Consider the following 72,089-nt stretch of genomic DNA (forward strand, 5'->3'; position numbering starts at 1 on the left):
AACCTCTCAATAACTACAGGAGTAGCCTTTGGAAGGTGCTGGCAGTTGGCAAAGACCATAAGGCAGCCCTAAGACTGATCCACACTCTGCCATCATTAACCTGAAGCTGCTCCAGTCACCAGCTTCTTCAGGTATGCCTTTAGAGGGTTCAAAGACTGTTTAAACACTTCATACTGCTTTTTAATTTAAACAGTCACAGGTATCAGCAAAAAAATGCATTAAGTTTTCATCCAAGGGATAATCTTTAATAAAAAATGGTGTACAATATTAAAATGCCTAGCAAAACATTGTCTAAGTGGTTTCAATAACTGTCATTAAGATATTTATTTTTAAATATTCTCAGTCTGAAAAAGCAGCATAAGATGTTTACTACTCCTAAGGCAACTGAGGATTTCAGAAGAATTATTCTGGAGCCCAAAGTACCTGTAAATATTTAATTTTGTAAGGTGGCAGAACACTGTTAAAAATTTCCTTTTTAGTAATTGTTTTGTTTTTTTTTTTTAACCAACAACAAGAAAGTCAACAATCCAGAAACTGAGGTGGCTTCTCAGTCTGTTTCATCACATCCTTGAGTGAAAATAGGATTTAGCACCCTTCCACTTAAATGCAACTTCATGGTGGCAGAGAACAATAATGCACACAGACAAAAAGTGACAACCTTCCTCACCTTGGGGCACTGCAAAACTGTATTTCACAAGATACAGAAAGATGAGAGAAAAGGTCATTTTTTGCTGCCCTTTTTTTTCCCTTTTTTTTTCTTTTTATTTCTAGTCCTGAAATTCATCTGCAAAACAAGAAAGTCTCACAAAAGAAAAAGAGGTCACACACAAGAAGCAGGAAAAGGAAAACATCCTTCTTTTACATGCTACTCCAATTATTTTCATTACATTAGAGTTTAGACACTAACAAAACCACTACTTTGCAAAACTGATTGTTACTGAACCACTTGATACAAAGGGTATAGCAGGTCCTAGTAAATAATAGGGCCATAGTAACTGTGATTTCTCTGTGACTGCTTATGGCAGTTCATGGTATAGCTGGTGATAAGAGTTTACAGAACAAACTGAACACCAGCAGCGAGCAGAAAAATCATGTCACAATGATCATGTTTCTTCCTGAAATCTTCAACATGGTTGTCTAGTACCTATGGCACTTTTTCTATCATACATGTATGCATTATAATCCCAAATTTTGGTAGCATCACAAGTGAAAACTGGACTATGACAGGAACATAAAAATAAATTGGCATAACTTTTCTGGAATCCTGACCTTTCCTGGCTCTCATGTGCTTCTCTCTATCAGCTGTATGTCAGATATTGTCCCAAACACAAAAACTGGTACTGGTCTGAATTAAAACCAGCTGAGGATCCTATTGAAAGAAAAACTCAAGAATGGTGTCTAAAAACAAATGGCTATTTAAGTCCATCTGTTATTAGTATGGTATACTATATATACACATTACATATGTATGTACACATATACCTACATATATACATACACACCCCTGTGTGCATGCACACACACACTTAATTTATGCATGCTCACACATATATGCATTTAGCTGAAAATCTCACTATCCAACAGAAGGTAAAGAATAATCTAAGCTAAAAATCAAGAGTAAGAACAGGACCCCTAGGAGCATTGAAGTGTTTAGGCTGAAAAACCTCTTTAGACACAAATTCATATTCTAGCTATACTCTTGTGAGACCACACACAAGATTTTTTTTCAGCTTATCATTTTACAAAGGGTATCAATCTGCAAATCCTTAAGATACTTCTCTAAGTCTTGGCCTGGACTATCATATTCCAGAAGTCACTACTGAGTACAGAAGTCAAGTATGGGTGTAAATTGCCAGCCCAAATACAGAATCCAAATCACTGCTTCCATTGTGGAAATAGAAGCAAAAGGTCATGTTTGGGGTTTGAATGTGACCCAATCACTAATACAAAGGTATTCAGAGTTCTGTGAGATATCGTCTGGTTTTACTATCAGTTTCATTCCCATTTATTTAAATTACTTCAGGAGTCTCCAAATGTTTCAACATAAATCAGTATTGATACCTGGGAAGGAAAATAGAGGATGAGAGAATGATCTCTTGCCTTTTCATACCAAATGCTGGAAGAGCGAAGGTATGGGAATAAATGATCAAGAAGGAAAGTGGAGGAGGAGCAAATACAAAATGAAAACATGAAGCATACCTTTGCGGTGAGATGTTTCTGAAGTTTACAGCAAAATCTGCTCCTTGTGGTTTACTGAACTCTGATCATTTTTCTTGAAGGATTAGTAGCAATTATCATTAAGGTTCAAGCATTTAACTGTGACTGCTGCAATAAATCTTATTAAAATAACTGAAACATACTTTTTTTGCATGTGGCAACCTGTCTCTGAATCACAACCATCTGTACATAGTTATTGCCTGGTGCACACAGATGGCAGTAAAACAACTATAAAGCTATACCATTCTTTAATCATAACTTCTAACAAAACTAAACAAAGTGAAATTTGAGTCAGACCATTAGCATTTGAAAGACTATATGATCACTGTAATTAACAAATACACTTTAGAATCCCGTTATAAAATGTTTTATTAGTTTCTGATTGAAAAAATAATAACAACACTTGCACTGGGCAACAGCTTGTTTTAATCTTTGATAGCTCATTTAAAGAAATCATATGTTAACAATAGAATCACAGTCTTAAAGTTTTTATACTGCACAGTTCCTTTACAGATTTAAAATGACAGTGAAAGGTAGTAGAATAATTTATTCCTTCTTGCTTAAGGCACAGAATCATGAATGCTTCAGGTCAGTAACTGCAGGGCTACACTAAACCCCTGTCACTCCAAATCAGTTACAAAGTGAGCATCTGTACTCTCTGCTTAGCCTTCAAGCAAAAAAAAAAAAAAGAAAAAAAGAAAAAAAATCCACATTACTTACAAATGTTGGACCTCTGAACATGAACAGCTCTAAATGAAGCCAACAGGCAGCTTTCCAAATATCTTTCTTCTGCATAATACCAAATACTGACCTGCTAGATCCAGCACCTGCATATTTCTACTTCAAATGCCTGATCTTGTAGTGTAATTTCGGGTTGGAGATGAAACGGAAATTTATACTAATGGCTGTCAGCTGATTCAAGATCTTAAAAGTGCACTTACCGGACAGGTTTTGAGACCTGTAAGACTAGTACCAAAATAAGGTCTCCCACAGAGACATATTAATATTTCCACCAGAACACGTCTCTGCTTTACCTAATAAAGCTCACTTTACTATTCATCCTTCATCTCCTATTCACTTCCAAAGAGACTATGGGCACAAAACATCTTCCAAGTTTATCACCTCACTTTTTCCTGAAGCAACACAGAAAAACAGGGAATCACAAGGAACTGTGTTGTCATGGCTTAAAAATTTACCAGTTATCATCTGCCTGCATTAACTAATAACACGGATGCTGTTACCTCGTTACAAAAGCAAAGGCAAAGCTCTTTCCATTTGAAATGAGCTAGGAGCCTGAAAATGGTCAGTTGCATAGTTCATCTGAGGCGAGGTATCTTGTCAAGCTATGGCAGCTTGCTCCAAATCCATTAATGTTTCAGAAAGCATTTTACAGCATCCTCTGGTTGGTTCAATCTTTGGGAGGACAGCTTTCAGAGAAATCAGAAAGGAACTGAAGAAGGCAGCAGGTCCCCAGATTAAGGCTGCTTGTACTATGTTGTAAGACTGTCAAAGCACCAGATGAAAATGAACAAATTTAGATTTAAAGTACTTGAATAGGTTGTCTTGGTATTTAAATGGATTATTTGGTCTTTTATAGTTAAAGTATAGATCAGCTACAGAAACATTTCACAGAATATACAAAAAAAGTTTCATTATGAAATTATTCACCGAGATGTCTACTTTTGTCTTTTACAAGCACCTTGTTCTTGCACAGTATTAAAAATGCACATGTTTGTCTCAGTCCTTTGTCAGTTCCGAGTACAAGTAATAGGAGACAGATGTGGCAAATGTATATGTATCTTGCAAAGCATAATAGCGATTCCTTGATGGGTTTAGGGTAAGCAATTGCCCTCCCTGGGGCATATTTGAACTGTTTGAGATTCTTTCCTGCCAGCTACACAGCTTGCTACCTGTCAGGAACTGGAATTGGCAGAAAACAGCTGGTAGAAATCAATGGATGTGCCAGTTCTGGTTCATCCAGCAGAGATACTGTGGAACAGTGCCGTAACTCTGATAGGAATTAGGCAGCACAAGCACATTTTATTTGCACATAGCTTCAGTGCCTTCTCAGCCAGGGAATATTAAGGTTCAAATGATGTTAAGTGATTATTACATTTTAAAACTTGACATTCACATAACAAGTAATACAAGAAATCAGTTGTAAACAAGGAAAAAGCCACTTGCTCAATAAGGTATACCACAAATCCCGTTGTGGTTCTGCAACAAGAAATGTCAGCAGTGTTATTGGATATGTTGGTCCTGGGAACATGAAAGAAGAAGACCTCAGGGAAGCTGTAGGTCTTTAAGGACAGCAACATTCAAGTGCAAGAATAGTCTAACCCAATAGTCTGGAAAAGAAGCAGACAAATAAGGAGACCAGCCTGCCTTGGTGGGTAACTCATGACAGAGCTCCAGTGCAAAGGTGCAGTGTACAGGAGGATGAAGCAAGGACAAGCTACAAAGAAGAAATTTGGAAACATTACCTGGGCACCATATTAGGATGTTGTTAAGAAAACCCCAGCTTAACTGGAGACTTGCAGGGAGTGTCGAAGGCAAAAGAAGAGCTTCTACTTTACAACAGCAGTAAATGGCTGAACAAGGAAAAAGTAGGGACATTGCTGTAGGGGGTGGATGATTTCCAAGAGCAGACACAGATGAGGATGAGGTACTCAATGCCTTCCTTGCCTCAGTTATCACCATCAAGGTCTCCCAAGCCTCCATGCTTAGAGATAGGGTTCAAGGAGAAGAACTAATGTGGGTGAGGATCGAGTTTACTGGAAAGAACACTATCCACTGGAGAAATATAAATCCACAGGTCTAGACAGGATGCATCCAAGAGAAAGTGGAGAGAACTGGTTGATGTCCTTGCAAGACCACTCTCTATCATCTTCAAAAGGTAGAGGAGATCAGGGGAGATCCCTGACAACTGGAAATGGGTAAACATCACAGCCATCTTCAAAAAAGGCCAAAAAAGGGGACTTTGAGGGTCAGTAAGCCTTAATCAGTCAGGAAAATAATTGAACAAAGTCTCTTGGAACACATTTTTGGTCTTGCTACAGAGAATAAGGTGACTGGGAACAACCAGCATGGATTTACCAAGGATAGATCATGCCAGACCAACCTGATTCCTTACTATGACAAAGTGATGGGATCCATAGATGACGGGAGAGCAGTAGACATCATTCACCTCAGCTTTTGAAGGCTTTCAACTCTGTCTCCCACAGTGATCTTGCATTCCAAGGTAGGATGTTATGGTCTTGGTAGGTGGAAAACCAGAGGGTTGTATGGTCGGGCTCAGAGGGTATTCATTAATGCGTTATGTTCTATCTGGATGTTAATAACAAAAGGAGTACTATAGTGGTATCTTCTGAGACCTGTCCTGTTCAATACTTTTATCAATGACCTGGAGGAGAGATTGGACCGTACCCTCTTCAAGGCTGCAGATGACACCAAATTGGTGGGACCGTATGAAAAGCTTGAGGACAGGGCCATCATACAGAGACACTTAAGATGGGATGGAGTTAACAGCATGTAGAAACCCTGTGGAATTCAGCAAAGTCCTGCACATGGAAAGGAAGAATCGCTTGCAACACTACAGGCTGGAGATTGACTGGCTGGCAACCAGCTCTGCTGAAAAGGATCTGGGGATCCTGGTAAACACCAAGCTGAACGTGAGTCAGCAGTGTGCCCCAGCAACAAAGCAAGCCTACTGTCTCCTGGGCAGTATTCACAACAGCATAGCCAATAGATCAAGCAAATTATTGTTTCCCCTCTACTCGGCACTTGCTAGACCACATCTGGAATATTACACACAGCTTTGTGTACCACAATGAAAGAATAACATTGATTAAAGTAGAGTGCATTCAGTGGAGGGCCACCACTATAGTCAGGGGCTGGATGGAGCACATGCCCTGTGAGGACAGCCTGAGGAAACTGGGCTTCTTCATCCTGGAGAAAAGTGTGGGTTAGAGGAGCCTAATAGCAGCCTTCTAGTACCTCTCTGGAGGTTGTCAGAAGAATCGTGGAAGTTATCATGGAATGGTCCATGGTAGGAGGATGAGACGCAATAGGTATAAATTGAAGCAAGAGAGGTTCCAACTGGGTATAAAGAAATATCTTTCACCACAAGGACAGTCAAGCAGTGTAAGAGGTTGTGCAGTTTCCATCCTTGGAGGTTTTCAAGACAAGACTAAAGCCCCTGACAATTTTGACCTTACAGCTGCGTTTTTGAACAGGAGGTTGGACTACATGATTTCTTAAGATCCCTTCCAACCTGAATTAACCCATAAACCTGTAAGAAAATAACCATCTCATGGTTACAAATGTGAAAAAGGACTAAAACCCTTCACAACATATCCATCTAGATAGATCAGATAGACAGATAGATACCTAATCTATCTGTCTATTTAGATAAAAAATACATGTACATATTACTATATTAAAGCCTTCTGCTGTCAGATTTTATGCCTACAAATTGGTTTAGCATCGCAGAGTAAGTTAGCTTTAAAAAGAGACAGAAAAATACCTGGAGACAGAGAGGAAATCAATTTTACAATACTTTAGTTACATGGAATTCTCTTCCCTATCAAATGTAAACACACTGCATAAGCCCCACACTTGTGTACTATAGAGCTGAAAATGTCATTATCACACATGATACGATAAGAAAAACAACATCTGCACATTGAAAGAGGAAAAAAAAAAGCCTACTTTAAAGGAAAAAAAAAGAAAGAGAAGATTGGATCAGAGGTTTGTGGTGGGTTTTTTGAGGAAACACCACAATGGAGAATATTTGAAAGTTAAATGTACTTTAGTATTTATACCACAGAAGTTACAGGTTTAACCAAACTTAGCCAGGCAAGACAAAAGCTAAGAAAGAGAATCTAGGCACAAAAACAGGACCTAGAGACATCCCAACTGAGCTTAAACACAAAACCTTGTTAATAATTTGTAAGTGTGCAATGAAGTGGCTGCCTTTCAAATCTAACAGACTGAGCTGACCTGATGCTAGTGTGGTGGGTTGACCCTGGCTGGATGACAGGTGCCCACCAAGCCACTCTACCACTCCCCTCCTCAGCTGGACAGAGGAGAGAAAATATAAAAAAAGGCTCATGGGTTGAGGTAAGGACAGGGAGTCATCACTCACCAATTACTGTCACGGGCAAAACAGACTCGACTTGGGGAAAATTAATTTAATTTTTTACCAATCCAATTAGATCAGGGTAATTAGAAATAAAACCAAATCTTAAAACACCTTCCCCCCACCCTTCCCTCCTTCCCGGCCCAACTCCACTCCTGATTTTCTCCACCTCCTCCCCCCCAGCAGTGCAGGGGGACTGGGAACAGGAGTTGTGGTCAGTTCATAATGTGTTGTCCCTGCTAATCCTTCCTCTTCGTACTCTTCCTCTGCTCCATCATCAAGTCCCACCCACAGGAGACAGTCCTTCATGAACTTCTCCGTCATGGGTCCTTCCCACGGGCTGCAGTTCTTCACAAACTGCTCCAGCGTGGGTCCCTCCCACGGGCTGCAGTCCTTCAGGCACAGACTGCTCCAGCGTGGGTCCCCCACAGGGTCACAAGTCCTGCCAGAAAACCTGCTCCAGCATGGGCTCTTCTCTCCACGGGACCACAGGTCCTGCCAGGAGCCTGCTCCAGCGCAGGCTTCCCACGGGGTCCCAGCCTCCTTCGGGCATCCCCCTGCTCTGGCATGGGGTCCTCCCCGGGCTGCAGGTGGAGATCTGCTCCCCCGTGGACCTCCCTGGGCTGCAGGGGGACAGCCTGCCTCACCATGGTCTTCCCCACGGGCTGCAGGGGAATCTCTGCTCCGGCACCTGGAGCATCTCCTCCCCCTCCTTCTGCGCTGACCTGGGGGTCTGCAGGGCTGGGGCTCTCACATGCTCTCACTCCTCTCTCCTGGCTGCAGGTTGTTGTGCAGTTCTTTCTTCCATCCTTAAATATGTCATCCCACAGGCGCTACCACCACTGCTGATGGGCTCGGCCTTGGCCAGCAGTGGGTCTGTCTTGGAGCCGTCTGGCATTGGCTCCATGGGACATAGGGGAAGCTTCCAGCAGCTTCTCACAGAAGCCACCGCTGTAGCCCCCCCGCTACCAAAACCTTTCCACACAAACCCAGTACAGCTAGTTACAACATCTCTGCCACAGCTTTGGTTGAATGAGTATCACTTCAAATCCTGAAGAGACAGTCCTGATAAAGAACACTAGTGTGAAAAAGGCACCAAACAGCTATTTGGACAGATTTCTCATGGATGCACATGCACACACACACACACATACATACATGCACAAGGAAAATAAAATTATGAAGGTTATAAGCTTTTGTAAATGCAACATCGAAATATTTCCGGCTGTTCAGAAGGAAAATGAAAAATGACAGCAGCAGTTTACACTGAAATACAACTCTTACAGGACCTCCAGAGCTAAAACCTTGATCATCTGCATTTTCAGCAAAGCACTACGATTCTAAGGAGTCAACTGTGATGGGATTCCTCTGGGTGCGCGTGTAACGCACTGTTAAACCTACAGAGCCTATGCATTTTGTCTCGTCTATGAACAATGCAAGTCAGCTGCAGCCTAACTCGCCAGCATGTAAATACAGATTAAGTATCAATGACACACACAAATATCTCAAAGTCTGCCTAGATAAGTCTACTTTTTTGTAGCTGAATTTTACTGTAACAATAGTCAGTAGACACCTGGGAGCTAGAGCACCCACTCACTTAAAATGGAGTCCCAAACTTGACTAACTAGGCTGACCGGGTTTGAAATAAAATAATTTGGTGCAGGGAACACATCACAAGCTTTGTCTCCCAACCAGACTTTCAGTAAATTTATAAAGACCATTAAGAACTGATATCAGGTAAGAGAGAGATTTCATCACTTTGCTAATTTTCTTTTTTATGGTTCACAGATGGATGAACAAGTCTCTATTTTACCATGCATGTCCTTTAAAAAACAAAGCTTTCAAAGTCACCAGAGCTATAAACAACTATTTTCAAAATACTGTTTGGAAACAATGAAAAACATGATATTAACCATGCGTAAGTAAAGGCAGATTTTTTATGTAACTGTTCCCTGGTCTTCAGAGATGACTGACATACTGCTCAAATTGGAGGATGGAGCACAGCATCTTCTAATTAGGCACAATAATACAACAATAATAACAGGAGACTATGATGGTTTAAAAGAAAACAGGAATCTACTTTTTAAAAGACTGTAAGGGAAAACAGTAAGAGTAACCTGGTGGAAAAACAATGACAATGATATATGGAAGGTAACAGTAGTCACTACAAGCCCCCCAAATCTATAAAATTTAAAAAAGTTATAAACAAAATTCTTATTTAGTACTGCAGAACTCCAAGGTTTTCCTTTATGGTTTGGTAATGTGAATCACTGAAAACCCAGCACTATTTGTGATCAGGCTGATATTCTATGTTTTCATCTGAAATGTACTATATTTAATACTAAAATGCCTCCCAGTCACCATGCCAACGCTTCTCTGCTTTTGCATCCTTTGATACCTGTTATTCTATCATGACCTTCCCAGTCAGTCCAGCTTAATTATGCTTCTGTCCTTCTATGCCTTCTTTTATAAAGATCCTTATCTCCTTCTGATACTACGCATCACACCTTTTTCTCTTCCTCCATGAGCAAAACTTTTGTCCGCAAATAATAGCTCCAATTAAAGTGAAAAGCTCATACTACTTGAAAAATGGTTTTGCAAATGTGTCTGATAGCTCCTAAGGAAGCCATGCAAACTTATAGGCCTTTCCTTTGTCTCCTCATCAGCACATTACCTTCTGAAGCTATTATTTTCTTTCAGTATTGTAGAATTGATGTGCAACAAATCCAGCTTCTGTTTGTTTCATGGACTACCACTTGTGTCATCTGAAATCATGTGAAGTCACCAGAGCTATGCTGATTTATTCTAGTTCATGATCTGGCCCTAAAATAAAGTGTGGATGCCTCTGCTTTTTTCAGACAAACACGGAAGTATGATGAATTAAATCACGTACTCCAGTATTTACTTCTCCCAGTGCGATGAGGAACATCCTTGCTGAGACCATATCTTCTGATGCAGAGAAGAGGACATTCATTCACTGAAGAACTGGAAAGAAAAATACATGCCAGCACCCTGTATTTTACCAGTTCTGGAATGAATTAATGGCAAGAACTAGAACACAAAGTTCAGTAATCTTGTAAGCCAAAGTTACTAGCCTTTGGTTGGGGAAAAAAAAAAAAAAATCATGTGAGGCACTTAAGCTTGCAGAAAATATCCCTTGACTGGTTTATATATGGGGATTATGTGCATCATTCTCTAGTAAATCTAACCACTATAGGCTAGGTATGCAGAAAAAGGGTTTTCTTTCTATTAGCTCATGAAGTCAGCAATGTGTGTCTGCAAAGTGAACTGCTAGGGAAGCCATCTGTGAACTCTCTGTTAATAAATATATAATATAAGCTTTTCAGGAACATTCTTATCTTGGAAACAGAAGGTGAATTTCTTCCATTTTAAGTTTTATGCTTTTCTGCATAATTCTTTCTAACATTAAAAAGAACTTCAGATATTTTGTCTGATGCTGAATTATCATAATTCAAACCTTCCAGGAATCATGTAATCTGCTTTCTGCAAGAAATCACCTCCTCTGTGTAAGGAAGTCTTTTCTTTTGCATATCCTCTGCCCAGTTTGGTTTATTGTCAAAATAATTTGAATGATAGGCATTTGGAGTTCACGCAGTTGCCTCTCCCTCTTCCACATGTTTTTTTTACTCCTAGTGCTACTAAACCTGACCCTTTCTAGGCAGCATAGAGAGCAAATCAAAGTCCTGTAGCCTTTGGATCACTCGTGATGTCTCAGCACTGAAGATATCCGTATTTACTTTTGCCATCAGAATAACAACCATTGCTAAAATAGCAGCTCTGATATTCCTTACTGAATCTATATTGGTACTCACTTGCTGGGCATTTAGTGTGTCCAATGCCAAGTGAACAATTGTTGTGTCATTTTCTGCCAAGAATAATTTTTTTTAATACTTACTGAACATTAGCAGCAACAACACATGGAAACTGTTCCAGATTATACTCACCAGTCACTCCAAGAGCAGTCAGCCAGTCTTAAATACGAAAGTCCTTCACCAGAAGGTCAGACTAACTTCAAATACCTTTGGTAAAATCTCCTCTACATTGTGATTTTTGTAAAAAGAGTAAAACAGAACCATTATTTTCAGAAAACACTCAGAAAGAGGAAAACAAATTTGAGGTGGCCATCCTGCTATATTTTTTAAACTCCTAATCCCTCTAAGGTGTGATCACAATCGGAAGAGAAGAGAGAAACTCAGGAGGGGTTCTGTTGCACATCTGCCCATTCCTGGTTTTTATTATTTTTTGCTGAAATCCCATAATGGATTCCAAGAGTGCCTGAGTTTGGGTAGCCATCTCACCAAAAAGCACACACCTCTATTCTTCATCATCTGCTGTATCACATGTTCAAAGCCATTAATCTGAAACCTGCAGAATTTACCCTATTTAGACTTTGAAATGATGAACTGATTCTGTACTGCCTATAAATTATGACAATCTCAACAAGCAATAGCAGCATCCTCTTCCCCCCTCTTCCATCAGCACCCTCACACGCCTCACAGGAAGGTAAATGGTTTAATGAAATTACTAAGCAGTCAGGACTTTAAAATTTTTATTTAAATGCTCTGGAGCATAACAGTGTTGCTTGACTAAAGAAAGGCTGATGAAGGATTCACTGGGTTTCTAAGGGAGCAGCAGACTACAGCTTCCAGCTTTCGGGAGTCTTTGGACAGATGCTCAGCTCAAAGCCAGCCAGCTCTGAAGTCACTCTCCAGGCAGCCTGGGTACCCTCGCAAGGCTGTGCTTCCCATGCTGTCAGTGGACTGGGAACAGCTGCTCCAGTTTCTGGTCAGAAAGTCACCTCCTCTGTGAGAATGAAAGCAGAATTTATATATCTGGATAACAGACACCTTCGCCTTCAAACCTCTTCTAGTCACCAGCTGTAATTTCCCTTGTAGCTCTAAATAGCTTTAGCAGATATCATAGAGCAAATGTGCCCCAGCAGAACTACCCAACAGGTTTCTGTAGCTCAACGGAGTTGAAAGGGAGCTGAGGCTTCTGTGGATCCCAATTCACTGAAGTCAGCAGTGCTATCAAAGCAGCCTACGCACAGGTCTTTGAGTTACCAGAGTAAACTTCTCACCGTTTCCCCAGGAAGCACAAGGGAATGCAGGCATGCAGTACCAGAAATCAATTCCTGTGCTGTAAATTGTTTTGTTTTCTTGTTTTACCTTATTCTACTTGAATAGCCAGCCCATAAGCATGATGAGGTAACATTTGTGCAAGTTCTCCTTGCTTCAGAGATACCTAAAACTAATCAATGAGGCTCCTCTGAAAAAGGGCTTGAGATTTTTTTTTCATTTGTTTGCTTGATTTATTTTTTTGCTGCAGAATAGCCTGGTGCATTTTTAGGTGAGGTGACAGAAAACAAAATTACTATATTACATCTCCAGAAGCATTCTTACATTTCTCTCAAGTAGAAAGTGATGTGCAAGTGCATGCAAAGCCACTTTGGCTTTTGGTAATGAGCTGAGTTCTCCCTCAGTTCTCTGGGTAAGTGTTACTAATTTCATTGTGAAAATATAAAAGACCAGTACAAATAACTACTTTGATGTAATTGGGGGGGGAGTGTCTCCCCAATATCCCTCATTTTTCACTCTTAATATTTTTGTTACCTCTATCTCACTTCTTATCCATAATTTATTTTCTTGTTCTTAATTAATTTAAATAAGGCTGGTTGTTTACTGTAATTAAAAGACAGCAAAACTTTTTATGACATAACTTTTTGCAATTCCTTAAAAATTCTGCACCAGTTTGATTCAGAAATTCTTGAAGCATATTCTACAAAGACAGCAAAGTCAAAACCTGCAAAATTACTGCAAATTTCCATTGAGTTACATATCATTAGAAGCAAAAGAAACACCTAAATAAGATTATTTGGGTCATTTCATAATACTTAGCCAGTAGAGACTATTACTTGCCAAACCAGGGTGATGAAGCTAAACTATTGCCAATTATTCTCCCCATCAATAAACCCAATTTTATATAGCACATGTTGTATATATTAAGTAGCAAAGAATTTTGAAAATGTTCAAGTAGCACAATGAAACAGGGACAGTATTAGAATGTATATAGATAATATACACATTTTTCTTCAGCAGAAAACTAAAGGTTGGGTTTTCTGTTAAGCTATTCTCTGGAGCTTATCTGTATTATACTGCTTTTTACTAAAATAATTTAGAAGACATTTATTAGCATTAATTTCACCCCAAAAAAGTTGTGGAATTTGGAGGATGGAAGTAAGTATTTTGTTCATAAAGATATCTGGTCCTCCGGGTGGAGCTTAGCTGTTGTATAATAGTCTAAATCAGGTACTCTGAAATCAGTCTAATGGGCTGTCAAAGGGCTAGACCAGGACCAGCATTTTTTCCTATACTTTTTACCTTTACTTATGGGCTAAAATGTAACTTGGTTCTTGGAAATATTAGGCACATTTCTGCAATAGGAAGAGAAGGATCAAGTACCATGGGGATCAAGTATGCCCTATATCCACAGTTCCTTACCTGGCAGGAAGGAAGGGTAGGAATACAACACAAAAAATATGGGCATGAAGTTCCCTGGGACTGCTGTGGAGGGCAAAACATGGATTTTCTGCTAGTCTTCTCCACTGCAATTTACAAAAAGGCAGGAAAAGGCTACAAAAAAGGCTGAAAACCTCTGCCTCATGTCAGAACTGAATTGTACTGTATATCAGCATCGGGGATTTGACATCAGTGTCCTGGAGAGGATGTGACACCTAGCAACTCCCACATTGCTTCTGATGAGATGTTGCGTGTATAGGTCAACCATAAATAGATCACGTTTGCAGTTTTCATGTCCTTGTAACTTCCACTTTGTAGTTTCCAGGACTGCAAGTGAAAGTATATGATTCTATGAAAGTATATCTCAATGGAAGAGCTTTATTTAATACCTACCAACCTGAATGGAAAATGGTTTAGTTGCTCTAGCAAGGGAAAGATTTCTCCAATCAAAGGGTGGGGCTAGATTTTCATTGACATCTCTGTCTCCCATTCATATAATGTATTCATCGTAGTTTACATAAAATTATTCCATTCCATCAGAAGATCATATTCCTACCCAGATGGCAGTGCCGATTCAGACTGCACAGTTTCAAGAAAGCAGATGGGAAAGGAGGCTCTTAAACCTCTGGAATTATCCCAAATATACTGTACGCCACAACTGGCAAAAAAAGGAAACTAAAGGGTAAGGCAACAGCCAGGTAATGGAGGGACCAAGAGCAGTGAATTCAGCCACAGAATGACTGAGCCAATGTAAAATCACCCTAAAATTTAGAAGAAAAAAAATTATAAAGCCCATACTTCTCTATTTGTCTTAAAAAGCAGTGCCATGTTCTGTAATGTCTAACATGGTCAGGAAATGAGAAAGAGTAAGGATCTTTAGCTGGTTTACAAGATTGTTTACTCACAGATAGCAAAGCACTTTACTAACATAAGTGGTTAGAGGTTTTGTCCTGATTTTCTAAAATACAGATTTATCAAAATCAAAATGTTTGATAAGAACATGTTGGTTGTTGCTAAATCCCAATAAAACTCAGAAGAATCTGCCTGGCGTCCCGCCAGCCTGTCCATCTGGCCTTGCGGCAACCCGTCAGGCAGGCTGCTGCAGACACCACGTGTCCCAGCTCTTTGCCCCTCAGCACCCCAGGAGCATCACGTTACACAGGACCCACAAATCCTCGGGTTTCTACCTGGCAGGCGATTGGAGATGACCCAAGAAGCCTCAGAAACACTCTCAGTATTGCACAATGAAATGTCACTCTGACCTTCTCTAAGCAAAATGTCAGAATTTTCATTACATGGAAAATTTCAAAATGTCATTTTTGTTGCAGTTCTGAATGGTACTATTTTTAATTTCCAGAGGATAGGAATTCCAGTGTCTGTTTAGCTCTAGTCAGTACACATTCTCCTTTCTATAGAAATCTAGGCTCGCTGACTTATTGTCTAATGTTTTAATGACTTTTCTAAAGTAGCAAGAGAGTGAATCAGGAGTCAAGCATAAAATTCCCAGTTTTATGCTCAAAAAGTAGTCTACCCCTTGCACTTTCTTTGTGTTCAGAGTAATTTTCCAGAGCTTTCCTAACATCACCCAAGACCATCATAACTTTGTCAGTGCCAATATATCAGTTTCAGAGGAAACAAATTCTAGCAACAGTTCAAAGTTTTTCCAGTAAAATATTCATAACACTAAAGGATTTAAACAGCAACCATTTCCTCTGCTCATGGTTAGAAAACATATCTCATTGCTGGCATCATTCCAGTTTGTAACCAAAATACCATGCCCAAACCATGTTAAAAATTGCCTATTTTAACTGAGTGAATTAGCATAAAAATGGTCACTTCTGAGATACAAAATTATTTAATTGCCAGATTCAGGAGAGAAAGCAAGTTGATGAGAAGGCATAAAAAGTGATTATTTGACCTCTCTGGCCACATATGCGCTATCTACTTGATGCAGTCTTGTCTTGGGAGATACAGCATCTTAGCCACCAGACCTGATATACAAGACAAGGACAGCTTAGTGCCTGAAGAATATTAATTCTTGAAGAGACTGCCACATTATCATTTGTTGGCATACCTCCAGCAGGACTCAGCTATTTTAGCATTCGCAGCTCCTCCAGTTAATATTCTTTGACATCCATCCTGAACAGATGTTATTACTGAGGTTATCTATAGTTCTGTCTTCTCTGCTGATTGAATGGGAAGGTTTGGAAGGATGAGCACTTTAGGCAACGGCAGCACTCGTTTTTGTCTACTCAGGCCTTAATCAGTTTTATTTCTCATCACCTCCTTTCTGCATTACCTTTCTAGCTGCTGCTGGTTAATTTTTTCTTCCAAAATATAAAAGGGGGGCTATGAACATCACTTTTCCCCTTCCGTTTTTCTTTCAGTCTAAACTTCCAGAGTCTCAAAAAGTGCTGTGGCACTTTTTGTTATTTTTTTTTTACTGCCCTCCATTTAAGCTACTCCCACTCATCCCATCCAGTATCATCACTGGTGTAGAGAAAATAGACAAGGGAGGGAGCACATACTGTTCTAAATAGCTCTGGATGAGGTCACGTTCATGCAATAGATGAGATAGTGGAAGAGGAATTGACAAGGGAAGGATGTGGAAGATTGCTGGTGACAGACAAAAGACCACCAGAATGAGACTAACCGTACAAGGAAGCATTTTGTCACTGCTCTGATACACACTTTCTTAAGCAGAACAAGCAAAAACCTGTCTTTCTGAGCTGTAACAACAGCATCAAGCCCTAACTTCCAAACCACAGAAGAGGGAGAGACAGAAGACAGTTTTGAAAAAATATAATTGTACAGTTATGAGCCTAGTTTGCACGTATCAATCATACAAAGGTACGAGTAAATAACCAAAAGGCTTCTAAATGCAAATCATTTGCACATTCACCTACTTGATCTGTAGCAGGTACTTGATCCACTGCAAATGCAATGCAAGTCTTATTTCCAGCTTTGCTTCATGCCTCTGAAATTCCTTTTAAAGAGATGTACCAACTGGCTAAAATTACAGAAAACTAGGTTCAGTTGAAACACCACAGCTTGAATGGACTTTCAAAAAGAAGAATGAAAGCATCAATTTTTACTGCAACCTGTCAAATATGTACTACTGAGGCATATGAGTATCACTTCCTTTCTTCCTGTGCTAAACAATTCGATCAACGAGAAACACTAGCAGGCTTTCTCTGCCTGATCCCCCCTCTTCTATCTCCGAATGGACTATCATAGCAGGCACTAGAATTTACTGTAATTTCTAGCTTCTTGATACCACAAAAAAAATGATTTTCTCTTGTTAATTTCTGACAAGATTCATGAGACTTGAAAACCTCCCATAACCTTGTTTTGGCATGCACGCTTGCAGATACCCGGTAACCGAATGCTTTCTAATTGAGATTGCCCAGTACTTCTGATGTTCATGCTGTTCAGCAAACTTCAGTATTTTGTTTACCCACCCCCAGAAGCAGAATATATTTTGATTACATAGCATTTGAGCCGATGTCTGCTGGGGTTCAAAGGACACTGCCGGGCTTATCTCTCAGAATTTGCCTTTTCCTCAAAGGGTCTAGGTCAGGGTTGTACTTTTGCTGCCGAATTTAACTTACATCTCACGTGTACTTAGCAGAAAGTGAAGGATTATGTTATGTTCATATTAAAGGGTATTACGCCTTTCTTTTCTCATGAACAGGTGATATGCATAGCTGGGATACTTACATGATAAAATAAAGCTCCTTTGATAAACAAACATGAAGTTAGGAAAATGAAAGGGAAATATAAAATTGTAGAATGTATGACTATACCTGAGCTATATTTCCAGTTCTGTTTCTGAAAGTGAAATATTGATTCATATGACAATTAAAAACAGATCCAGTAGAAGACTTTCAGAGAGCCTATTCCCTAATTTTGAGTAGTAGTTACATTCCTGCCTTTCAGGATATGCATGCACACACTGAACACAATATAAATGTTACACTGGTTCTCATGTATTCCTCATTAATAAATAACTAATGGGAATTAATTTTCCTTAATTATATATTATGAAATAAACAGATCTTTAAAAATGTAGGCAGAGCCAGTGAATAAAGCTGGAATTACAAAACCATAAATATGCCTGGCCTATGATTAACCTCGCAACCAATTGAGTGCAAAAATTGACCACTCAACCTGTGTGTTAAAACTAACCAGAAAAAGAAAAAAGGAAAACTGCTGTGTTTTAAGCCACCCTTTTTTCACCTCTGTGCTAGAAATACTATGAATGCAAAGTGGATTTTTTTTTTTTCTTGCATTTGGCCTCTAAAATAGATCTTTCTTTTCTTTCTTTCTCACAGTGTAAGTAATAGATATTTTTTCAAACAACTTCTATTAGAAAATAGAAAATATTTTCTTAAACTGAGAAACAACAGCTCAATCCTGCCTTTTCAAACCTTGCCGTTGGCTTACCCCTAATACTATCTCCTTGTGCTAGAAGCCCGGCAGACTCAGACACTGGTGATGTAATGCCAGAAGTACAAATGTACTAGCATTTTATATTTTTAATAGTATACTCCTATTTTTGCTTTTACTTTACGCGCTGCAGAACGATTTTTGCTACCTGCCAGAATTGCACAGACAACAGCATTCAACAGCTCTTTAACACCTGCAGCCTTACCACGCTGAATTGAGAAATACCGAGCAATGCTGGTGATGTTATGTCTAGTCCATTAATATAAGTGCTTCTTTAAGTTGCCCTAATTACTTTTGACCAGAAACATATTATTTTTTATTGCCTGTGCTGCCAGCGGCAGGGCTCTGCGGGAGGGGGTGCCTGCAGCAGCTCGGCTCCCCGCGGTGTGAGAGGGTGGAAGCTCTACCTGTCCCCAGCTTTACCCTGCACATCAAGGGTTCACAGTAAAACAGTCCTGACACTGACCTCTCAAAGACCCAGCAGCTGAAACAGCCTTAACAAGGTATTAACACAGCAACATGCCCAGTAAACTATTACCAGCTGCAGGCTGGGGAGGGGGGAGCCAGAGCAAGAGGGAGCGAGGAAGGGAGAAGGAGAGAGAGAGAAAGAAAATGAAAAAGAAAAAGGGGGGGGGGAGGGAAAGGGGCTGTTTCACAGCTGGAGGAGTCTTGGCATGTTCTTTTAACCTCTTTTCTGAATTCATCTCCTAGTTGCACGGCAAGGTATCCTGAGCTAAAGGTAAGCTATGTCTTATACCCTTATGTCTTGCAGTGCCTGATCTGGGTTCTCTGCTGAGTCCCACTAAACTACACCATGCTGCTTTAGCAACAACAAATGTGCTTAAAACAACATCAGAGAAGGCAGAGTTTATTTGCCTCATTTATGGGTGACTAGCAGCCTGCTGAGCAAAGAGAGCGAGCAGCAAGTGGGAATATGCCAGCCCCTGCACAGTCCCATCAGCTTTTTATGAGGCTAGTACATCAAAAAGTATGCTTCCAGTGTAATCCAAATTTACAGTTGGTCTACCTGCAATATATTAATTAGGGTAGATTTACTTCGCTGGTGATCCTGCCTTTGGGACTCTTTGGGCTACATCACTGCACTAATCAGAAACACTTAAAAAACGGAACCTTAATTTCATTTTACATTCAGTTGAGTGTGTATATCATTCACCATGCAGCAGTGCTCAATGTGGGGTTGTTGCTACAGTGCCCAGAAATGTTGTTTGATGATAGACTGCCTGTCACAGTGTACCCCTGAACTTCAAGGACAACCCACCCAGAAGCTAGACCTGCTTGAACAGTGGCAGATGATGTTACCAGGACTCAAAAAGTTAATATTTAAATGATTTATAAAAGTATCGAGAGCCACCATTAACAAACACTAAGGGAAAGATTGCTGGAAGGAGAAAAAGCCTTGGTTTTCAGGACACAAGCTTAACACTAACTATTTCGGCTTGAGAGGGCAATTTATCCCATACTGTAGTTTGTACTCTGATACGGCTGATTCTTGCTTCTATCTGGTCCAGTATACCCACTCTAACAAAGGCTCTTCTGAAACACTCTGGCGATGCCAAAAAACCCTTCTCCTTTGAGCTAAAAACATTTACATGAATAACAAGAAGCCTAAGAGCTGCAATGATTTTCACTGAGGAGCACGACAAAGGAAGAGAAGGAGGTGTTCACCCATTAAGTCTTCAAACAGGACGGGAATGGAGCTGTATCGTTATGTGTTGCAACTCGCTTTATGAGCACAGCTGAATTATTTGTACGCATTATCTTTCATTGTCTGATCGGTCGTCTGGTGGGTGAGCAAAAACAATGCCTTGTGCTAGAGGCTAATCAGCAATCCCAATTAAGAAAGAACAAATAGCTAAACCGAAAAATTCAGTAAAGAGCCTGTAGTCATAAAAGATTATGTCCAAACTCTTCCATGTGAAGTTATAAATAAGCAAATATTGGTGGTATTGTAGCAATGATGGTCTAAAGAGAAGATAACCAAGGTTGTAGGGGGATTTGGCCTAATGATTTGCTATGTTTGGAAATAATATGCAAGCTTTCAGGCTTGAGCCTTCTCTATCAGACATCATAAGAAACAGTAAAATCCGTGCTGGGCAATTGTTAGAAATAATTTTTATCAGTTTAGACTAGTGATTATAACATGGATTAGTCAGCTTGAAAGAAAACTAGTTAGCACTCACAGCATAGAAAGATGTTAGCAAGGCAAGAGACCACTGGGACATGTGTAAGAAGCTGTAAACCCAAGGTTTTCATTTACTTGCACACTGTTAGCTTCCATTTGAGTCTGCAATTTCAGCTTCCAGGCTTAGGTCTTTTCAAGATACTTTATATGTCTTAACTGAGCAATTAGTTGTGGGATAGTGGTATGAAACATTTTGAAGAAGCATTTTTTCATTCATAACTGGGTGTGCCTGCCCTTATCACCTGTCTGTGTGTCATATGTTCACTCTGATACCTACTGATTATTTGGTTTCAACCACTTAAATTGAATGAAGACATTTGGTGCATACATGATATATGTTCCTATATAGACTCCACTGTTAACAATAAGGAATAATAAAGCTTCTAAGAGAAAAACAGAATCAACTTAGAAAGAAGGCCAGTAAGCAAAGGAGGCTGAATTCACATTCTGGGTTGTAAGACGTTATTCTACCAGCTGTACTGGAAACCACAACTTTGCAGTACCTAACTGCAGCCAAAGTCAGACCTGATGGCAGTGGCAAAAATTGTTGGCCAGGCAGTAGTATGTCACTGCATGTCCTTTTCCCCTTTCCCTGAACTGAAGAGAAAATAAAGAGTCCAAAAATACACATGTACTTTTTCAAAGAGATGTGAAGTAAGGATGAGGAGAGTTCAGCTGACCGAAACAGAAGAATAAAGGGACAAAACAGGTAAGAAAAAATAATGAGAAAAGATGACATTCAGAGGGAACACAAAACAGGAGTAAGACAGGAAAAGAAAAGCAAGGGGGGAGGAAGAGGAAGGGAGATTGTAGTTGGATGAACCATGGAAAAAGGTGGGCAGAGTAAAATGTTTAACACAACAGAGTGAAGAGAAACATGACAGAAAAGAAAATCCAGCTGAAAAAAACCCAAAGCCTAAAGGTCATGTTGCATCCAGAAACAGAACACAAGGAAGAAAGAAAAGAGTTAGAAAGAAAATTAGAAAAGAGTGAAGAGGGTTTTTTTAAAATACTGAAAATGTGCACAAAGAGTGAGTGAAAGTGAGTTTTGATGATGGGAAATACAGATAGGAAAGATACATGAAGGCATGGAAAATGGAAAGTGGAGAATATATAAAATGAAATGAAATGAAATAAAAAATAAAATAAAATAAATGTTACAAGTTGAGATCAGTTTGGTTTACTTTCAGTAAAAAACTGTAGATGAAGTTCAAAAATTAACAAAGCTCCGAGTCTTGTATTTGACTGTATTGAACACAGTAGTAAATAAACACACTAGTATCCCATAATCTGTAAATCTTATTTTCTCTGAGCAAGTTCTCTAAAAGCCTCCAGGATGTAAAAAAGCAGTATCTTGCAACATGAATCATAAAGATTCCTTCTACAAAAAAAGCTGGCTTTTTTGCACTTGCCATCTTCTGCAATTCACCAGTTTCCAAGACAGAAAAATACATTACACTTTCGTGTTCCTTGCAGGCAGTGCAGGGCATCTCAGATCCCCGTTTCTCCCTGGTTTTGTCGGGGTTTTTGTTTGTTTTCGCAGAGGAGGCAGGAGGACCCGCAGGACGGATGCTCCGCTCCCGCCGCGTCCCCGGTCCTGCAGTGACATCCAGCGTCGAGGACCGGGAGCGCCGGCTCCGGAGCAGCTTTCCTTACCAAGGGCGGTCGGTTGTTAACGCCATTGCCAGCCTGATTTTTCTCCTTGGAAGAAGGGAGGATGGGGTGCCAGTGCCGCTCGGGATAAGGCTTTCTAAAAAACACAAGTAAGAACTGCGAGCTGGCATAGAGGATGCACCCGAGGTCGAAAGCAATTTGTGAAATAGCGTGAGTGGAACAAAGAGGATTTCCTTTCAGTAACTAAGCAAACATGGGCAAAACTTATGGCATGTAAACTTATGAGCAAAAGACCTAACTTCTTCCCTGTTTAAAGCTTTTGAAGAACCGACACAGATTGTCACAAAAGCAGTGTATTCTCCCCCCGCCATGTGATTCTGTATAAAATGGTCAGGAATAGAAGAAATAGCTTCATGACAGTCCATTACAGAAAAGACATTCCTTTTTTTCTTTTTTTTTTTTTTTTTTTTTATTTTAACTTCAGGGATTTCTCCATTCACATTGGTGATAGGGTGAATGCACTGTGTAAATCCAGAACGTACTAGTCAGAATAGGCAAAGTACAGGCAGGCTGCCGGAATGCTCAAAACCCCTTAAATTCTTGCTACAGGATCACAAAGGCCTCGACTGTAGCCCTCCAAAGATATGCCTGTAATAACCTAGCTGAAAGTTTGTCACAAAAAAGCTTTTAGAGTAATCAGATTATATAGGAGTAAAAGAAAACTTCTGTGAAACAAGACAGCTTTCCAGCCTCCCACTTTCCTCCACCTACAGAAAGTGCTAACCCCCTAAAACTACTTGCAAAAATAAAAATATCTGGAGGTGCAGTTGTCATTTTACAATTTTATGGCTCCTATGGGAAATTTGAATATTTCTCCGGCACTCTGTACATTGCAAAGCTCAGTAGTTTTAATTATGAGGTGCCCTTGCTGTTTTCCCTTTTAATGAAGTATACATCTATCTGCGTCCACTGGATGCGTGAGGAAAGAAAAGAAGCCTGTAAGAGAGGAGCTAACTTTCGGTTAGAGTTTCCATGGATTTAGGCTGCCGAGGTACGTTAAGATGGCCTTAATAATCTGCCGCAATTCACAAACTCTTAGTTTTTTAAGATGATGGCTACCCAGCTCTTCTGTGTTTAGCAGACGCGATTTGCAAGGGCTCTATTCATTCACAACAGTCTGCAACCTTTGATGTCAAAGAAGCTGTGGAGTGGCTGACTGCAAGCTGCAGAGGGTCACAGATCTCTGCTCCGCACCCAGCCTTATCTATTCATCAGAAATTCATCCAGGCCATGGAAACTTTTTTATTTTCACTGCACAGGCCTCAGAAAGCCAAATGGCATGGGAAATTTAATGTAAGTCAGTCTCACATTCCCTGACCATGAATGTGAAAAAATTAATCCTCTGCAGCTAAATACTTTTGTAGTCATTTGGTATAAAAGGCAATGGACTGTCACTTATATCCTGTGCTAAACCAGTAATGAAATCTTGAAAGGGGAGGGGGTGGGGGGGGAAGTGCTGCCACAATGAAGCCAAAATTAGGCTGTTGCTTTCGTAGCCCGAACCAGTTTTGGAGTTAGCATAATTGAATGCATGGTGTTATTCTCAGTGGCACAGGATGCAAGCAGACCTTGAGAAGGCAGGTGTGATGGCAAACGTTTTCAGCGACATCTGCAGGGCTTTTGCCCTTGCTTCTTTTTATGCATTTCACCATTGACTGGAGGTCTGCAGTGATATTCAATATCTGGGTTGTTCTCACCTTGTCTCACTCCGCTAACTCTGTCGTAATAATATTAAAAGCAAGTGAAGCCTCAAGGGGCTCCATCAGAGATGCACAACCAGCACTTGCCTACTATGTCTCTTCTTGCTTTGCTGCCTCTTTGGGGCAGGCAGTTCAGTAGAGAATAAGAGCCACAGGTGACAAATGTGTGTTACAGTGGTCTTCCAGCCACAAATACAGAAAGTAAATACAATAACAATATGAGAAAAAGTTTAACCTATCAGCAGGAGGTAATAGGTGCACATGAGCAGTGACAAGTCTCCGTGACTGTTGCTTCGAAAAGCACACATGAGTTATGACTGCCTTTAGCATTCATGACACCAATTATCTCTACAAATGGTCATCAAAAACGAAAGGAATGTGGTCCTGTAAACATTACACACTTCATATTCTAAGAAATAAATATGCTGAGAATGTGCTTTGTGAAAAATAATATATTTTTGTCCTTTTAATTTAAAAGAGAGCAGAAGATTGTTACTATTGTGAAATATGGGAGATCAGCTTCTGATGAAAAATCTAAATGTTAAAAAAAATCCACAGCAAAGATCAGAAACATTTATCAGAAGAGTTCATGTTTCTGATAAATATTTAAGTGTGCAAGGCAGAACCACTGAGAACAGTAAATACTTTATAGCTGGCACTTTGTCAAAACTATAAGTGGCTCTGCCTTCGAATTTTACATCATCACTAAATTTACAGTCATTTGATAAGTGGCACAAGACAAGAATTACTTCTTTCTAAATCTAAACCAAGTAATAAATCTAACATCAGGATTCCTCTTATTGTCCGTTATCGTCTGATGACAATGCCTTTTACCTTCATTGTCTTGACAGAAATATGATATGTAAAATTGTAATGTCACATCACTCACTATGATTTAACACTATCCAGCCCATACCATTTTAATCAATCAAAATTGTCGCTTTTTAGTGTAATGATTTTCTGGTGGATTCCCTGTGTTTAATATGATATATATGTCTTATCAGCAGTTGATTTACTATTTCATTTCAGAGTCTAACAGCTCAGAAGGCCATTCTTGCCTCCTTCAGACACCACTGGAATTAGCAAACAAGCATCGTTTTAGGTACTACTGGAGAACTAATTGTTGTGGAAAGCAACCAGAAGACACAAAATTATTTTTACCACAAACTAAAGGTGCCTGGGGGGGGGGAAGAAAGATGAGTAAATATTGTGAAAAAAAGGAATTGGAGAAAAATGCCTCACTAAAGACAGTACAGCACAAGCAGGAGCAGTTTTTCTGTCTTTGGTATACTGAGATGGACACAGGCATCCCTAATTGGATAATGCAACTGCTGAGCTCCGCAATTTGCTTTTAAAACAATCTGAACTGCACGGTAGGCTTCCCTAAGGAAAGAAGCTCTTTTCATTATGTTCTCTGCATATTATATAGTCTTTTTTATTTATTATTTACAGAAAACTACTGCATTTATTTCTTAGACAATTGCAAGAAAAACAATTTGTGCATGTAAAGCTCTTTCAAACACTATCCAATATATGATTGGAATAACCGACCTACATTAAAACATGTCTTTACATTAGGCTGCAGCAAAGCACAGATGCTTAGAGCTATCAAAGAATAATAAAGCAACAAGTTTAACATGAAAATTTTGCTTCTACATTCTCTTGCAGAACACCAGGCAGACTATACACTCATACATGGAAAAATGCACATGTACAGGTAACGAAGGAATGAGTGAGAATTTTTAGATTTCGAGGCAACAGGTTCCTTATAAGTATCTTCAGTCATCTAATGTTTGACAATGTATAAGATGTAAATTTTAAGGGGCAAAATCACTCCAAACGGAATAAATATATCACAAACAAAAAAGGAGAGAGACAACAATATCCTTCCTTGCTTCGACTAAGGATTTTAGAGGTCTCAATTTGTCAATTTTCATTCCTGTTAACTAGCATTTACATGAAAATTCTGCTGAAATAAACAGTTCTGCAAGCATAAACACATACCCCTGGGTAGGTCAAAGACTGATGACCCAGATTTTCGAGACTGTGAATACACGTTGCTCTTGGGCAGCAGAAGAATTACATCTCCACCAGGTAGACAGTCAGCCCAAGAAGAAATGCACATCACAGTGCTCCACACCTACCTTGTTTGGAGGACAATTGCAGGTTGGTCTCCTAGATTTGCTGGCGGCAATTTTAAAATCAACAATTTTATGTTGTTGATCCAACAAGCAAGGGGCTGAGCGGCCACCTGTCTTCCTCCAAAAGTTAAAAGGGCCTCGCTTAGACCAGCTGAGATTATTTTCATTCTTCAGGAACAATTAGCCTGCTCTTAGTGGCAGATAAAGAAACAAAGATAAGACAAATGGTGTGACAAATAGCATTCACAGGGAAAAGTGACATGACACATTCCAGCTGCATCACAGATTATGTAGCTAACCTAGAAGACATGAAGTCTCTTTCATCAGTTCGGAAAGGGGTACATATTCAATACCCTACTGAGAACCAGCAAAATTAAAATATTATTATTCCTAGGTAAGAGCAAAAATGTTTAGGAATTTTTTTTTTCCCATAAAGTTCATTTTTCACAATAAGAAAACATGTAAATTGTTTTCCCTTTTCAGCGCACTTTTCTTTTTTTCATAAATTTTTCTTTCTTCTAAACATATGATGTAAGTTACTCAACTTAGGACACTGAAACTTTTTAGAACAGTAACTAAAAAAAAATAGTGAGAGCTGACAGTAAAGAGTAGAGTCCCAGCTATGTCTTATCTTCAATGCAGAAATTCAATTTACTTTGACAGTGTTTGGAGACCACAGAATCCCTTCATAATCCCTACATCTTTTTTATTCTCCTTATAAGGAATCACAACCAAAGTGAAAAAAGCTAGTTGCAAATGACCAAAATCATATTTTCCCTCATGCGGAAAAACTCTACTGAGAACTTTTTAGGTCTTAGTCCACGTCTTTTATGGGAAAACAACATTTATCTTCCAGCATGAAGGGACATTACATTAAATACCATTATGTTTTTCCTGTTTTTTTTTTTTACTGTCCTTAAAATACTCTGTGTCAATGGTATGTCTTGCAGCTGTCTAACTTCTTCCTCTGGACATCATGAATAACCATCTTGACTTCTCCTGCAGCCTCCAAGTTCCCTGAAACTCTAGTGGTGGAAAGAAACTCATCTGCAGTGTCACAGGGGACTTCAGATACCACAGACTCAGTTCTTATGTGCTGCAAGTAAGCAATGTTGAACGAGAACTGCAAGCACCTTCATTAAACCCTTATAAACACAAATTCACCTTTTCCATATTTATTTTACACCTCTTGCAACAAAGTTTTATGCGGGGGAGGAAGTCATATTCAGCTTCAAATTGGCTTAGATGTGGGAGCCTAGAATAAATGAAGTGATAAGGCAATACAGGACAACAATAATGGGAAATACTAGGAAAATAATGGCAAATTAAAAGAATTAAACTGCAAACATTGAGAAGTCTGAACTATTTTTGTAGCCAAACATTCAGTCAAGTGATAATTCACAGCTGCTGCAGGCAAGCATAATTTGTACCTGGACGTCCCTGAGTGTAGGGTATTCTTGTGAAGGACACCCTGACCTGCAGTACATCGCTGCCCTTCACACTCACCAGAACACGCTGCATGTGATATTGCTATTTGATGCTCAAATAGCTTGGCCAGCTGCCTATGGAAAAGCAGATTTGGAAAAAAAGACAAGCTATAACATAGGCCTGGGGAGTATTTCCTTCATTAATTCTTTGGTTTTCTTGTTCTTTTATTTTGAGAGTATTTCACAGTAGGAACCACTTTACTCGTATTTCTCCATACGCAACTTATACTTTTAGCTATCCATCATACAGAAAGAAAAAAAAAATAGTGTCAACTTAATTTAGGAAGAATCTTTTTATCTGATCATGTTATTCTTTAATTTCCCATAGTGGACTTCCTTCATCTTTTTCCAAAGTCTTTAGTTCACCCGCAGTCTCAGTTGTGACAGAAGTCTGGTCTGGTACAGCAATTCCTACCATAAACCACATGTTGCCGTATCTCAGACATAATCACTAGATCTGACTAGGGAATGCAGAAGTCAGTCCCTTCTCCCTTGACCCTAGGGATAAATCTGCTGCCTGTATCACTCACCATTTGCTCAAGAAAGGGGTCTACTGCAGATTTTGAGTCAAAACATCTCAGAACTAAAGCAGCTTCTAAAAACACCTACCCTGCAGCTCAATAAATTGCACTAGTTTGTAGCACTCAGAACTAAATACACCTGTGATGCAATTCGGTACAGTACTATCAGTCCATAGAGCACATACTCCCATATCACAATTTCCAAAACACCTTCTGCTGTTTAAAGGGGAGAAGATACTGTATGTCATATCCAAGCTTTCATTAATTTTATGCAAGGCATGGTTTCAAGTCTGAAATGTGTTGTGATAATTTAGCACTCTTCTTCCTTGTTATTATCTCATTGTTATATTCTTCATTTTGGGGGTTATTACTCTCAGTATACTTTCCTTTAGAAATATTTGCTTTGGAAGAGGAGCTTGGCCTGATTTGTAGACACCTTGCAGAGCCTTGTTCAGCCATAACCCCTTGGAACAAAAAATATACATCAGAAGGAAAATAGCAGATTATTTCCTCAGCAAGTGGATAATATTTTTATTACATTAAAAAAAAAAAGGAGGGGGGGGAGCACTAGGTTTGAATTCCATTTTAATAAACCTTTGGCTCTTTGCCCTTATGAAGAGCTCAAATAAGCTTAGTCTCTCTACCTTTTTTCTAGAATTCTTTGATCCAAGGGTTTTTCTTACATGGTACATAATAAAAGTACTTAAAAATGGCTAATGTAATTAAAAGTTTTAGGGCTAGATCTAGCTGACAACCCACACACAGGCTCCCATACTCATGTCAGTGGGAAAACTGGATTTTTACATAATCTCTTAGATCTATTCTTTAAGTCCACAAAAAAACAGATTGTGTTCTGTGTTATGTATGGCTGGCACAGGGACTTCGTCTTGCTTTCTGAATTGAGCAATACCATCTTAAGTATTAGACGACGAAGCCGTAGTAATTAACCCAAAAGTTCTGTTACCATTTTTTAAATACAATTAGGGCAGGGGAAGACTCACATAACTTTCTTTCTGGAGTGTCAGTTTGGTAGTGAAGGAGCCCTGTCCCTTGGACTGTTGTAACCCATTTTTCTTGATGAGATTCTGCTAAAATAGTTTGGTTTCTGGCTTTCTCCAGATCCCCACAGTCAAGAGAAGGTTTAGATTCCTGCACCTAAACAATCTGAACTGACTACTAGGGGCTACTAAAACTTTCTTTCCCTGTTTGCCTTAACTCTTTAACTGAGAAAGTATTTCCTGAGTCCCAGATGGAGACAAGTATGGAAGGAGAAGCAAGCCGTACTTTTACATAAGAGAGTGCCAGAATAACTTGCAAGATACTTTGGTACTTCTATGAGGCTGGAGAGCACCTCATTTTTAGAGCACTGCATAATGCATTATTGGGGCTAGGTGAAGGTCATTTAATGGTCCAGTGATAGAAAAAAAAGAAAAGAAAACAGAATCCCTTACTCTAAACCCATTGCTCCAGCTGTCGTACAACATCTGCAGATCAGGTGATTGATATGTAGCTTCAAGATTAACCTGGAAAATTTAGATGAGTATGCAACACTACTTTCTTCAATAACATTGTATAGGGCAGACCAGTCACTGAATGTCTAGGGCTCAGCAATTCTGCAAGTCAAAATTACCCCTAACAGAAAACAATTCTCCATGCAAAGCACTTCAGCTCACACAAATCAAGTGACACAAAGAGGGTTTCATCTACTTAGCCAAGATCAGGTTGATAACCATGACAGGTTCATATTGGTTTTCAATGCATCCTTCCCTGATAAAATTGGACTGCTGGAAACTGTATAGAAAACAGTTTGCCTTATACTGGATTACAGACATCCAGGGTAGTTGCTAAGGTCATATTTCTTTCCACCAGATTCCTTTACAGCCACCAGAAAGTCACCTTTTATGAACAAATAAAGTTTAATCTCTTTCTTCCCCTCCAGAGAAAGGGTTTCAGACCTGAAGGGAAAGAACAAGTTTGGTTCTGTGCCATCAGACTTGGCCTGAAAGCTGTAACCGTATGCAGACTGCAGAAAAAAATTACAGTTTCTCAGTCAGTATCTGGCCAGTGTCCTCTGGACATTAATGTTCAGGAACTGCATCTCCCATACACACATCACTCTGCTTCTTCAGTGCAGGTTTGGGACTTGTTTGTGATAAACAGACAGTTAAAGCAAGAGCCAAAATACTTTAATCAGATTATTCTAATTCAGTAGCAGTTTGAATGGGCTGAATTTTGGTAGAAATAAAAATATCCCTATTCACACCCATGAAAAGCATAGAAAGTGATCCTGTTTGTTCCCTGCAGCTTAGAAGAATACCCTTTCAGAAAAAAGACTAAAAAGCTTAAATTTATAGCTCAGCTTTAAAGCATACAGAATATGCAAGTTCATGACCAGTATCCCAACACATGCAACTTTCATTTCTTTAGACAACATAATGATAACATTTCTTCAAAAGTACACAGGTTAGAAGACATTTCCAAAAAGGGGATAAGGCCACAGCCTCACATGCTACATGACTTGGCCATCTGTATCTGTAAAAACACATGTCTCCCACTAAATTAGATAGTAAATAATCTTATCAGTGCAGAAACAAAACATTCTCATATGCCTTTCATTCTTAAAAAAGTGAAAATAAATTCAGAATTGACAGCTAATAAAACATAACATAAACTCTGCAAATATCTAGAATAATAGACAAGTTAGATTATGCAAAATGGATTACATAGAAGGCTGGTAGATATAGTGCAGGCAACTGTAGTTGTCCCTCAGGCTGCCTTTCTGTAAGTACAATACAGTATCTTACAATATCTTATATTTTCTCTGCTTACGTTGAACAAAATGAAATAGTGGACAATGACTGCTTGGTACATACACCACAGCACTGCTTCCATAGTATGACATCCAGCAGGCACTTCCAAGCATACTCCTTTCAGTAAATTAGGTTTTTTATTGAATTATGCTGCAGCTGCTCTTCTGCCTGTGTTCAGCTCAAAACAGTACAGAAGCATAAATGAAACACTGAACTTGCTAACAGAAACCTCTCCAGCAAAAAGCACTTTATTAAGTATAAAATCGAGCTATCACTAACTTATTATTACTTGATTAATTTTTTTTTTTATATTTGTAACTTATTCAGAAATTTTCTTACAGAAAAGTGGCAAGGTAGATACAGTGTATAACTTTGCAAAGCAAAAGCCTATATGAACGATTTTATTTCCTTGCTAAAAAACACTTCAGAAAAGAGCTGGTCAGGCATACAGATGTAAATGCACAGCCTTTCAAAAAGCTTAAAAAAGACAGTCACCTAATAGCAATTCAGTTTCAGGTTTTATTTGGGTGTCAGTAGAGAGCAGGGAGGAAAAAGAGAGGCTTGGACTTGGTTTGGTGCACACTGTGTATACACTGCATTAACTTGCTCTACATATGCTCTACATAGATGCTGAAAAGCTGAGACAGCCTCCTGTAAATTTAACCCTGTAAATAATGAACTATATCCTTGTTAAAAAAGCATAACTCCATTGACTCCAATGTCAGCAATGTTTCAGAGAAGTACATTCACATTGTCCACTAAAATTTTGCCTATGGTTACATCAAACCAGCCTGACAAATATTTGCTCAAATATATATTTGAGCAAATATGCTCAAATTTTTTAAAAACAGGTATGGAAATGCTTATTGCAAGTGATAAAGAATTTATGCTAGTGCAAGCCATTACAGGTAGCTGAGATTTAGTTTTAGTATGGTTATTTTCTTCTGAAGGTAAGCTGTGACGTTCAAGCAGGAATTGTGAATTCAAGTATCTTTATATTACTTATGAATGCAACATACTCAGCATGTATTACCTTCTCTGAGCTATTCATGTTTGGCAAAAGGGACATCATAAAGAAAAATGAGAAGTTATGACGTTTAAGTATTGGATTTTATCCAAAACAAAGTCATAAGTACTTTAATTAGATAGGTGACAATAAAGACACATTAATTTCAACATTACATAATGGACAATGCATATGTGTAGAGTCAGCAATTTGATCGGAGGCTGAGAAACCTAGTGGAAAAATATGGATTTAAGGAAGGTGACCTCAATCTATACACTGGCACCGCTCTAACACTCCTTCGTATTTGAAACCAGTAAAAGCAATAAATACTTTAGCCTAACACTTATTCTATGTTTTAAGAGTTTAAGGAAATTACCATATTCCTTCGATTCTTCTTTAAAAATATACAAAGCTGCTGCTACAGGAGTAAGCTCCACTATTGACACCTCTTTTTCCTTGACCCTCCCTGCCTTTCCCAGCTGTTCTATGCAAATGATGAGTCCTGTATCTCCAGCAAGGTCCCCAGATCATGGCACCAACTGTGCTACATGAATTGCATTCAGAGCAATAGGTGGGTCCTACAAGAACTCAGTACAGCTACCAGCATTATGCACTGTGCTGGAGCAATAAGGAAAAAAGACAAGCGTAAAAAGAATTCTTTTTTTTTAACTTAATTCTTGTCACAACATTTAGCTCCCATTCATTTCAGTTATTCTGGAGGGCTGGGAAAAGCATGTTTCTGTTAAAAAAAATTTTTTTAATCTTTTCTTGAAAACAATGCCACTATATTTTCTATATCACCTGAGTTTCTGACAAAGTCAAAAGGTGCAGCCTACCTGTTGCCACAGACTGTGGTCCCTGTCTCCTTGCCAAAGGAGCTGGTGATGCACCAATTTATAGAAATATACTATCAAACAGTGCATTAGAGAATTGTTTCTAAAGTGTTGGCACATGCTAGGTATAAGAAGCAATATTATTGCTTTTCTGGCAATGTGCATGGAACGTTTTGTCATGATATCATAAACCCTTACCACTGACAAACTAATGAAAAGAAACAAAGATAATATCCAAAGGAATTCCCCATATTCCTCAGGCTACTATTTTGTGTAAAAGATCTATAGTTTAATATAAAAATTGGTTTTGGTTTTGGTTTTTTTATCAAAAAGTGTTCACTTTGACTATGAAAACTAAAAAAGTAGCAACATAAAAACAGAAAATAGTGTAAGTTTGTATGCTGCAAGCTTTCAGGCTGAGACATCTGTAATGCTGTCAGCTGAGCTGACAGCGTACTGTGGACAAAATCAGTGGCCAGAACAGCCAAAATGGTCATGGCGATTTCCAGTGGCAATTTTCAGCACTGTTCATTGCTGACCAGACTGAGGTCCATCTGAAGTCCATGGAAGTTTTAGTAAAGATATTAGTAAAAGGGTATTTGGACAACTATTGAATATTTCAGGAAATGATGACCAAAATTGACACCATGCTGCAAAGTTCAGCAGTATTGGAAGCATAACCTGAAAAAGCTGAAGGTCCTGTAACAAAAACAGAAGTGTGCCAAAGGATTGTGCTAATCACATATGTTACAATCTTGACCTTATAATAATTAAAAATTGATGTTTAGAGTATAATACAGATGTGTAACCATATTTAAGCCTACTGATTTCATAGAAAGAAGAAAGTTGTATCAAAAGGTCACAGTCTAATTTCATGACCATATATTTACTCTTTATTCCCACAGTGAAAATGTCTAATTTTCAAAAGAGCAAACCAATAATTACTTATTATGAAAGTATTTTAGTCAATACCTAATTTCTTAGTATCGATTACTATTTAGACATTTAAAATGTACCCTACAGCACCAACAATATGTTTATCATACTATTCTTCTTACTTGTGCTTGTAAGTATTAGAGATATTGATTAAAAGCAGTGGGCTAAAATGCCAAACATGGCATTCATTATAATACAAATAAATTTTGTTTAGCCATCTCAAAAATAGAATTTAATTGGCAAGTAATTTAAACACTCAACAGTTAAAGCTACATTGGTGAAACAATGCAGATTTCTGTTACAAAATGCATTTAGTCCTTGACTGGATTAGACATTACAAATTCTGCTTTCTGTTTCAGGGGTACCTTACAGGAGAGGGAAAGGGCCAAGGGGGTTTTTTTGGTTTGTTTTTTTTTTTCATTGAGTGGCAAGATGTTTGGTTCCTTAATGGCAAACTTTCAAAAAATTATGAAGAGGCATTTAATTAAGAAGTTCCTTGAGTATCTCATTTTACATTACTGGCATTCTGCTATATACAACTCACCTGTAATTCATTATGTTGTGCAGTAGGTATTCAGAAATCTAAGATCACAAACTCAGCTCAGTGAATGAGGCTGAAAATGAATGGATAGTTCAAGCAAGTAAGAAACCTTCCAGTTGAATTTTTCACTGAATTTGTGTCTCTTGTGTAAATATTGGGCTGGAAACTCCGCATGAACACTTGGCAAACCAATCATCTGGTGAAGAAATTCACAGAGATATGAGAATAGCTTTGTAATTATTACTTCTGAAGATTGACCTCAAAGAGTAGACAGATACACTATAAAAATGACAAGGAAAAAAAAAATCTTGATTTTTCAATGTTAGAGGCCAAAATTAATTAGTTTGAATATTAATAGTTTTCACAAAATCATCATCACCCTATTTTCTAAGTAAAACCATGGCATTATCCTTTGAACTATGCAAATTGCCTAGCCTTTCCTGGATGCTTTTTGAGGCTTCAGTCTACTTCTTACTATTTCGATAGACAAAGCCCAGAAAGACTATTGCTCATTTTTTCTGTCTCAGTTGGAAGAATGCAGAAAGCATCTGGTTTATATGCATGTATGCTTGTCAGCAACAAGTTAAGAAAAGTCTGTCTCCTGAATTTTATCTTCCTTGATTCCCTTGTTGATGCTATCTGAAGCTATGAAAAGAATGTCCTCAGAGGAGGTTCCTCAGATGGGAAATTTCCAGAGCAAGTATGCATGCTCCTTCTCTATGGAATAGCGCCAAAAGTTTATACTAGGAATACAAAAAGGAATAAATATTTAGAAGCTTATGAAGTTGACATACACATACTAAAATTATTTGAGGTTCTTACCATCTTCAATTAATACACAAATAAGTTCTGGTGTTTTAAAATATCTTTTGGTCATTATGAACAATTATTGAACTTTCTTCTGCTGCTGAATACTTGCAAACTTTGTACCTACAGATATAATTAAGAGCATTAGTCGGTAATTCTGCTTTGTACACTCTGTGTAGATATGAATTCTACCCCAAGGGAAAATTAATAAAATGTACTCTTTACCAGGAGACATGTAAAAACATCAGTTTCCATTTCCTAAGGACTGAGTAGAGAAAGCACAGACTGCACAGTAAAAGTCTATCTCTAATAGAAAACTATGTATATCTTACTCAGTTTTATGTTCTTGTTCTGAGACTCTTCTAGAAATGCATGATACACAGGTTTTTAAAAAATTCTTTATATTAAAAATAGAGGTAAGTGTAAATTCCTAAGTTTTAAAAGCTGCATGTTCTTATGGGTACGCTGTCTTTACGTGAGGTTAGCAGGACAGGTGTTACATCAACTCTTCCAAAGCCAATTTCTAAGCTATAACCAAACACATCTTTCTATAAACACATGTCTATACAAAACCAAACATGACTTATGATCACAGGTGATTCTTTACAACATTTTGCACTGAAGTAGAATATAAGGTAAGTTCTACCTTCTCCTTCATTTTAGTGATATTTGTGCTTTATGAAGCATGCCAGCCTGACTGCGTATCTTTATCCAAAGACAAGGTACAATGGTGGTATACAGAGCAAGTCAAAGCACAGGCTGTGAACATAGGGGAACAAATGTAGCTGTCCAAGATTCATTTAAGGCTAAATTAGAACCCCTTCGGCAGTTAATCAATAGCTTTGAAGAGACTCCAACAAAGCCTGCCAACTGTGCTGGTGATATAGTTTTACCTTTTAACACTGATATACAAACAGGAACGTAAATTAATAAGTAATTCATAAAGCCACTAAAAAGTAACAAACTATGGACACTACTAAGTAAGTCTTGAAATAATAGCTTGAAATACTCACTATCAGGCTAGAAGTCTACAGAGTCATCAAGTATCTGTTCTCTTTTTTTTAACTATTCAGCCTATTTTAACTATTCAGGTTAGGTCCTCTATGGAGCCAGAAAATACACTTTTTTTTCCTTTTAAAAAATAGGAACCTCTGGTCCTTTTAATTTACAAATCATGAATAAACCCAAAGACAAGATTTGGGGAGAATGTGCCATGCACAGGAGAAGGAAGAGAGAAGGGAGCAGTTCATTTCAAAGCTGAAGGCGGTCTTTCCATTTACTTTAGGTCAGGTCTTTTAAATGACAGCTTTTCTAATTCTTCCTGCATTAGTGCTCTATGAATGTGCTTTTTGTGACTGGAACAGTCTTCAGCAGACAGAGCGACAGATCAGAGTATGGGGAAAACAGCTTTTACATAAGGGATGGGTCAGACAGTTAAACAAAAGCAGTAGAAAGCAATTCCAGCCCATCTCAGACTGTACTATTTATACAAAAGGTTAAAAATTGGGGTCTGCCTGTCTACTGCTGGGCAGTGGGAAACCCTACAGGTCAGCTGCCTTATTCATCATTTTTCACAGAGTCTCTTCAGCAAAGGAAATCAAAAATTTCACTAGGCACCAGGGGGAGCTGAAGAATGTAATAAAAACATTGACATTAACTGCAAAGGTTAATTAAACATTTCTGTAACAGTAACAAGAGTTCAAACAAAGTGCTTCTCTAGCTTTCACCAGCTATACATAAATAAATTTCATGCTATAAAATGCTCCACACAATCACAGTCAGTCAGGGAAAATTCCACATTAATGTAGCAGGTATTTTTATTACAGGTGAATGAGCATGACTATTGAGTTTGTAAGATGCCCAAACCTTAACGTGAGTTCATGAAGGGACTCCAAGTTCACGAAGAGAACCAGTCAAGTTATTATTACAAATAAATAATAAGTCTGTCTGGTTGCAAAGCCAACCAGTCTTGGCTATATATATCATATATGTATGAGATATATATATATATATCTCTCATATATATCATAGACAGTTGGACTAGATGATCTTTGTAGGTCCCTTCCAGCTGAACTAATTCTATTCTATTCTATTCTATTCTATTCTATTCTATTCTAGCATTAATTTGTAATGAGGGCATAAACACACACCTATAGGATTTTCATAATAATCATTTTACTTCTTTGCTCTTGATTGTTTCTGATGGATATCTGGCCAGCTAAACCAGATGATGCTTTTATCTGGCATACAGAGATCAAAAGAAAGAAAACTAAAATAAGGTTTGTGAATAAAATGATTGATAAACACCGCATATTACGCATGGATAGCCTAGTTCAGCTATAAACAGTGCCACATTTACGAATGGCAAGAATTGACCAAAGCCAATGGAAAACAGAAAAAACACTGTGAAATAAAAGTAATGGATAAGTTCAGACACAGCTGAAAAGGCCAGTCACCCCTTAATACAAACAAAATGTTGGCTCATCTATCTCGCTCCGTCTGCACAGCTTTCTCCTACACTAATATATCCATATCTTTTCTTGCTGTTTATATAACAAAATCTGGCTGAAAAAGGAGAAGTTACTCCTTGTGCTAGGAATAGGAAAGCAATCCTCCTCCTCCCCACCATCCTCCCAGACATTAGTCTCACTCAATGAATTATCGGAAAGAATAATTGGCAGAACAATTCATATTTCTGAAAAACCTATGCAAACCAAAGCTCTTCTGAGACTTGAGACAATGCTGAAGTGAAATTTTTGTTTAAGAAGCACAGACAAGGGTATCCAAGCAGGACTTCTGAGCAAAGGCTTCCATGGAACTGGGGAACTTTGAGCAAGACACAGAATCACAGAATGGTTTGGGTGGGAAGGGACCTTTAAAGGTCATCTAGACCAACTTACCTACAATAAGCAGGGACATCTTCAACTCAATCAGGTTGCTCAGAGCCCCATCCAACCTGATGGTCCCTGCAACTCACTCCCTTGCTGAAAAAAAACAACTCCCTAAGCAGAAATGCTGGTTTGTGGTGGATTTGTGTCTTGAGACTGGGTTTGCCTGAGGTCTAGTAAGTGTTAAGTTCATCCAGCAGTGGAGGGTCAATGAAACCCCTTCCCCTCTTCACAGCTGCCTACTGAATCTGTAGAGACTGAACAACCTCTCTTTCTGGTTTCTTTGAAGACAGACTAGGTATTCAAACAGCAATATGGAAGGGAAAAAAAGGGGAGAAACTGACACATGAAATGCTACTCTATAAGCTTTGCTCCTTAAAGAACAGTATTAGTGATGTTTCCTTTTTCTCACGTTTTTTGATAGATTTATTTTATAAACTTTTCAACAGGATAACCAAGTCCTTGTAGGTTTGCATTCTAGACTTCATGAAAGGATCCCAATATCAGTTGTGGTCTGTTAAGAAAGTAAATATAATACAGCCACTGTAGGGGTTTTTTTTAATATGTATAATTTAATTACATAAGCCTAAATATGGCAAGGAAATAGAGCCAATTCCTTACATTTGGGGATTCAGCTGTGACACTATAAGTGGATTCAGACATAGAAAATGAGTAAAATGAACAAAAAACATTTAAGTATGTGAGAATGCTCGTGAATGAATCTTATTTGACAGTGTCTTATCTCAGAAGGAAGAATTAATAGCAGCGGTTGGGACCTTTGAAACATATCAAGGGCAAACAGCCGAGGAGCCTCCTCAAACATAGTGGGCAGCCTGAATGCAGGAGAGCAGCTGAACTCCAACCAACACAAGCAAAGACCCAAAACTAAGTCTTACTTGTGCAGATATTACAATGAAATATTATTTACTATCATGCTTTTAACACAAGTTTCATTAAATCCAGTTCTCTGATGCTTTGGATCAGCATTATTACAGCTCCAAAGGTGCAACATATGTGAGCCAGCAATGTGCCCTTGCTGCAAAGGCGGCCGATGGCATCCTGGGCTGCATCCAGCAGAGCGTTCCCAGCAGATCAAGGAAGGTGATCCTTCCCCTCTGCTCCGCACTGGTGAGGCCACACCTGGAGTGCTGGCTCCAGTTCTGCGCTCCCCAGTACAAGAGAGACAGGGACAGACTGGGGAGAGTCCAATGAAGGGCCACCAAGATGAGTAAGGGATGGAGCATCTCTCCTATGAGGAGAGGCTGAGAGAGCTGGGAGAACTGGAGAAGAGAAGGCTCAGGGGGATCTTATCCAGGTATAGAAACACCTGAAGGGAAGGTGCACAGAGGATGGAGCCAGGTGGTGGTTTCAGTGGTGCCCAGCGACAAGCCCAGAGGCAATGGGCACAAATTGAAACACAGGAGACTCCATCTGAACATCAGGAAACACTTTTTTCACTGCGAGGGTGACCGAGCACTGGAACAGGTTGCCCAGAGAGGTCATGGAGTCTCCACCCTTGGAGATATATAAAGCCATCTGGACATGGTCCTGGGCAACTGGCTCTGGGTGTCCCTGCTTGAGCAGGGGGATTGGGCAAGATGACCTCCAGCGGCCCCTTCCAATCTCAACCATCCTGTGATTCTGTGATTCTGTGAAAGGGGCTCGACCTCTGTTTTAACGCTTACTTGTAATCATTCAACAAAAAATACCTTGGAGGGAAGTCAATGGCTTCTTGCTCTACAGGAGCAGGTGGAAATGGAAGGAACTTGCAGGAAAATCCTAAATTTCCTTTAATTGGTGATGGCAACTTAGCTGTCTCTTCCAGTTAATGATCCATCAAGTAATTCGTCAAAGCATAATCTCACCTAAAAAGACAGTAAATTCTTCTGCTCTTATTTCAGCAAGCCAAAAGCCTGTATGTAGAGTACAAGAATGTCATCATGTATGTATTGAGTCTCCAAAGGCCATAGTCATAAAAAAAGCATTTTTGTGAAAAACATATCTTTAAAAATACACTTGATAGAAAATATATGCATATTCTGATAAGAAATTTAATGCACTGACAACAAACCTGAGCTTTAACAGATTCCGTACAACAATAAACTCAATCATTCTAAATGTTTCTTGCTATGTATCAACAAGCTGGAAAATCATATTACCAGACTCAATTTAATTATCTAAGCATACCTTTATGTTTTGATATGCTACCTCATTCTCTCCCTCAGATATTTATTATACATCAGTCAGTTTGATTGTGTTGTATGCAGAACACAAGGCCAGATTCACAAATATTCGAACAGTTGTTTCATATAAAATATACTGCACATGGGAGAGGCATTTGTATTATTTTCTCAGAATGCCATGGTTCTTTCAATTATAGCTCTTATGAATTTATATGTCTCATTATAAAGTCATTCTGATGGAGTTTTGGGATTAAGAACTGTAGTCATTAGCTGTTTCTTCAGAGGAGAACAACTGTGACCTAAAAAAGGCAAGTTGTAAATAATAATTTCATTTTTAATATATATTCAATGTTTTATTTACAAGCAATGCTCCTACTTATCTATTAACCAGTCTCCTTGAATTTGACCATTTTCAAAAGATTGACCTAATCCTGATTGTCTAAGTTTGAATAAATCATGACATGATCCTAGAAACTTGGCAAGTACATCAATGATTTTACATCTGGCATCACACACCAGCTACATGTTGAGGGAATGAAAAAATTTTCGATTTCTTTACCTTGCCTCATTAGTCATCATGTGGTGATGCATGCATTACCAAGAGCATGCAGTCTGCAGCTCCCATGACAGTTAGAAATCCAACAATCTCATAAAATTCATGAATTACTTGCTGCAGTGCTGATTATCTTCTGCAAAAGCTAATAAGATTATTAGCTCTGCTGAAAAGTGTATTTATAAATCAATATATGCACCGTCAGTGAGAATATTAACTTACAGTGTGTTAGAGGAACCTGTTGAAGAAACAATTAATGTAGGGGTAACCTTCATGTGTTACAAGTACTCTGTCAACCCTAAAATCATTGCACAGAAGGCAGTAACAGTCTTTTTGCCAAGTCTGTGGCCACAGATGTTTTTCAATTAGCTGTCAGAAAATGCTGTATGCTCAAAAGTCATCTGATAAATTGCATTAGATGGGTTTGATGAAGTTTTCTTTAAACTCATGGAACAAGCCTTTTTATTTTAATTAGTGACCTAAGGTCTTGAGTTACTGAAAAGATAAAGGTTACATTTCAAGCTGCAAGTCAAAAAGGTTATTAACAGATTATTATTTGCAAACTGTGTAGTCCACTGAGAAATTGCCAACCTATACAGCTAATTTTTATATCTACTGTATGTCAGAGGATTTGTAAGCACGAGTGTCGTCGTCTTCTGCTACTGAAGCTTGAACGCTGTTTTGCAACATCACTTCTTTTGTTTTACTTGAAAACTGACTGCACAAAATAGACCATACCCGTCCATGAGTTAGTAAGACTAATATTTCTAAAGCAGTAGTGGTTTTCCACATATTTCAACATTTTCATTGTTCACTGCATTTTATGTAACAAGTCATCTTGTCTCTTGAAAACTGATTATAGACAAAAACCTGTGTTCACTGAAATCAGTCAATATCTTTGCATGCATTCCCACAAGCTGTATCTTTTATGGACGTTGCATCAGTTCCAGTGAGAAGTACATTTTACCAGTTATTGTAAAAATTAAAGGAAAGAACTTAATCAATTCACATAACTCTTCATAATTAAAAAAAAGATGGTTGCAGGTTCAACAAAATGTCCTCATCTATGCTCATTATTTATATTTACGCTTTTTAATTACTTCTTCTGTGAATTTATCACATATTAATATTGATCAAGCTTTGCTGTTGAGTTTCAGCTGGTAATGGAGTAGGTTCTGCTTTTCACTGCATAAGCAAGCACTTTCCAGATGCGTACGTGCAAGGGTGAGCTCAAGATGCAGTTCCTATAACTATTCATGCATGTGACTGATACTTGCTTTTCCCCGACTCTGGCCAGCAAGTCTCACAGCATCTACTGAAAGAAAATATAAAAGAGAAGTAGAATGTGTTTTAAAATGCACATAAATATTTGTTTGGGATTTGGGGGGCAGGTTTTTTGGGGGGGTGTTATTTTATTTGGGGGTTGGTTGGTGGGGTTTTTTGCATTATTCACTGAAGTCTAGCTACAAGGCAAGTAAGCAGACAAAAGGCCAAATCCTAAGAATGATCCTAGCGCAATGAACCTCCTTGACACTCTGCTAATCTGCATCTGCTAAAGAGTCACAGCCCAATATATTTCAGCTCATAATTCATGAAGAAGATGTATGAAAGTGCTGTCGACTGGTGATGGGTGGGGAGGGGGTGATGGGAGGGGGTGCTTTCCCAGGCTCTTGGGATTGTCACACTGAAATTCTGCAATATCAAAGTTTCAGATTATTTCTTTTCGCTCTTGTTGTTTACCCCCTCTGGTTTCTGCTAATTCACCTCTGCCAAAGACTGCAGCTAATGAAATACTCCAGAAGTCTCACGTTTTAAGCTTTGGTAAAAAAAAAATACAACGAACAGACTGTCAAATATTTCCTCCTTTTGCTCCTTTCCTGTCTCTCCTTTCTGGGCTGAACAACCAATCCCCAAAATATTCTAGGTGCAGTCACCACTTAAAAGTAAACATGTCAAACACCCCGCTAGGTGTTTACATATAGTTGCCTTAGGATTCAAGTTCAAAATTTGTATTTTTCTTATGAATATTATTAGCATACCTTAGCTCAACCAACTGAAAATTTAAAATCAATTTTTTTTTTCAAAAAAAGAACATATTCAAATCACTACAATGTTGTGGAATTCCTGTTTTTTCTCCTTAAAATGAAATAATATGTGCCTATAAATATATGCTTAATCTATTTCCAAGTATACTTAACATATTTTACCAGTAACACTTATTTCCTTCCTAGCTAACACTAAAAAAAAAGACAAAAAATAAGCTTTCCTCATGATGCCCATGACAAGTTACTAAGTATCTTCTCCATTGATTTTGAGAGAGGGCATTTTTATTCCAAAATTAAGGAATAGGTTACCTAATTCCTTTGTTCTTCCATGTAAAAAGAGTTGTACGGATGGTTTACAGGGCTTTTCATAAGATAGCTGCTCTTTATTAACATAATGCCAGATCTAAATCTATCTGTGTGTTCAGTGGCAATTTAGGTTAAAGAAAGAAATACTCAGTATGATAAGTGGCAATAACCACTATCAGTAATAAGGAAAAAGAGTGATTTATAAACCCCACTTTTAATATTCTTGTGGCACTTAATTCTGCCATCAGTATTCAAATCCATCTGACATCTGTGGGAGCTCGGAGTACTCAGCAACTTGCATAAGTACTCAATAAATTGCTAGATTGAGCCCTAATCCTGCAGTCAATGTTATGGGTAAGGGAAAACCTAATTATAATGAGATTTTTTTTTCAGGTTTATTTACTGCAAGAGTTCAAAGCAAGATCACATCATTGATCTCAAACTATAATACAATCAAACACAAGAAGGAACTAAAAGCTTCCTTGTAGGTCTGATCTTCTGAAAGCCTTTTATGAATTATGAGTGAAGAAGAGATAATGAACACTTACAGGTCTCTAAGGGATTAAAAAAAAAAAAAGGCATATTATTGTAAAATAAACCTGCATAATTGTGATCAGTGAGCTCAGTGTCCCAGCCCCTGTCAGCCACTAGTTGAATGCAGGAATGGATTTCGCAACTGGCAGCTGAACTTGCACGATGCACAGGATTGATTCTGTGCCCACGCCTGGTTATATTCTGCGTCACGCAGATTCACCCCAGGAGCTTCGTGGTGCTTGAGCCGCAAGTTGTCCATCGGGTCTCACACACAAGGTCCCACCAGACTGATTCAGGAGTTGTGCAAAGCTCGTCTCAGCTGGAAGTCATTTTTTGCGACAGTAAAAATAAGACCCACTTTACTGCTGGGTGAAACAGACATGTAATCATGCTCCCAGTCAAATGTGTCTCAAAATGAAGCCTGTTCTTTGGGCTTTTAGCCAGTTCACTGAAAGGAAGCTTCGGTGGAATATGAAGCAACTTGTCATGGTGCAGCCTGAGTTTCAAAGAGCATGAACATCAGCTAGCTTGTCTGAGCTAATGGAAGCTCACATTTACTTTAGTAAATGAACTAGACATAAACATAAGGGTTAAAGAACTATTTTCCATAGAAGTGGCAGAAGTTATATAAGAAATCTTTTTGTTTGATTTGCAAACATTAACAAATAAACTGAGGGCCTGATTCAGCTACGTTCCTAACCATATGAATAGTCCCACTGTAATCAAAACTGGAAAAACATAGAGACAAGTATAAAGATGGTAGTTTTTCTTTGTACTTACTCATTTAGCATCTGTGCAAAATTCTCTTCTGAAACTACTATCAGTGGCATCTTTTCAAAACTTGAAAGAGTAACACTCTTTGAGGGAAAAAGGAGTCCAAATGGATAATCGATTTTAAAAACAGATTTTCTTTTCTATGTCCTTGCTAAGCAGTCCAATTCATTACATGAGTCTGACAGTTGTTTGTTGGGGTTTTTTTTATTTTCTGCACCCAGCTACACTTTTATTCTTCTATACCATTCCCAATTTTAACAGCATAAATCAAAGTTGAACTAATTATCTAAGAGTAAATATCACCTTAAAATATAAAATACCTTTCCTTTTCAGTCTTTGAAGAATTAAGATGATTGAAAACAAAAATTGAAATATCTAAAAGAAATTCATGTAAACTTGAGAAATAAAATTTAAAAGCAAACAGAAAATAACCAGTCAAATTCTACCACTATTTACTATCAACCAAGAGAAGAAAACCTTCTCTTGTAGGTCACAGTATGGAAAACATCACATCTCTTCTAAACAAGTACTACAAGATTTAACAAACTAATCTAGGTGTTGGGTTTTAAGTTTCTCATTTTCTGTGGAACAAAACACATGCACTATATGCATGCTGACCAGGCTAAAGTACATCACATGGTGATAACCGGAATGAACCTTTTAAAGGCAAGGCCAAGGCATCAATGTCCAGTGCTGTCCACTGACACCCTACCCACATGTAGTTGTGAAAAAGCACCTGAAAAAAATGGAAACCCAAGATATTCCAGGTCACTGGAGGCAGCTTATATTTTTTGTAAACACGTTTTGTCTCCAGCATTAGCGAGGGTTTCAGCAATCAAAATATGAATTAAATGTGAAAATATGTATTCTCAACCAGCAGGGATGACCACCATCTTTACCACCACACATTTTGCAACACGCTTCTCAACCCATTTCTCCTGCTTCTAAAAAACATGAAAGTTATTGCAATGAAACAGGCAGCAACATTTCAAAACAAATCCCTTTACAGACTTTAATCTGGGGAAAAGAGATTCAAGGTCTGTCGCCAGTGGTAGGAGATAATCTTGTAGGGTAGCAAGAAGAAAGTGCCTGCGCTGTAGATAAAAGACAAACTCCTGCCGCGGAACATTATACAAATGCCGAAGATGCTGGAAAGATGCCAGAGCTCCCTGGTGATGCAGGCTGGAGACGCAAGGTACGCAACCACCGTCCTGCTGAGCGGCAAAGGATAACAGTCGCAGAATTCGATCAAGCACAGCTACAGTAAGTGCCGGTGGGGACCTTTCATCTTCAGAGCTGTCAGAAAGCACGGCCGTTCGTGGAGAGCCTTCGCTGCGGTGAACCATCCTTTGTTTACCAAGAGTGATGACGACTTAGACAGGGACGAAATACAGGGAAGAGGAGTTACAGGACAATGACTTCTTTTTTATAAATCATCCACTTTAATAGTGACACTTAGCCCATGCAAAATAATCCTGTAGCTAAAGCTGACACACTGTGTCACCATTAACTTTGTTAAGAGCCATTTACCATAATTTATAGAAAAACGAAGAGGTGTAAAACCTAACACAGTTAGAGAGCTATGCTGAATGAAGGAGCCATTTATCATTGTCTAATGCAGGTAAAAAAAAAGAAAAAAGGAGTACGTAAAATAAGTTTGCAGGTAAACGAATTCATAGGTAGTATAAATTGATCAGAAAGTGGAAGCAAGTGACAGAGAAATTGTACTAGTAACAGTTTATTTGCTAGTCCTTTAGAGGATGTTCTGTACATGTAACCTTGTGCTAGGCAACGTCCCAGAAAAACAAAAAAGCATGAAAGAAGTAACACCCTCTGGAAATCTCGGCAGATTGATAGTATTCAGACTTTGTGATCCAAATTAATCTGAAAGAACAGTGATTTTATACAAAAAAGTACTGTTGAGATAAGATGAGGCTCGGGTTTGGGGATGGGGTGGAGTTGGCAGTAGACAAGTAGGCTGGTGGATATGGGGAGATGTTCCTTACATTTATCTTCCCAGAAAACAAATGTGTGTTGGTATCTGTTTCACATCTGGATGAAACAAACTCTTTAAAACAAACAAACAAACAAACAAAAAAAGGAATTACAATGCCTGCCAACACATGTTCCCTTTTTCCATCACAGTGTTTAGGAAGGCCATGCACTAAAATCAGGAACTGTATGTATCTTCATTACTCCATTTTTTTATTACTATGCCAGTAGTAATCAACAGTACCTACAGATCCAGCAAGTGCTTCAGCTCTGTCAGAAATAGCATACTGAAGCAAAAGATACAGTACTGAAATGTGTATGAAATATGCATGAACATGATATGGGAAAGTTTTCGTATGAATTTTAAAATCACATCCATGTACAATACTGTAAAATCCATTTAGACTCAAACACCTCATTGTTTCAGGCCATTGTGGGGTTGCTGTTGAAACCTATTAACTCCACTTGAGCACAAACAGCCATTCTCTGGGCAGTTCATTAAAATCCACCCTTTCTTAAGCTCGAAGGGACTTCTGACTGTTTAGTTCCCATGGGAAATATTTAAAGAAAAAAAATGCAGAGAAAAATCATAGCATGTCACAACACTTAATAATAGCTACAAATGGAGTAATTTTAAATAGTTTGCATTAACTTGATGGGATAAATATTCTGAGGTACTCAAGACCCTTAGGGAGAAGTATCACAGGGATAAGCCATAGTGTGAAATTGCTATTTGAGTGCTGAATACCAATTATTTGTGATTTACTGTAATTTACTTTTAAACCCAGGAGCTTACCCAAAAGCAGTTGGTGTATGTTTTAAATGATGCATCAAGGACTTGAGATGTGAAATATCCAGAAACAGCAACAGAAAGAGAAACGCCCTCAGACAATGTTCTAGTTACTTCCAACTACCATATGAAAAAAAATTATAGGGAAAATGTGAGGAGTGGGGCACTGAGAGACTATTCTGCATCCAGGAAGCTGCAGTACTGCAAACTAATACAACTACCTAACCTATTTTTGAGCAAGTTTACTCTTCCAAAGAGCTGAAATACAGGTGGAGTGGGACCCCACCCAGTCATACTTACTACATGGTTGTTACGTATGGGCAAGAAGCTGAATTTTGTCCTTTTTAATGAGCTGCTAAATGGAGCCGGTCAGAAAACAGACTTTCTGCTCTGGGGAACGTGCTTCTGCTTGGACCTCTTGAGGTCATTGCATCTTGGTCTTTTAGCACCTTTCTCATGCCAGGAACCAACCTCTCCTCCTCCAACCAACTTCCTGACCAAGGAAATTCAGCATAGCCGTTTCGCCCAGTCTTTCGGAGAACAGATGTTAACTCAGAGTGGGGCTCAGTGCACCCAGCTTCAGTCACCCAAACATTAATTACGCAGCCCAATTTAGCTGTCATAGGCACCCAACACCATCAGTGGTGAGAGGCAGGTATCAGCGGGAAGTGATGCACTGCAGCTCCTGATCTTAAGATCGAATGAAAATATGTCTTTCTCCATTAATCATAAAGGCGAATCAATAGCTTGGCTGTTAATCACCTCATCTGCAGTTGGTTAACTGTTTTGAAGTTAGGTGCTATGAATCCAAAGCACAAGCACATGCTTCCACGGTGGAGATGAGACAATCCAGTTTTCAGAAAGCAGGATATTATTAATTTAGAATAAACATACCCATTATATAACAGCCAAATGTCTGCTTGAAGTAGCAGAAAGTAGTTTAAGGCTAAATCCACACTGTACTCCAAATTGCAGCTTCTAACCATGACAAGCCCAAATCTGCTCTGTCTCCATGTTGCAAGAAAACAAGACCTTGACCAGACACAGGATTGAAGAGTATCGTGGAAATAACTAGTGAGAAATTTTCAGAGCTCTGCTGTCCAAAGCCTGCTGAAGGAACCTGATTTTGACAGCTGCCACCACCTATCCTTTCAGCAATATGATTGAATCTTCAAGGGGCATCTGGATGACGCTCTTAGTCATGTGGTTTAGTCTTAGGTAGTCCTGCGAGGAGCAGGGACTTGGACTCAATGATCCTTACGGGTCCCTTCCAACTTGAGATATTCTGAGATTCTGTGAATCTTACATGGGGTCATTTGAGGATGGTCCAGGTAATGTCCTTTACCAGGTGCAGATCAAAGGCTATAATGCTATTAATTCCCATCTTACAAGCTCTCCTTCTGGTTGTGGCCCCAAATCCTTTCTTAAGTCCAGTAAGAGTTATCTCTTGCACAACTCTGTACACTTTTATTCTCTTTGTAACTAATGAACTAATCAGCATTTTCTCAGGTGCTGTTTGTCTGCATTGAAAAAGTAGATACTTGCAGAAGTTACCTAACACAGACTTTGTGTTATGAAAGAAGCATCTTTTACCTGATCCATATTGTCAGAAGGACAAACCATTAGCAAAGCTACCTGTAACACCTGCAATATTCATACAGGAGACCCTGAGCGTCTCAAAAAACCTTGCTTCTATACCTCATCGCTATGTGTCTGAGTCATCTTTGATTTTACAACATCACTTTTATGACAAGTCACATAAAAACAAATGTCCTGTGAACTGATCTGAAATAGCCAATGCTGGAAACTACAGTGATTTTGACTGAAGAGCTTCACTTGAACAAGGTCAAAGAGCTTCATTTTACACATTTAAAGCAATGGAAAATTTGAAATGCTAGACATAAAGAAGAGTGATTTGAAAAGAACCTGAGGACAGGGTGAACAAGCTGAACCAAGCCATCAACCTGCTGTTGTGGCAAACAAGACCACATACTGGGCTGTATTACCAAGGTGCAGGGATAGGTTGATCAGGCTGCATCTGAAATGCTGTGTCATCTTTTGCACCTCCAAGTACAAGACAGAGACCCACTTATTGGAGAAAGTCTGGAGGAGGGAGGGCCACTAAGATAGGGGGTTGGACCACAGTGACCATGAGTAAAGGCTAAAGGAACTGGAATTATTTAGCCTGAAGAAGAGAAGACTTGAGGGGCATCTGACTGCAGTCTTCTACAACCAAAAGCGGAGTTACAGAGAAGATGGAGCCTTCTCAGAAGTGCGCAGAAAAAGGACAAGAGGCAACAGCCACAAGTTACAGCAGAAGGAATTCAAGTTGTGCATAAGAAAAAACACTCTTCCCCTTGTGAGTAGTTAAACACTGCAACAGGCTGCCCAGGGCAGCTGCAGCGTCCTCGTCCTTGGACATATTCAAAACTGGACAAAGCCCTGGGCAACCTGATCTATGGTTGAAGTAGAAAAGGAAGTTGGACTTAATAGCTGCCAGTGGTCCCTTCCAAGCTGAATCCTTTTTATTACTATTTATTTCATGAAGTTAGCACTTTGTCATACCTCCAGTCAGTTCTATTTCACATATTTTTCCATTGCTAAGTAGCTTTGTCTAAAACGCAAGATGCTTTCCTGTGTTCCACAAACTTCACTTCCCATCTGGTTTCAACAGACCGTGTCATTAGTATTTCCTCACATTTTGGAATGAGGGATGCAAAATTCAGGTTGTGAGAGGAAAAATCTCCTTCCTTAACAGACTATCCTGCCAATAACAGAGGAGTCTCCACCCTTTCAACTCACCAGAAGCCCCATCTGGAGGAGCAGACAGTAATCCTTCAGTTTCACAGCTGCCCATGACAAAATGCTTTTCTCCATGTTATTCCCAGGCTACGTAACATTGAATAGCATCCAAGGCAGGATTTTAGAATCACTTTTGTGTAATTTTGAGTAATTTTAATGGAAGTAGTAGAGAAGGAGAAATTTGATAGAGCATTTCTAACTTTCACTGCAACAGCATGTGAGATGAGAAGTTAATCCTCTTCCCCACCAGATTAATTATGAAATGTCAAAAATACAATTTAAACTTTCATAAATTTCCCTAACTCTTTTTGCCTCTTAAGTTGGTAACTTGAGCAGATTTTTGTTTTGATTCAACCAATAGGCCAGTTCTCCCACTCTACATTTTCTTTAAAATTTTCTATCCTAGATATTTGCAAATACATTTTTCCCTAAACAAATGGCAACTGATATACATATATGCATCCTGCAAGAAATAAATTGGTCTTCAATATGTGAAGAACTCAATTACCTCTATGTTGTGGTTTAACCCGGCAGGCAGCTAAACACCACAGAGCCGCTTACTCACTCCCCCACAGTGGGGTGGGGGAGAGAATCAGAAAAATCTCTTGTGACTTGAGATAAAGGCAGTTTAATAGGACAGAAAAGGAAGGGAAAATAATAATAATGAAAAAAAAATATACAAAAACAAGTGATGCACAATGCAATTGCTCACCACTCGCTGACCGATGCACGGCCAGTCCCCGAGCAGTGATCCACCCCAGCCCCCCAGCCCACTCCCCCCAGTTTATATACTGGGCGCGACATCACATGGTATGGAATACCCCTTTGGCCATTTTGGGTCAGCTATCTCGGCTGTGTCCCCTCCCAACTTCTTGTGCCCCTCCAGCCTTCTTGCTGGCTGGGCATGAGAAGCTGAAAAAACCTTGACTAAGTATAAACACTAATTAGCAACAACTGAAAACATCAGTGTGTTGTCAACATTATTCTCATATTAAATCCAAAACGCAACACTATACCAGCTACTAGAAAGAAAATTAACTCTATCCCAGCTGAAACCAGCACAGTCTGCAAAAAAATCCTAAAGCATTTTAAAAAATATATTTTTCACAATTTCAACATTTTTTTCGATTTTTTCCCTTCATTTAAAAAGGCATTTTCATTTAAAAGAATGAAATTCAGCTGTGATATACTTCTTTCACTGAAATAAAAGTTATTCTTAATATTGCATTGGATTCTGACTCTCTCATATTCACAATACACTTTTTCTGCTATGGATTTGTGCAAAAATACATGCACATAAAATCACATCACTTCTGAAATAGTGGTGTGTCTTCAATGTCCTTCTGAAAAATTGAAATCATTTAAATAAAAAAAATCACTAATTAAAACAAATTTTACTGCTGCTTAGTCTTTCTCCTGACTACAAGAAACATGACCACAAAGAACCCAGTTTCATGGACCTCAACTTCTTCCTCATTTGTTTCCAATCCCATTGGACTCGTTCTAACTAATGGGAACAGTATGAGATTATAAACCTCCGAGCAGTGCTGAATTATCATCCCTTTCATTCATTCTTACTGCTTTGGTGTGAAACCTTTTTATGCCACAGATCCTATCACAGGGAGAAGATTCCTTATCTCTCTGTCCTGTAACTTGCATTTTTCTTTCAATCTTGAAAACAATCTCCACGTTTTTTTCTCTTATTGATTACTCATAATTTCTTTTTCAGCAATTTTTACTTTTACATGGCAAATGATTTTGTAATACTTTCTCTGAAAAAGATTGTCTGCATAGTTTATACATTTTTTCACATTTTTTCTCCCTGTTCCATTTTTCCCCTAAGACTGTAGTCACATCATATAGCTCTAAAGAAAGATGTCACCTAGGCCTGCTTATGGCCTTATCCATAGGTAGGTTGTAGCAATGGATAAAGTAGGTAGGTACATATCTTCCAGTGAATTCGTATTCTTTAATTCTCTTGTCCATGCTGATAACTACTGCTGATAGTTCACAGATATTTCATATTCCAAACTGGAGTTTATAGAAAGAAAGAAAGAAAAAGATGTCCTTATTAAAAACAAAATTTTATTTACCAAATGTGCGAGGACAGAAGAAGGGAAAGGCTTCTATAGATTTACCAGTCAGCCCCCAAACACCAATTCAAATAACTATCGCTCAGAGAAAGAATGTGCCCAACAATTTCACATGTAAGCTAAATCCTCCTAAAGAATAGGTCATCCTTCCTCAGCGGAAAAGAAATATAAGGTATGAATATTTCAGGAACTCTCACAAAGCCTTTGGAGATCATCTACATTGTCTTGTAGGACATAATTATTTTTTTTAGGATTTGTCCCTACTCTACCTTAGTACTTATAATTAGTGCTGTATCAGTTAATGACTCTTCCTTGACCGGTTGTATCTCAAGAACTCAAGAGTATCCAACTCTTTTCTCCCTTTTTTTGTGGAAGAAGCTGTAAATATCAGCTACTTCACTTACAGGTCATCTTTTGGTTTACTATCCCTTTTGAGAAAGAAACAGCAACTTTATGAGACACCCTAACTTTTTTCTCCTCCTTTGTACGCTCTTCTATAATTCACAGTTGCAAAGGCTCTAGGTCTTGTCCTGTGAGAGCAAGAGCCTTAAATTTTTAATGGAAAAATACTTTAAAATACTCGTATTTTTAAAAATTGGTCAAGTAGTTACGTTCAAAGCTTTTCACTCATCCAAAATGGAGTTGATGAAGGTCCTTTTAAATGGTGCTGCCCCACTATTCATTAAAATGAAACACAAATCTGGATATGTTGGACTTTTGCAAGTAACTGTATCATCATTTTCCACAGCGTAATTAGGCAGTGAATATCCTGAACTCTAAGTAACATGCTTGAAATAAACACCTTCTTACAAAATACTTAAAATCACAATAAACCAAAAGCTGTAGCTTATTATCTGTTAATACTGTAGGTGGTATGCAAGACTAGCTAATATCAGTTTGATAACTACGAAAACATATGTAACTCCTTAGTTCTCTAAAGATGTATTTTTTAATTTCATGAATTATAATCCAGAACCAACATTCAATGATCCTAACATATATAAGGCTACAAGAACTTCAGGCTTAGTGTTAAATTATCTGCATACATCGCATATAAATCAAGTGCTAGTCATTGTTTTACCTTTTCTTTGTCATGCATCAAGAAAATAAGCAAAAGACTCTAGGTGATATTAAAATAGATTTCTCTTCCTGCTGCAAAATTAGCTTCTCCTTTCCCATGACTAAACTTCCTTTTTTTCTGAGACACAGCCAGCTTCCGAAATTCTGTGGTAAGAGTTTCTGACTTCCAGGAAAATCTAGTGTCCAACTTCTTTGTATTCAAGTACTCTGTTTCACGAAACAGTGCAAAATTGTCTTTTCAAGACTTGTAAAATTTTTGTATATGGTTTTGATGCATTTATGGCATAAGCAATTTTCCTATTTTGTGATCTTAACTTCATTTATTTGAATTCAACATGTCTTTTCTTTAAGAACCTTTTATTGAATCTTCAGTTACAAAATTAAGTTCTATATCAATACCCAACCTATATATTATAAGTGTGATATGCACATTCAGGTTAACAGTCCTAGCTGATCTTTGGACAATTCCCACAAAAATGTTTCTTCATCTGTATTGTAGTTACTGTCTTTTTCACTGGATATGTATTTCTTCAGGTATCAATAGTTTCTTTTTAGGCATGTAAAATACCTGTCTACACGCTTTTGCAAAATGCTCCTGTTTTCTATGGATGCTGCAGCTCTACACATGGTTCTTTTTCTGTCTTCATGCTGCTTCTCGAAAACACGTTTAATCTACATTCTCTAGACTTCTCTGAAGTCTCAGCTTTTGCTTTGTCTAGAGTATTCCTGTGAGTTTGACACTTGCAGTCCAGCATGGCAGTGTCTTATTTCTTTTCCAAATCTAGTGTATTTTTATTCTTATGAATATTTTATTCCTATGAAAGTCTAGGAATTTGTTCACACTTTCCTCTAGCCTTTCCCCTCCTCCCACAAATTTTAGTTAGGAACTTTTATAATTCTTTTTCTTAATTTTCTTTCTTTTATTTTTCTTGGATCTGTGATCATAATTACAACCTTGTTTTAAAAAAAGGATCCATGAGCTTTACAAATTGGCTTAGCTGCTTTACATATGGTATAAATGCCTTAAAAGTCTTTCCCTCTTGAGTGAGGTCAATACCAGAACAAAAAAGAACTGTGTTGAGGGCAGTTCTACCATTTCAAAATTGCTCTGGCTTCTTAAGCCAGGTCTATTAACTGGCCTATTTTCCCTTACTTAAATGTATACTGCTAAGAAAACACAGATTGTCTACCTAGGACTTTTCAAAAAATGAAATACCTTTTTCTCCCAATCTTCTTCGTTAACACCACTCATTTTCATAAAGAAACAATTTTCTTATTCAGAGTTAATTAAATTATCTGCAACATACTTACAGAATTTAGGCATCTTTGGAGTTTTTACTTTCTCTGCAATTTTTAGTTACCACCTTCTGGTTCTACTTTCATTTCTAGTATCACATACTAGCAGGTAATGACATTATAATTGAAATACCATTTCATGAGGACCACAATGACTGTTAGGCACTAATGCTAATGTTAGAGGGAAAAGTTGATGAGAGCAGAGATTTAAGTTTCTCTGCAAGGCTAACTGACTAATTGACAATTGAAAATTAAAGCTGATTGGTCCAGACTCTCCAGGGGCTACCACACTGCAACCCAAGCCACTTAAGGGGATAATTAATCTTACATACATGCTATCTCACCCTTAGAAATTTTGGCCATGGAATAATAGTGCACTGGAAGTATATTTTGTAATACACTAGGTGTGTTTTTGATTCCTGTCAAAGAGGCAGCATTTTAACTTACAGTGTTAAGAAAAAACCCTAGACACTCTGACACTTCAAAGAGTTAGTGGTAGAAGTTGAATAGTCAGTAAGGGGTTTGTTTTTCAACTCCAGCTAGAAACACAGCAGTGTAATTCTGCAGTCAACAGACAGGGAATTCCTCATTTTTAAATCATAAATGTTTCAAAATCATTTATAGCACAGTACTGTAAGATTAAAAATGTTTTTAATGAGAATAATTCTTAGGAGGATATACTGCTATACTGAAATTCTGCTTACACCATACCCAAGTCTTTAAATGCCACATATCTAAAATGTTACTTTCAATTCATTAAAAAAAAATAGACTGATGATACACTTTGTCACAACGAGTACCAAATTTTTATAAAGCTTAATAGAAATTAACCACCTTGTAGCAGACCTCTTCAAGAGCAACTGCATTGGCATGTTTGCCAACCCTGACCTTCAGCATAAGGGATGGGAGTTTGCTTTGAGGGTTTGAACAGGACCCATCTTGGAGACATAGGAGGCATGACTGTTGCACAGTTGGCTAGTGCATTCCCACATCCCCTCAAATCTTTAAGGCGAGAATAAAGAATTGCTGATTTTGTAAATAATTTAAATCTTTGGCTCTTTGTCTGGTCCTTTGGGGAACGGTACGTGTGTGTGTCTGGTATCAATATGACCTACCCTGTTCTACATAAAAGAAACCAAGACTCCAACTCGTAGTAATTTGGGTGCCCTCTGCTGAACCTTTGCTGGTGGCACAGATGGTTCCTGAATACCAATGCCCATTGCACACTTTGTTGTTGGTGAAGAATGACATACCTGCCTCTGTAATCAAATGGATGAAGGGACTGTGAACAGCTGACTGCAGTTGTTTCTTGCCCAGGAAAAAGGGGGAAAAAAACCCCCAAAACAACAGAGCTCTTTTATGCAAGCTCAATGCATCACGTTTGGATCGAGGTTTCAGTACAGGAGTGACTCTATAAGCATCACAGCCTGTGCGCAAGCATAATCTGTAAATTAAGGGTTATATTTTGAAACTTCTGCTATTCTGACACAAGGAGTGGTGGCTGGAGGAAGGGAAAGTCATGTGTGTAAATGCAGTGTGCCACATGGCCTCTTCTGCCTGTTCATGTCAGAAACCATTCTCCTTCCTGATCTAAACCAATGATCCTTTTATCCATATACTACCTCAGCAGTTCCTGGAGTGGGAATCGGACCTCCTTCCCTACATTATTGGTTTGTACTAACTCCACTGGCCCAACGAATCTTGAATTATTTCATAGACAGATGAAAAAAAAGGAGCAAAAAGCAATAATGGGTAAATGGAGCCTTATTCCTGCCAAGAGGAGGGCTGCAAGTTTTAGCATCTTAGGGTGAGGAGGGGACTGCAGCGAAGCAAAGTGGCATGTGCTGTAAAAAGGTAATTAAATAGGTGAAAAAACTACTCATGATGAGTAAAAGCAATGACTGAGCTCCTCTGAGCTTCCAAAACACATATACAAAATTACAAAATATATTTTAGTATGTATGCTGTGTTTGAAATCCTACACCTTCTTATGTCAGTTCTTCCTTACTAAATTGCTGCAGGCAGCTCAAAATTTTAGAGGTTCTGGGTCCTTCCCGGGAAGTTAATCTATTCTCCTGCGCTTAACAAAGGGTCCCTCTCGCCGTCCTGTAGCAGGCACGCAGAAGTTCAGTATTGCAGCTCTCGCTGCCGGGGCATCACAGTAACTTTTTTGGATTTACTCCAGAAACAACATATGGGGAGATGAAGAGTGGCAGCAGATGTATAACGGGCAGAGAGACAGACTATAATGTTGAGAGAGGAGAAAAGGGAAAAAATGAAGACAAAAGTAAAGGTGAATAAAATACAGAAATACAGTGCTGGCAGACGAGAAAAGCCACACAGGAGATCCCACTTCAGGATAAACAGAGGAGAAAAGTGAATGGGGAAAAAACATAAAACAATGCTATAGCAGGAAAGATATGTAGAGACAGAAATGTGTCCCAGGAGACAATCTATACAGAAAACACTACGTCCAAAAAAAGAAAAACAGGGAAGAAAAATCATGTCAGCGTTCATTGAAGGGAAAATCAGGCTGACAGGTGAATGAATTATTAAACTTTGTTAGCTGTAAAATAAAAATAACACACACACCAAGATACATATCCTTCCATTCCCACATCCAGACCGAGACTCTCAGCCCTGAGCAGTATATATACAAGTTGAATCACAGCCTCTTCCTCTGATGAGCTTTTAGTTTAATTAACATGAAAGAAGCTTAACTTGACAAAAAGAGAACTGTGGTTAGCAATAAAATGGGTTCTGTTTTCCTGCCTTCTTCTATAGCATACACACACACAGAGTTCCATCACTGCCAATCTGCATATTTAATGCTATTGCTACAGACTGTGCTGAATATTCAGCCCCTCAGTGAGGTTTTCCTTACACCTTTCCTTCCTGCCTTCTGAGCACATATGAACTCAGCAGACAGTTGCAGTTCTTGTGCAAGGACCTGCTCAGCAAGTTTTTGCTGCTGGAGAAGAACTTCTTAGTTCTTTCCACCTAAAAACTACCCCACCACACTTCCAGCTTATGCATGTCAATAATTCAAAGGCAGCATTTTTAAATTTTCTGAGATGCAAAAACGTCCTGCCTATGCAGGTGACATCCAAAACCTTAATCAGGCCAAGCAGCAACCTGATGCTGCCATTCCTCTTACGCTTCCTCTTCTACGACGGTGTCTAACTTGGCACGATCTCTGTGGTACCTCTTATCTGCCTTTAAAAAGCTTGTTTTGTTCATTTTTCCATGCAAAATGTAGGATATCAGTTCAAACCCTAACCAAGGACCTTCTTGAAATACACTACTTCATCTTTCATCTGGCTCACAGGTGGCAACTTCTGTTATAAACATTGAGTTCTATTGAATGTAAATATGATAAAAATTTGTCCGTATTTAATATATCTTGATATTTAAGTCAATATCTAGTTAATAAATTATGGAGTCGTTCCAGTTCAAGTACTTGAACTTCAAAAGAACAGTTATCTTTGCAACACAAATGTGCCATAAACAGTTGTAGCAAATCAAAATTGACTGGGGAACTTGTTGAGAAAGCATTTGCTTCGAAAAGCAATCATCAACCTGCTCCTCTACCTTGCAGGAGTTGGGCTTCAGGGATTGCCTTCAGAATAGGCTCCATAATAGTACAGCTTGAAAGCAAGTGTAAATCAAAGTAACTACAGTAGGTATGGTGTCTGGAACCGTAATCAAATAAATGCATAGAAATCACAAAACAGAAAAGGTAACTAAGTACACAATAATCCCTGTAACATGCCAGAAGCAGCTAATGAAACAAATGAGAACAGCATGTGCAGGAAGGAATACAAAATACTTGAGTCCTAACTAGATGATTCATGCTTCGAGCTTACCATTATTGGTACATAATAAGTAGCAGCACTATTATTACACATTGTACCTGGGCCACATTTTCAGAAGGATTCCCATATACGTTTGTGGTACTGGCTACCTAACTGCTGGTGACTATAAATGCAAAACATAGGGTCACCAAGGCTTTGCATGCATTAAACACACATGCCTATAAATGGGGGTACCTAAATACAAACATCTCCCTGTTGTCTTCACACTAGTTGAAGTTAAGCTGCTGCTGAGGCATAAGTTTTTTGGGTTAGGGCATTTAAAAATCAGCAACCTATACTATTAATTTCAGAGCAGACACTAGTTTTAAATAAGCAGGGTACCCACTTCCTTAATTGTACTAAAAATACAGATGCAATTTTTAGTAAAGACCTATGCCAATACATAAAGCTGTCAAAAATTAAAATGTGTTTGTGTCCATTTACATTACATCATTGTGCTGGTTTTGGCTGGAGTAGAGTTAAGTTTCTTCACAGTAGTTGGCATGGGGCTATGTCTTGGATTTGTGCTGGAAACAGCGTTATTAACACAGGGACATGTTAGTTATTGCTGAGCAGCGCTTGCACAGAGCCAAGGCCTCTTCTGCTTCTCCCCCCACCCCACCAGCGAGCAGGCTGGGGGGGCACAAGGATTTGGGAGGGGACACAGCCGGGACAGCTGACCCCAACTGACCCAAGGGATATCCCATGCCATAGGACGTCATGCTCAGCATAGAAAGCTGGGGAAGAAGAAGAAGGAAGGGGGGACGTTTGGAGTGATGGCGTTTGTCTTCCCAAGTCATGGTTAGGCGTGATGAAGCCCTGCTTCCCTGGAGATGGCTGAACTCCTGCCTGCCCATGGGAAGTGCTGAATGAATTCCTCGTTTTGCTTTGCTTATGCATGCACGGCTTTTGCTTTCCCTATTAAACTGTCTTTATCTCAGCCTGTGAGTTTTCTCACTTTTACCTTTCTGATTGTCTCCCCCATCCCACCAGGAGGGAGTCAGCAAATGGCTGCATGGGGCTTAGTTGCCAGCTGGGGTTAAACCACAACAAACATCAAAAATTATCCTTATAATCAAGTGAGGGACAACCTTGACCACTCAAGGCAGAATCTGGTTTGCTTTTGTATGGTATTTTTCCTCTTGTGATACTTATAAGCCCATTTTGGAAAATCTGGACAATTATCCCAGACCATCACAATAGGGACGAGTACACAAGCAAAAGATTCCAAGTAATGTATATTGAAACGTTTGGCTGAAGATTCAGCAGAAGGAAAGAGAACTGGCCAGATAAGTTGATAAGGAAGGACAAGACTGCCTTTTGCCCCTTATGTGTTTCTGCAGGCTAAATGGACAACATGTGCTTTGGGAAGAAAAGGAGGGGTGCGGGGGGCGGCAGAAATTCATGGAATGTGATGACTACAAAGAAATTTACTTCTACGTAGTTTATGAGATCATTAGGAGAAGACCTCGATTAAGGTTTCTGTGTTGTGCTTCTTGGTAAATCAGATTTCAGTAACACCACAGCATACTGCATACTTGGCTATTTTGGAAAGCCAAACACCAGAAGTTTCTTTGATTCCAGCAGAATTTTAGTCTATTAGTATTTTAATAATTTCTTACCTTAAAAACAGATCTCAATTGCTATTAAATTATTATATAAGCCATTTTAATCCTGCTATGATCTCCTTACTGATATCATGCATTAGATAGTTTTGTCACCTACAGTAAAAACAGTTTCTCAATAGACCTGTTCCTTGAACAGGAGTGGCACTGGAAAAATCTTTCATAGCACCTTCAGTTACCGAAGGGATTTTTTTTCCTTCAATCTTAGGCTGTAAGTACCATAAATTAAGGGTGTTGCATAAACTAATATGCAAACTCCCCCTTCCTGCCTAGATTCAGGCTACCACCCATTCCTGCGAGGACAGTGCTTCCTCAGGCAGACAGTTTTAATACAATTCCTGTTTGAGCTTTTGGTCTGCACATCTGTTTTCAAATCCCTGAACGAACGATGGAATCAGGAAGTTTCTTCTGGTCATCAGGGTCAAGCAGGGCCACAGCATCTCACCATGCTGCTGTTTTGCAACCTCTTTAAAATTCAAAGCTTCTTCCATCCTTCCTTAGGTGACACTCCCATAGTCACCGGGAATTTAAACGGACACAGAATAGTATGAGTGAATCAACATATCCTTGTTTGTTCCCCTGGCTGAAACTTAAAAGAAGCTGGCTTACAAATGGCAAGCAAGGTCTCACATATTTTGTACAAAGTCTGTCTGCTGGCATTAATGCTCCTACAAATGCTCTACCAGCTGGCTGGCGGTGGCTGAGCCAGCTCCTCTGCTGAGCAGCAGCATGACCTCTAGCTATCAAAGATTACAGCAGCATGAAATTCTTGCTCTCCAGCCTGATGTTAAGCAGGATGAAAAAGGGTACTGGTTTAGCCCCTCTTGTGCCGGAAAAAGGCACTACCATAGACCTACAATATCAAGCGATGCGGTACACATCTACCCTCTTATTAAGGACCAACACGTAAATTAATGCATTAACTCTTCGTGCATTACATATACTGCAATACCCAGTGATGGACCAATTTTCTTTAACTTAGTGTGTCACTTTGGGCATCAGATCCAAGATTTATATAACATGTTACATAAAGTTTACTTTGTTCTATCTACTCTGACAATTCTTTATCTCGTACTACTCCCTTTTATTCCCCCCCCTCTAATAACTCATTACAATTACTCACTCCTCCCTTGGGGCAGGATCTGGAAACAGAAATGTAGAGCCTAACTCTGAACTCTGCCATGGCAGGTACTCAGTACCTCTCCTGGTTTTGGCCAGGGCACATTCCAGGTAAAAGCTAAAGTGCAAGGGCATTTTGCACATTTCCATATTTTCAATAGAAAAAGGGACCCTCTTTAGTATCGATGTAAGAGGACCATAGCCATCAACAGCCCCCAGCTTTCTCTAAAAGTAAAAACAATAGGAGCCCAAAAGTGTTCCATCAGGCAGTATAAGGAGGTTTTGCATAAGGGTGAACAAAGTCCACAACGCCCTACGCAGGTAATTCCTGAGGTGCAAATCAACCTCACCAGCTGCAACGGCAAGGAAGGCAGAGTTGTGTGAAGTCAGTCAGGCAGAGGCAATCCTGGCAATGGTCCCGCATCTAACTGCCACCAATTTCACCCGCTCAACTGAGATGGCTGCCTTGAAGATGTTGCTCTTGGAAGTTACAAGACACTGACCCTTCTGTAAAACATGCAGGAGCAGGCTTTAAAACAGTGATGCTCACAACATTCAGAGAAACACGGACACCCTCTCTGACACCATCTTTATTATGAGAATGAAATGGCCTAAGAGGAAATTTGTAGTAAAGAAGGGGAGAGAGCACATTTCCTGGTAGTGCTATGTGATAGGAAGAAGTATGTTTTTTTTTAAAAAAAAACTAGCAGGAAGAGGCCTGTTTCAAAATGTTTCATTGTTCTGGTAATGAATGATTAGAGAACATCAAGATATGTATTTTTAAAGGATTTGATTTAATAACAGTATCAGACATTGCGGATTATTTTTTTCCAGTATAGACTGAAGAAATGTGGGTGACAGTCTAGAGGACAAAAAAAAAAAAAAAGACTGTAGCAAATGAGGCTTAAAGTACCAAACAGTGCAGACAGCAGCAGAAATAAAGGCGAGAGTTTGCACGAAGGAAACCCTGGCAGACAATAAACTCAGTGCCAGCACCGGGATAGAACAGCCCCATAAAAATAGTATCACGAGCCAAAGCAAGAGCACAGCAAGGATGGTCATGGCATCATCAATATAACCGAAGAGGAAATGACCTTTGGGGATAGTCAAGGCTTTCTTCACTTGCTTCGATTCATTTTGGGTAGCACGTGCCCACCTCCCACACTCAACATGCACTGTCGATGGCAGCACCAGTGCTGCATCTCCGGCCAAAGGTTCTCATGCTGCTGTGCTTTACTGTAGGTGGCTGCAGCAGCTGCCAGCTGATGCAAACGAAAGCCTCTGTTTTCGCCAACTCTAAACACCAGCAAACTTTATGCTGAAGTTTATATTTAGTTCATGCTATCCAAACACAGACATATGCCATGGGGCATGCAGAGGGGACTAAAATCCACACAAATTATACTTTAAACCTACATTTAGATTTGTCACCTTGAAAAGGCTCTTCCTCCTTATCTTCATGTTGTTAAGATGCTTACCTTGCTGTTAGATCAGCGGTCACGTTAAATCTCCATCCAACAGTTTGTGTCCACAGAAATGGACGCAGCTTTTTTTCTGGGTTTGCATTGAAATGAACATCTTTTCCTCTCCCTGTCTAAAATACACTTGCATAAAACCTGATCACAATGCTGATCTAATCATTTTCCTGAAGGATTTTTCTATTACTAACACATGGAATAAATAAGGTGGACTACAGAGAAGCTATTAATGACTGCTTTTAACAAGCCATAACAGAATCACAAACATTACACAAGAGTGGCACTTCTTTCTGCCCATGCAAAATGAAACTGAAATCTCAATGTGAGCCCTTTATTTACACTGAAACTTACATTTCTGATAAAAGTACAACCATGTATGAAACTAAATGACAAAGTAAAGCACACAAATATATCAATGACATTAATGAATAGCATCTATTATTAGCACTTGAGTGTAGCAGGCAGGATAGCAACTGAACATGTTGAAGTAGAAAAGCAAGCTGAGTTTCAGGAATACTGTACCATATATATCCTCATACAAAAAAGAAATAATTCAAAGAGTACCTCAAGACCTCAAGTATCTTCTTTCATTTTATGATCACTGAAATTTTCTTTTGGCCCTCATGTTACAATTCTAGAGAATTGCAAATACCCGATGCTGCACAGCACTTTGCATTTTGAGTACTACCGAGGTCAACAGGACTTTTAGGCTGCATTAGTATAGGGTATTATAATTTATATTATATAGATTATGATATATAATATTACTGTATTTCCTAAATACACTCAACATTGTTTATACAGCTGCTGATTTTATGCTTTCTGTTTGAAATTATTTGAACAGCAGCACACAAAATGTGAACAATTTGCAACAAAATGTGAACAATTTGCAACAGCACTTTCTGAAATATACACAAAGAGCCACCAGATGGCAATAAAACCCAGCTAATAAGCAAAGTTTCAGCTTTCCACGATGTTCAAAATCGCTTTTGTTGCCTTCCTTTCTTACAGCTAGTGGACACACAGCAAAAATATCCACTCCCATAATTCAAGTGCTATTCACAATTGATGAACACCTGAAATGAAAACTGGCAGTGTTTACATATTACACCAATAAGAGTGAGTTCAGTGAAACAGTAGTTTAATTGCCCACCATAGAAGAACATGGCCCAGAATTACTAAGTATTCAGCATAGTTCCCCTGAATTGCCGTAAAAACTTTTCACAATACTCCCAGTTACCACCATATCCTCGTTCTTTTTCTTCTTCCTTATTTATCCTCTTAGTATTTGCACAAATTTAGTTAGACTAAAAATACTAATCACTAATCTACAATACACACTATCACCTGCTTTAGCTGCTCTCCTTTATTAACAAGAACTTCACTATTCTGAAATGTATTGCCAGGTGACATATAAGCTTTTTTTTTTTCTCCTTAAAGACAATTGCCTATTTTTTTCCCATTACGTGGGATACCATCAAACATATCTCATTTTGGTTATTTAATGGTTTTACTCAGGAACATATGCAAGAATGTATTCTTGTTGAGTACCTTGTCATGTACGTAAGAAATTTACTTCAGTTTAAAAAGAAAAAAAAATCAAGTTATGTGAAAAACCCTACACTGCTAGATGAGAAAAACTCCAGAGCTTTCTCAGACTCACTCAGTTAAGCGAAAATTGCTAGCCAGGCTTTATTTTCAGACAGAACTACACACAGTCATGCGTAAAAACAGAACAGTCACATTGAATAGCTCTGCAACTGATATATGACACATATGACCTTTGCCAGTGTGTACCAGCCAAAGACCTTGCACTGGGACTTCTTGTTCTTCAGCAACTTTTCCAAAGAATATTTCTTGACCTCTTCATCACTCAAGGTTAGTTTCATAACTATTACACTGTCTGCTGGGAAGGGCATTGTGCTGAACTACCAAACTGCATATTACTTTAATCAAGCTTGTTCACTTTTCTAATGTTTCATTAATTTGGGCCACTTGGATCTTCTGCTCAGCTAATTCTTCATCTCCTCATGTAACAGCAGAATGCTGAGGGAGTTTTGCTCCTTATCCAATTAAAAAAAAAAAAAAAGGGAAAAAGAAGAACAAGGTGAAAAAAATGCTGAAGTATCTTGTCATCTCAAACAGTAGGAGACATGAACCTGTTGGGTGATTTGGGATTTTTTGCACTCCTCTATTTCCTCAGCAGAAAAATAGGACTTTCTCCCTTTGCAACCCTTCCTGAGGATCACTGCTGAGGTTGCTGCAACAGTTAGTTTGTTAAACCACTTTACTGAAGCCACACGAGGCTTGCTGACAAACCCTGGAGGAGAGCTTGGGCTTGGAGGTCTGAGAGTTGTTTGGCCTTTATGAATAAAAATATGTGACAGCAACATTCATCATGTTTTCCATAATTTAGCTGCTCAGTATTACCCCTCCCTGCACTGCAGCACTTAATAAGGCCCTTAATGTCCCCTTAATCAGGCCGTACTTAATGTTACTGTTCTGCTGCCTTCTTTGTGAGACTCTTTTCCCTAAAGATATTAATAGCAGTTTCAAAGATAAAAACTACTGACAACTCCATGTTATACAGTAGCAAGCTCCTTCCTTGGCTGATTTATTTAAGTAGAGAAGTTGCAAAAATTTCTAAGCTGTTGTTGAAGGATAAATCAACACCTCTATCAGTGAAGTATTACATCTTTTGGGACTCCTTCTGTGCGCCAGTCACAATCAATCCAAGAAATATATCTGTGTGTCCCTTCGCCAGAGCAGGGAGAATTTTTCTTGGTCAAGTACTCAGCAAGGACCATAGGTCATTAAAACTTAGCATCTATTTTCCTTCTTCAGTAGCTATTTTTAATGCTTACCCATGTTGGCTGAAAAGGCAGTAGGTAGCAAACCTGCAATTCAGATTTAGCCACCCAGATGTCCAAAATTTAGCGTAACACTATGCTACACATGAAGGTCCTCTTAAGGAGTTTCAGATGGGAGGTACGGTGGTTTCTGTCTTCAGTGTGAAGGTGATTTTAAGCATCCCCAGCAGACCTATGAAATAACAACAGTCTCAGCAGAGCATCATCTTCAAACCTGCTCAGCTAAATTTTTTTTTTCAATACAATTTTTCCATCCTGCTGAAAAGCACTCTTCTTTTGCAATCTTCACAGGGTGCAAGGTTAACTCGTGGAAGACGCTTAAACCCCTATGTGTTAACAACTTACCGGTCAAACGAGATTACCCAATTTTACAGAAACTTCAGGGAAAAAAACAGTCTTAAGCTGCATCACTGATCTGAACATATGAATGCCATTACAAATTTTGTTACCTAGTATTTCCCTTCTTTGTAATTTCAATGTTCTGTATTCTACTGTGTTGGTGATTTCAGTGAAATGTGCAGGACTACATCCGGAAGAAAGGTTTAATCTGTTGGAGTAAGAGGAAAGCCTGAAGTGTTTCTTCCACTACTTAGTAAGCATGTCATCATCACAGACAGAAATGGGAGTGAAGGAGAAAACACTAATGCTACTGGCTTCATTGTATGAGTTCACCTAGATCAGTGCTGCTTAGATCACCTTGGGTCTTCATAAAAATGCTGTTCATTTAACGAAAGCATTCATCAGGTTAAAAAAAAAAAAACCAACAAATTATCATTCACCCTCATACATCACCCAATGTGATTGTGAAAAAGTATGAGTCACTACAAGTGAGCAAGAAACTCACAGTCCAGTAAAACAGAATGCCATTGCCAAAACTGGTGGTTCCTGGAAAACCAGAGAGAAACTCTAACTACATGTTTCACTTAAATGCCTTGCTCTGGAATCAAATCCAGGCAGTTCTGCTAGGTCCAAACACAGTATGTATGAAGAATTAAGCATCTGAGAATGAGACTCATAAGCAACATTACACTGAATCCACAGCTATCTGTGGTAGCCCACAAATGTGTCCTGAGGGTGCAGATCAGTATTCTCTTGCTGCTGCATAGATGCTGGGTTGGGGTGGCAGGGAAACGAATCTGCTTGCTTGGGATCCACAGCCTGGAGACAGGAAAATTTCAGATGGGTTAAAAAAAAAGGATGTATTTTCTGGCATGTCAGGTTGCATGAAAAGATGAGTTGCACACACATTGTGCCACACAAATGGAATAGTACAGATTTCCCTGCACAAATTACGTTTGGTATAATTTCACTTATCTGCCTAGACCACCTCCTGCTTTTATATGGCCTTTATATGACCCCCTCCCCCCAAAAAATAAAAAAAACAAAAAACAAACCACAGAACTATGAAAAACCCAAAAGAACTCTAAAGGCCAGTCCCCTGTTTCTCAAAATCAGAGTACCCGAGAGGAGCTCAGCAGTAATACTGTCAACTAGAACAGCCTGCAGACATACAAACTTTCAGATACAGTACACAAGAGTCACTTTTGGGGACCCTACTGCCCATCATTCCCTAGTGATGCCCGAACCCTGCCAGCATACAGCCCTGTGCCAGGGGCTGCCTCCAGTGGGAAAACCCAACACGACAAAGCACTGCCATCTGCCAGATGGCTGCTACGAGCGGAGCAAGGACAAGGAGTAGCCTTTCCTTGCAAACTGTCCCAAACAAATTTGACACGCATGTGCCCACAGACATAGTTTTCGCACAACCAGAATGCTATCACAGCATAATTATGATCTGTTTTCCAGTTGCGTCCCTGAGGGCTGGTGGCCAACAAATTCCCAGTTTCTGGATCCTGACCAGCTGGGATAAGAGGAAGACCAAGCTGCTCAACTCTGGCAAAAATGATTCATGCAAAACTTTCTAATAAACCTTTGAGGTGCCCCTGAAGCAGAGTGTCTCAAAGGACAGGCAGGAATTGGGCAGGGACTTTCCCATGATCACAGTTCTGCCTAAGCTCCACTTATGGAGCCTAAATCCTAAATCCTTTCTCTCATTCAAACTTGGCCCACCCTGTGGAACACAAGATGCACGAAGGAGCTGACTGTGAGACATTCATGTGGCACAACGTGTGTGCAACTCATCATTTCATGCAACCTGATGTGCCAGAAAAGGCATCTTTTTTTTTTTTAACCCATCGGAAGTTTTTTCCCTCTCCCATAATTCCCTCTTTACTCTTCTCCAGCTCATAAGTACTTCGCTGTGACCACTTTACCCCCTAACACTAAAAGTTACCAAAAATCCTTAAAACACCCATGCTCAGTAGACCATCCTGCATCGCTATGCTCTTGCACTGTCCTTTTCTTTCTCAGCAGAGGTTCCAGCACCAAGCCACGTACGGCTGTCAGCCCCACAGCCATCACCCCCCTGCCATTTCGGTTTTGGCTTGGGCATGAAGGCTGACTTGCTGTACTGGGCACCCTGTATATTTCTGCACGGCTTGGAAATCCTCCCCACAGAGCTGCTGAACCAACAAGGCGTGCACAGTGTCCATGCCTTCACTTTTTAACAGCACTCACCACCAAGAAGGAGAGAGGCATTGCTTCCACATACATCACTTAAGGGGCCAGAAATACAGAGAGAAGCATGGCTTCCCCAACAGTGACAACCATCACTCTTGTTGGTGAAATGTTTATCTTGCTAATAAAGGCAGATTGTATGTGCTTATTAGTTTAGCTCAGAAAGTTGAAGTAAAATAGATGGTCTAAAACAGAACTCAGCTCGCCTCGGGGTCACTTTCTTTCTAAAAATACTGCCTTACTAAAGGTCTGAAACTAAGCTAAGGAAGAGCTGGTGTGCTGAAAGCTGGTCTGTTCTTTTTCCAGACTATAAATTAGTCTAATAAAAGATATTACCTCTCCTAGAATCCTTGCTTACCAAAAAGCATAACAGCTTATTTCTGGAAATAAAATCACAGTATATAACTTTCCATTTTGAAACAGAAAGCTGATGGCTGTTCTTTGACAAACCAAAAGAAAGGGGAATAAAAAAATTCTCAGTTTTCTTACAAAGCTCCAGTCCAAATATTTTAAAAATCTTTCTTCTGCTTTTGCTGGATGCTGGGAAAGATCCTGTGACAAAAACACAAACAAAAAAACCCAGGGACTTCGTATAGCCACACCTATTACAAGATTTCTCTGCAGACTGCTAGCAAGAAGAGATGAACATGGAAAGAGAGGATGCAAAAGCAGTATTAAGAAGAGAATGGTGGAGCACGGTCCTTAGTACCACCATAACCCAAGCGTGAAGCCTAGGCCTGGTTTCTCTGACAGCATACGGTCAAACCTTACTGGAAAAAGCTGCGTAACATGTTTTGCTTCCTGGGCTCCCAATATGGTTTCTGGCCTTCTTTATGTTGTAGCTTAATCACTCCAAGGTCATTTAGATTTCATAATCTTGCCTTTTACTCATATCCTTGCCAAAGACTTTCTAGGAAGTGTTCATCAAAATAAAACACTGAGGAACAGTGGCTATCTTGCATTTTTCAAGGAATACGTCTTCACATGTTTTTTATACATAGCCGTGAGCCTGAGCCAAGGATGAAGGCTCTGCAGCTATGGCGCAGACCCCAAAGAGATGGTTTCAACCTAATAGGGAGCCTATGTAAGGATAAAGTAGGCGTGAGGCAAAGCCCAGAGTCCAAGCTCTGCTGAACCAGCACCTGCTCTCCACAGTGGCAGCTCAGGTTATCTTTGCAGCATGCTTTCAGAAGAAGGAGCACCCTGCTGAAATACTGGGTGGCTCTGAATAGACCCAGATTAGCTCAGACACAGTCCCCAGCTTAGTCACGGTGCCAGCCCTTCTGGCAGGAGATGGAGGAGTTGGCAGGCGCCTACCGATGAAGTAGCTGCAAGGCAAGAAGGGGGAAACGCCTTAGGGGGAGCAGGGAGCAACAACAGGGACAATCAAACCCAGTGCAGGACGTGGCCACGTCCCTTCTAAACTATGTTCAGTATTCTAGCTCTGGCCCCTGTTTGACTGTCCATCGTCACCTCTGAAGTAGGTATTTCAAGCACATGCTTATATATTACTGACTGCAACTGTAAGCTTGCCCTTTGGTCATGTTTGCCAGGAGAGATTAGTTTAAATACGTGTTTAACTGTTTGTTTTCTCAGTTTAACAGCACTAGCAATTATTTTCTCTAACCAAAACTTGCAAATATTCAGTTTAACGTGATTAATACATAACTCAAATTCTGTTTTTAATAGTAAGTACACCTCAGAACTCAAGTTACTCTAAATCATTACTTAGCAAATCTTAGAAGTAAAAGAAAAAACAAAACCCTAACTAAAAAGTGCAAACAAAAAGTTCCAGTTTGAATACTTTCATTACTTACAGTATGTACCTTCTGAAAAAAGAATGGTCAGAAATGCAGCTCTTTGTTGTGCACGTACTTTCTCACTAACTACTATTCTGCAAGGATACTGGTATGACCGGGCAAAGCTGCTCCTAGCTCCTAATTCCTTCAAACTCAGGAACCAGTTTCACAAACTCCAAGTTTCTTTACATCATTGAGGATAGCGTTCTCCATTGTAAAACCAATCCCAAAATATGCCTACTCAGTAAAACTTTCTTTTCTCTCTACCACAGCACTGACAGCTGAACAGCCATTCCAGTGCAGATGGTACCAAAGGGAAGGTGTGTAGACATCCCTCTGCATCTAGGACTTTTGGAAGCAGCTTCTCAGAGTTGCAGTGCATAGATCCATGTTATTGTAACATGATGTTGCATCTCACCGTTCCACACTAATGTGACAATATTTCACAAATGTAGCCTCATAACCGATATGAGGAGGGGAAATTTTATTCCTCTTATTTTTATGGATGGATTGAGGATCAGATATAGCAAAGGATTTCCAGAAATGAGTCCGTTAGGAGGACTTTCTAAGTACATTTCACATTTTCCATTCATTCGCTGCATGAAATACAGAAACCGTCCTGGAGCATGCTTTTTCTTTCCAAGATTCTCCCTTTGATACGAACACCTCAGCTACCAGACAACGGGTAATGTCTGCTTTGACACTCTCTCTAGACCATTCTCTGCTGCACAGTGAAACAGCTTCAAAAGGAGGGGCAAACACGGTCTCCACCCCAAACCAGATAATATATCAGGATGCTCTATAAGGAGATGGGAGAAGAACCTGGAGCTTCCTCTTAATGCTAGTTTATTGATTAATGAGTCAGGAGAGCATTGCAAGCTTTTCTGGCTTTGCTTTTAGAAAAAGTAATGACTGTTCTCAAGATCATTGTGCATCACACCCATCCTTGCAGGTTTATCAAGTGCACAGTGAGAAGCCAAATTAGACAAAGTCACTAAAGGGACCAAAGCAGAATAATTCCTAACCTTTGGATTTTGGGTGGTCTTCAGCATGAATGTACTGTTTAGTCACATCAAGGCTGGGACAGCTCTGGGCATGTAGAAAAGTGCAAATCTAGGCACCCAACAAACTCCAAAACAACAAAAAATCCTCCAAGGCTGGGTGAAAGCTCATCAAGAATTTTTAGAATATTGATTTGGGGCTTGGTGACCTAAATTCTGCCCATTTCTACATCCACATCCTTCTACTAGATCTCAGCCTGCACAGCAGTCTGAGACATAAAGGATTATGTGTAGGTTGCCTAAACACTCCAGCTAAGATCTGAACCGTGTGGACCTCTCAGAAGCAGAGCAGAGCATGCTGACACCATGCAGTCATTGATACTGGAATAGTTAAGTTCAGATGAACCAGCACTAATTTACAACAGTTTCCAGGGAAGATTCTCAGGCAATGCAATCTGTATTACCCAGCAGGCCAGGATATTTTTTTCTTTCTTTCCATAATTTTCCAACAAAATTTTCTCTCCTCTTTCCTCTCTTTCCACCAAAAAAAAAAACCCAAAACAACAACAAAAAAAAAGACAAGACAAGTCATACCCAGTTTCAGGAAATGGTTTGTTAAATGAGGTCTAATCTTTATCTCTTTCTAGAGGCTGGAATATTGCCATCCTCCTTGGAGATACTGACTCCAATAAAAGACAGACCATCACCTTCATGGTTTTCGTCAGCTAAAAAAAAAAAAAAAAAAAAAAAGATTTGGACTTAATTTTTTTCAAACTTTATGCTGACTTCTATGCAGAGTCTATCATGTACAAGGCCTGAGAAAGGTTATTGGAGGCTCCTGACAAATAATAACCACTCTAAGTGTGTACGAACTAAGTCTTCACTGCCTATTGTTGATCTAAATCATAAGACTTGATCATCTTTGCATTCAATTTTTTAAATCCTGATTCAGGACCTATAAAACTTTTAATACTTAACTAAAGGACAGTTCATTTGAAAAAAATGGAACGTCCTGAAAATTAACTAATATTCACAGTTAACTAGACAGCTGGAAACAACTGCTCAATACCTCTTTTAGTTACACTTTATAGCATGTTCTCCATTTAAATAGAAGCAGAATTAATTTTTTTTTTTTAATTTGATTTTGACACAAAGGCTTCCCCAACTGTTTGCAGAAATGCACAAGCAAAAAGGCTGGTAAAAGGCAGCGCAGGCAGTTCACCCCGTTTGCCACAAGATGGCACGAAACACATAAATTACGAGGACGACAATAAAATTAACAACATACTATCAGAAATATTTAAAAAAAAAAAAGCTGCAGAGGCTGAATGTATGTGTGACTTTTGGCAGGATGTGGGAAATGCATGAATACATGCACATACAACATCATTCTGCAGAACTGCCGACCTGAAGTTTACTATTCATA

Source organism: Harpia harpyja, chromosome Z (genome assembly GCF_026419915.1).
Source record: "Harpia harpyja isolate bHarHar1 chromosome Z, bHarHar1 primary haplotype, whole genome shotgun sequence".
Classification (NCBI taxonomy): domain Eukaryota; kingdom Metazoa; phylum Chordata; class Aves; order Accipitriformes; family Accipitridae; genus Harpia; species Harpia harpyja.